We start from the raw sequence: 72,089 nt of genomic DNA, 5'->3' as shown, positions 1-72,089 counted from the left end.
AGAAAAGATCGTTGAATTCAAATCTTACCGCCATTCAAAAAAAAAACTTATATTACTAGTACATGATTAGATTGTCATACACTTAATTGAAATATATTTTACTTGTGTAGTCAACTGAACACTCTTCATCGAAAAATTATATTGTGCAAATAAAAAAGTATATTGCATACTGGGGTCAAAATTATCTTTTAGTCGATATATATTAAATCATGAACATTCATTGCAAAATTGCTGGCTACGCCATGAATATATCTCACCTTCATCCAAAAAAACAAAAAATATTTCACGTGTTTCGCTTATGAAAAAGAACATTCTTATACTCGAGGAACGTGTTCAAACTAATATAATTGATAAATTAAATAAGTAAAAGAATGTTTTCTCCAACAACTTAACCTTTTAGATGAGAGAGTCATTAGTTAGTACCTAGCGAGAGTGGAGGTGGACACAGCAAGTTCAAGGAGGAGGGCCGGGGTAGCTGATTTGGGGCTTGTTTGAATACAAAAACTAACTTTTCCCCGGCGATAGCCGAAGATTGTCCCCGTCATAACGGAGCAAGATGATAATGATGATGATGATGATGATGGTTGGCGACGATGGTAGTTATAGTTGGAGGGATTAATATTGTAGTTTTCTTCATCATTTTCTACGAATGTGCAGTTGCACGTAGGGATGAGTAGCTCCACGAGAGAGCGGAGGAGCCTCCACGACCGGACTTGTTTCTGGCAGTCTACGGTGGTGATGGAGACGGTGCCGGTGGTTCTAGGGTATGAACTGATCATTTTGGTTATGATCAGAAAAATAAGAGGCTCATCGAATTAGTTTGAAGGATGGCAGTAGTTTATATAAAGTCATAAAGTACCATGATTGATGTATTGTAGTGAATGCATTTTTATATTATTTGTGTTATTTAACTTAGGTATATCAAGTTACTTATATAATTTATTATAGGTTATCAATCGATAGTGTAAAGAATATTTTGCTAAATCTTCTTAAAATATAGAATTTGTAAATTTAAATAAGATACGTTACCTATTATAACTGATAAATTTGACCTGATATTATAAAATATTCTTTACAACACAAAGTATATAACCTAAATTTAGTAAGCTTACGAGCAATTTATCTTTTAAGTGACAGATTGTGGAAGTATTTTTACACATGCATTGAATACTTACAATGCAAAAAAGATTCACTATTAGAATATTTAAACTAGTTTTAGTAGATAAGCCGCCTTATTTTTCAAGTTACTTTTTATAATCGGCTCAGCTTCCATAATTATTTTTTTCAGATGACTTGATAGTATAAAAAGATGTATTTAAGTCAAACTCAAAATATATACTATAACTAGTTATAGTCATGTTATTAGGAGTACTTAATTTTTCAAATTAGCATATTTAGCTTGATGTAAAAATTTTTATTGTAGGTCAATTTAACGTGATCGTGTTTTTTTTGGCACTATCTATGTATAGTATGACAAACTTCAGGTAAAAATGAATTATTTAATTAGTGTTTAAAGTGTCAATAAACAATAAAAATTAAAAGAGCTAATGGGGTTGGTGCCTTGGTGGGGAGCATGGAATCCAAGAACTTATGTAGTACTTTAGTATATAATATTATAATATGGTCTTCAATAATCTAATTCTTTTGCCAGGTTGCAACAGAAAACTACTGGTCAGTGATTGGAAACTGGAAAGTGCAACTATTCTTGTCTGTTACTGTGTGGTATTCTGGCTAATCTTGCGAAACTGTCGAAAAGCTTTGAATATAAAATTTCCAAGAATATTCTTCCTATAATAAATGAAAATTTGAGGTGTCTGGTGACAAAACTTGAAGAAATTTATGGAAAGAAACTTTAATTTCTTTTCTCTGTCTCAATAAAAAATGGAGCTAGAATTTTAAGTTTATGAGTTCTGAACTTTAGAGAAAAATACAAAAAAAAAATACAGCTATACTACATTCTCGATAAGCTATTTAAACATATTAAGCATATTTTTAATGACAAATATAGAATTTGTATCAGAATTACTGGAGTTTATTCGAATTTGGGGTGGAATTATAGCTCCGTCTTTAACCTCATCAGCCCCACCATAATAAAAACAAAGGAAATGTATACTAATTTTTAAAGTAATAATAAAATCTGAATTCAAGAAGCTTCCCATGATCTGGCATACCATTGACAAAAAAGAAGAAGATTTTCTTTGATTATTTATTCAATATGTAACGTGGCCTCTGTTTGCACGCTATACATTAAACATAATCCTTATTCAATATCTAGATGAGTTATAAGGCCAAGGAGCTATTGCCCTTTTCTATTTTATTTTTTTTTCCTCAAGTGGCAGTGTGCCAAGTTTGTTTATGTTTTTGAGATAAAAACTGTTAGTTGAGAGATCGTCTGAGAAATAAATTCAAAGGAAGGTTGTTTCTTTGCTTGTTCTAAATCAAAGGTTCTCATCTCTCAATCATAGCAATTAGACTGGTAGCCAATTTTTACATTGCTATTTAAATTATACAATTTGAGATAAAATGTCTTAAATTTGGAATTGCCTCAGACAAAATTTTCTCAAATTTATTTGCATAAGTACTATGCTAAACTTCAGAATCCTATATATATCAAATAACAACAATAACATATCCAGTGTAGTCTCATAAGTGGGTTTGGAGAGGGTAGGGTGTACGCAAACCTTATCTTTGTGAGGTAGAGAAACTGTCCCCGATAGACCCTCAACGTATATATTATAACCTTCAAATGCAAATTCTATCTGCTGCAATCTTGTTTAGGTTTGAAATTGATTTTGAAGCGATATATATATTGTATTAAACTTATAAAAAATTATATACTTCAGCTATGGCTTAAATAACCGTCCTGAAATAGGTATACCCGTATCCGTATATATGTGGACTTGCCCTCTTCAATCAAAATGCAATGTCAAGGGGATATTTTGAATCTTTTTCTTAATTCTATGATTGAGTTTTCTCATATAAGCAATACCACATAAATTTTAATTTTTAAGTGAATTCTTTTTGTTGGACCGCACATTAAGCTCCGTTTTTTACAAACAACAAATCAGTGTGAACTTTTTGTCGAATATATATAATTGAGGTCTCACTTACTTGGGAAAATGAGCTAAAAGGGCTTTTGAGAGTTGAATGAAGAATAGGAGATTTCTATTTTTTTTTTTTCTTTTGTTATAAACATTTAATTAAGGGTTAATTATGAAGATCCCATGAAGAGATGGGGTTGAATTAAAATATTTGTAAACTTAGGGTAAAAAATTAAAAGGGACTCTATCCCTCTAAGTTTTTTTAATTTACACAAAAGCCCCTAAGTTTTTTTAATTTACACAAAAACCTCTAAATTTTTTTAATTTACACAAAAACCCAAAAATAAAAGCACTTTTTACCACAAAAAAAAAAAAAAAAAAAAAACCTGTACGTTTTTCTCTTAAAAAATTCGCAAGCAACTATTGGTTGCTTAAACAACTCCTTGTTGCTTATACAATAATCTTGTATCTCATTAAAACTAGGTAAACAACTAGTAGTTGTTTAAATAAATAAAGGTTGTTTATAATAAACAACACGAAGTTGTTTAAGCAACTCATTATTGCTTATACATGAACTCAATTGGAAATTAATTGATTGATCACAAATGAAAATTAACTAATATAAAAACCTTGTTTCTTGTAAAAACTAGTCATTTGATGAAATCCAACTTATTAATTTTATCATCAATTAATTGACTATATTAATAGTTTAAACAAAAATTTATTGATCCAGTGATAATGGAATCAATGTTGTTTGATTATATGAATATTAGAACATCAACTTATTGACTTGATAACAATTAAATATCAAACGAGTCGTTCAATGAGTTATTAAACCCAACTTATTAATAATATCATAATTGATCGCAAAATTGATTGACTCAATTAAAATATCAAAAACTTTTAACAAAACCCAAAAAGTTGCTTACAATAAACAACAAAAAGTTGTTTCGACAACTCCTAGTTGCTTACAACAAAACCCCAATTCTTGTGAAAACTTAGCAAACAATCGATTGTTGCTTAAGCAAATAGTAGTTATTTATGTTAAACAACACGAAATTATTTATGAAACTGTTGGTTGTTTACATTAGAACTTATCGAACGGGTCATTGGATGTTCAATTGTTATCAAGTGAATACGTTGATGTTCAAATATTCATATAATCAAACAACATTGATTCCATTATCACTAGATTAGTAAGTTATTGTTAAACTATTGGTAGAGTCAATCAATTTTGCGATCAATTGTGATATTATTAATAAGTTGGGTTTAACCACTCATTGGACGACTCGTTTGACATTTAATTGTTATCAAGTGAATACGTTGATGTTCAAATATTCATATAATCAAACAACATGCATGTCATTATCACTAGATCAGTAAATTTTTGTTAAACTATTAGTAGAGTCAATCAATTTTGCGATCAATTATGATATTATTAATAAGTTGGGTTTAATAACTCATTGAACGACTCGTTTGATATTTAATTGTTATCAAGTCAATAAGTTGATGTTCTAATATTCATATAATCAAACAACATTGATTCCATTATCACTGGATCAGTAAATTTTTGTTTAAACTATTAGTATAGTCAATTAATTGATGATAAAATTAATAAGTTGGATTTCATCAAATGACTAGTTTTTACAAGAAACAAGGTTTTTATATTAGTTAATTTTCATTTGTGATCAATCAATTAATTTCCAATTAAGTTCATGTATAAGCAATAATGAGTTGCTTAAACAACTTCGTGTTGTTTATTATAAGCAACATTTATTTATTTAAACAACTACTAGTTGTTTACCTAGTTTTAATGAGATACAAGGTTATTGTATAAGCAACAAGGAGTTGTTTAAGCAACCAATAGTTGCTTGCGTATTTTTTAAGAGAAAAACGTACAGGTTTTTTTTTTTTTGGTGGTAAAAAGTGCTTTTATTTTTGAGTTTTTGTGTAAATTAAAAACATTTAGGGTTTTTTGTGTAAATTAAAAAAACTTAAGGGTTTTGTGTAAATTAAAAAAACTTAAGGGGATAAAGTCCCTTTTACCTAATTTTTAGAACTTGAGTCCTAAATTCTTAAATAAGTAACTCAAAAGTCTCTTTTAATTAAATGCCCCCACTTACTTCACAATTTCTTTTCCAAATAATTACAAACTTTTTAATAATTTCTAACTTTATCCTTTGGACTGACTCTCGGACAAAGTGGGGTACGGTTGATTAAAGAACACAAAAGTGACAAATAAAATAAAAACAATTCTCAGGTGTTGCTATCCAGCCTGGTTTCTCCACTACTGTCCTTTTCTTTTAATTTTCCTTGCCTTAGTGTCAACTTTCTTGAGGAAGTGACAAGAGCCGAGAAGACTAGACTCTAGAGAAGGTAGAGCACAGTGACAAGTCAGGATTTTTATTAAGAAAAAGAAAGTGCACAAATGAAGAAGTTAAAGAAATTTAATATTGTACTCCTTTATATTGTACACTGGAAAAAAAATTAATTTTATATATACAATATAATTTTTGACATTAAAAATTCGAATAAACCCCTTTCGGTATTCTGACTCCACCCTTGGCAATGCAGATAGTCTCTAGTCCCTAAATTGTTTGGAAGCAATTTAGGTAAGTAAATGTTTATTGGCTTAGTAAAGTGATATATTTTTTTCATGTCAACTCCTCGTCCTCAATGCCAAGAAATTATCATTCTCTTTGGGTCTTACTTTCCTCTAATTTATTTATAAAAGAATATTTTTTCTATATTTAGTAAGATTTTGATTTTAGTATTACTATTTTATGCTAAATGATACTTCCTTGTAAGAATAATATGGGAACCACAAGATTCATGAATGGTAATTCAACCTCCTTATACATGTAAGAAATATTTAAGTTATTACACTAATATATTAGTAATTTATGTATAATTATCTTATAAATGATCTGACTGTGTAAAGTTTTTTTTTTTTACACCTTCCACACATAAAACTAAAAACTTCCAAAAAAAGACTGGGTGTAAGATGCCAATGAAATGAAACCAAGCTAGAAAAAACAATTCCCTTATATTATGGCAGAATGCAGGGATTTGCTTGCATGGATGGGAACAAGACAAAAGAGAGCAAAGTTGTTTGTTTTTGGATAATTTAGCATATGTGATTCATAATTTGGTGTTTTCTTCTTTGGTCTTTGTCAGAAGGCAATTTGATTCACCTGCTTTTATTTTTTTACAAAATGTACATTCAAACCTCCCTAGGCAGTGTTTGTCCAAAAAATTTTAAGCATGGTGAGATGTTGTTATGTATGTATACTGACATTTGATGTTTGGATCTTATTTAGCTGTTATAAACAAAAGTTCGCATAAATTTATTTTTCTATACTTTTTTTATATATGTTATAAACAAAAACAAAATACTTGTTAATATTAAAATCTCGATTGATTTTTCTGTTTCATTAATAAAAATTGAAGTAACTAATAAATTCATAACTAGTTGTACCGTACCAAGGAGCATATGCATTTTAAATTAATTGAAAATTTAAATATTTCAAGTTTGACGTAAGAATTCTACAATTGTAGGTTGTTTCGTAAATTTCAGTCGGTTAGTGATAATATAACGCTTGAATTAATGAAGATTTTTGTCCAAACTTTCAGCAAAAAGGAATGCAATAGCTTTCTCTTAATGATTACCATAAATATTTTAATATTTTATTTTGATACATAATATATTTCTTACAAGAGACTACTTCCCCCAGTTCAAAAAGATTCTCCACTTAGCCAGGCAAAAATAGGTAATTTGACTAAACTATCCCAAATTAAATAAGTATTAAGATTTGGTCACTCAATACCTAATAAGGGCAAATCTGAAAAAAGTAATGTTAATTCTTTCTTGATTAGGTAAGTAGACACCCTTTTTGAACCAAAAAAATAAAGGCTAAGTGGACACTCTTTTTGAATCGGAGGGAGTATTACACAATATTTGAGTATGTTTGTTATAGAGAGGTAATTTTACAAAGAGTGTACCGCTATAATGAACGTTACTGCTGTTATAGGTAGAATGTTGTTATAGAGAAGTAAAATATAATATGAAAAATCGATTTGGGAGAAAATCAGGCTGTTATAGTGAAATGTCGTTATAACAAATGATAATTACAGAGAGGCTTGACTGTACATATCGACTTGATCAAGACAGAAAATGATATGCCATATGACCGTATCTATATTGACGGCTGCAGGGTGCATTGTCAGAATATACTTCCTCTTTCTTGGTTGACAAAGTTGATTTTCACATATATACTAGTGGTTGGGAAAGATTCACAGATTTCTAGTGGAAGGGGAGTGTCATACAATAAATTTTCTCCAAATTAAATTGATTGATGCTATGATAGTGGTGGAGGCAAAAATATCACTAAAGGATTGGGGAAAAAAAATCGGACCAGTTTGCGCGCAAGACTAAGTCTACGAGGTATATGTTACCTCCCACCAATACATATACTAGATAACTCTATCGGCTTAGAGATTACTCAATAATTTATATATGTATATGCAAATGATATTTCGAGCTAGGAACGAGAATGAAGAAATTAACAATATTTGTTTATCTAATTTTGAGTTGTTATGTCTAATCAGCTGCTCAAGATCTTTAGTTTGTCCTTATTCGGAAAAATGGGATCACTTATACTTCTTATGGATTCGTTGAGAACGAATTTTGATCTAGTTCATTGCCTTTTGAAACAGAAGGAATCTTGGTGTGATCTCCACGGACAGAAAAAGCTTAAAGTCCATTTGATAGTTGTAACACCCCGTACCTTTAACTTAAACTTTGATCATGATCCTAGACTTAGAAAATCAGATAAAGAATGTGAGAGTTAGAATTTCTTTGTTCAGTTGTAAGATGGTGGTTTACGCCCATGAACAGTGACCGTATTTCAGTTTACGCCCATGAACAGTGATCGTAAACTGAAACCAAGAATTTCTGAACATTCTGGAATTTGACATTTTGATGTCACATGGTTAAATACGGACCGTATTTTGATTTACGGCTCGTATTTCAAAACGTATTTGGAATTTGGGAAAACTTCCTTTATAAAAGTTGTAGATATTTGAAATCCCTTTCCAACGGTATATTATGGGGGGGGGGTCAAACAGACATCTGTTCAAAGAGTTATGACCATTTTACTGAGGAGACGCAGTGCAGTCCGTATTGTAAAATACGGACCGTATTTCAATTTACGACCCGTAAACTGAAATACGGCCAGCACTGTGCTGGACGTAAACTGCAATTTCACAGGACAGTATATATTCGTCCATATCAGTTCAAATCATTATTTTTCATTCCTTCAAGCCCTAGAACGACTTCCTACCCTCTTCCATCATCAAGAACACCAAGGTAAGCCTACGCTAATTATTCCAACTCAATTCTAATACCTATCCTTGTAATCTAAACAAGAAATTATCATTCAAAAACTAGGGTTTTCAAGAAAACCCATCTCAAGGTTCAAGATTTTAGAAATCTTCTTCAAAGCTCAAGTCTTTAATTCAAGTTTTGGAGCGACTAAGGTATGTAGAGTTACTATCTACGTGTGGGAACATCATTGTTCTTCCCCACGCCTCATAATCCATAAAATTATGATTCTCTACTAAAACTAGGGTTTTAATACCATGCTCATGATAACCCTAGGTCTATGTCCATGATTATATTATGTATGAATGGTTATAATTTCATCATTGAGTTCTTAATATTTCTTTATGATTATTAAGAATCTGTCTGTAATCTATGAAAAACCCATATATCTCATTCCATGGGTTCATGCATGCTAGTTTATGATATATTATGCTATTTCAAGAAAATACTATACATGTTTTACAAGTTCATGCAAGAGAGCTATAATTCATGTTATCCATGAACAAGCAAGTTATATTCATGAAAACCATGGGCAGCAAGTGCCACTTATTTTACAAGTTATTTCGTGAAATCATGATTACAAGACAAGTACAAGTTAATAAACGAAAATCATGGGCTTCTTAGCCAACTATATTATGTTCATGTTTTTGGGAGTTGTTTTAACTACCGAGGAGGGCTTCAGATAGCTTGAAAGTACGTAGCCACCGTAGGATGAGGATCGCTCCACCCATGTCCCGGACGATCTCTCATAATGACTGGACCTTTCATATTTTATTAAATCTCATGTTCCCTGGCAAGGACTGAGTGTTCTGCTGGCGGGACGCAAGAACCAAACCATGGATCGGTTATAAGTTATTGCTCTCCCTACGTATGATATTTTTACCATGTTATATTATATATATAAATATAGGTATTCATGTTCATGACCAGGTTTCGGTTCCTATCATTATTATTTCATGTCCCATATTATTTCTTTCGGTTGCTTTACATACCAGTACATTCAATGTGCTGACGTCCCCTTTTATTGCCCGGGTCCTGCATTTCACGATGCAGGTACAGATTTACAGGACAACGCTTCTGCTCATTAGGATCAGCACGTACCAGCTTATTGGTGAGCCCCATCTCATTCGGGGTTTAGGCATTATCTTTCTTTATCTGGTTTTGCATCTAAAGGTATGCTGGGGGCCTTGTCCCAGCAAGTATGTTACGTATTTTTCAGACTCATGTTAGAGGTTTCATAGACAAGACAAGTGTCATGTTAGACTTCCAAAGTTGGTTAGCCGGTTTGGCTCATTTATGATATTGTCACATTCGTGACTTAATCAAGTATTTATATTTAATATTATGACTTACTATGTTTTTATAAAGGCTCATCATGCACTTCACGTTATATTTCCGCTCATGTATGCCTCATGATAGTTCAGCAAGCCATGTGGTTCGCTCGGTCACATGCAGTCAGGCACTGAGTGCCGTGTTACGCCCAGGCCATGGTTCGGGGTGTGACAATAGTAATCGCGTGATATTGCTTCTTCCATTCGAATCGGGAAATCCCTTAGATGTGTAAAAAAGACTTCTCGTCTATACAGACAATTCAACTTTTTGACGAAGAAAATACAGTTGAATCCCTTTGATAAATGTGGCTTCGCCACTAGGAAGAAGGCTTAGCTCATGCATTGAACCAAAAACGCCTAATTAGCTTGAGCGAAGTCTGATTGGACTCTTTGATGGTTGTTTTCGCTATTTAAGATTTTCCGGTTTTGGTTGACAGGTATAATCGTTCAAATAATATCTTTGTATTAAATATTGCCTGTTATGAATAAATTAAATGGATGACCATGTGGGCCACCACTACTACTGTAGCAAGCTTGCCTTTGCAAGTTTACTACTGTAGCAAGCTTGCATTTGCAAGTTTAAGGCTTTATATATAGCCATGTATAATTGATGGAAATATACATAATTGAGAATAGAAAGAAAAGCAGTACTATTACACTTGCTGCTTACGCTCTCTCTCTCTCTCTCTCTCTCCGTTTTGCTACTTTATTTTATTACACCGTTTTTATTTTTATAACACGTTATCAGCACAAGACTCTGCCATTTTGTGTTTGATTCTCTATTTCTGGTGCAATTCTTGAAGTTACACGAGTGCAAGATAAGTATTTTACTTAATAATCTTTCACTGAGTCCAAATTATATTTATGGTATTTGCTTTAATCACTTCTATTTTTGGAAACTTGAAGATGCCGCATGTTACCTTACTGGGTATCGATGAGAAATCCTTATTTGCCGACTTCTTTTGGTGATAAGGAACTAAAATGATACTGTGCTAGCTTGTGGAAAATCTCTACGAGACAAGCATATGCATATATTATTGTAGAACACACTTCACCGTGAGGTTTAGGAAGCAATTTGAAGAGAAGATACGAATGAATCTCGTTGATCAATTTTTAATTGTTTAGTATAATTACAAAGCTACGGAGAAAGAAAAAGATGGCAGGTATACATTTTTCTGTTATAAAGAAAGTACAAGATATCAGTAAAGGAGGTTTTTCACCAAGCCATATAAGGGCTCTTGGGGTGAAGAGCAATAATTGTTTTTCCTATAGCAGGTATACGTTTTTATGGGTTAATATTAAAAAACAGGTAAGTATTGAATTGGTTTGTGTTGAAATTCAGTTTTGTAGTATTAGAGGCAGTTTGACCAAATAATTGCTACGAGCTGACACAAGGTATTATTGTTAAACTCATTCATTGTCCGAAAGCATGTTCACACTTCTTTACGAGGATTGTAGCTTTATAAATGCAAGATGGCTTTCTCTGCACTCTTCATCGTTTTACTATGTATACATATAGAGTGTATTTTTTCATAAAGATACAATTAAACCCCCGTAGAGTTTGCAGAAGGAAATATATGACCACTATACGTGGTAGTATTTTCTAAGCCTAGTTATTACTAAATTTAATTATGCTTGTAACCACCAGAAGTGGTAATATTTTCATAAGTCTGTTGTGGCTAAATTGAAGATATGTGTATGAGAAATATTATTTATATCATGTCACAAAATTGCTCCCGAAGAGCAATATGAAAAATTCGAGAGATATTATGACATGACTTTATGGTCCACTTTGAACTATAATACATGTTACAAGAAATGTTCGACCACAAGAATTGGTATATTTCATGTCTTGGTAAAACTTAATTTGGTTATGCGTAAAAGCATAAAGTGATACTTTATTTAAAAGACTCGAGAGTGAGTCTCAGTGCACTTTGGCCTATTATGCTATTGGTTTAGGGTAAGACAGTGGAGTCAAGTCTCTGTTGACACCCAATTTTGTCCCGCCTCTCCTCCGAAATACTTATTTACGCTTCTAATATTTTTGGAAAAATTAAAAAATATATATTGTATTTTACTATAATTACTAGCCTCTTATCAATACCGGCGTTCATTTTTTCTATTACAGTCACTAGCCATCATTTTATTATTATTATTATTACTATTATTATAATTCACAATTTTTATCATTTTGGCATTTTACCAGCTCAGGCACACGCATCGCATGTATCTTTGCATAATTAAATAATAATGTTTATTTTATTGCGGATTTTTCGAAATATTATTGCACGGCTATTGCAACGCCATTTTTTTATCTGAGCATTAAGGATTGCATATTTCATATTGAGCAATATTTTAACACAAGTTGTTTAAACAGGCCTTTTATTTAAATTTAGAAGCCAAACTATTTCGTGCACTCAGTCCGTATTTTTAATTTATCGGACTCCAAATCAAAGTCCGATTAACTCCTAATATTTTTGGGCTAGCCCATATCTTTTATCTCAATTTTTAGATCAGTCTATGTTTTAATTCACTAGCCCATCCGTTTATTACTCAGTCTAAAAATTGACCCAGTCCATAAATATGGACTGGGTCCGACCCGCACCATTTTCAAAATAAGGGAAACCTACCCTTCATTTCTTCATCTTCTTTTCTCTCCGCCTCCTCTTCCCTTTCCCAAACCCTCCTCCGCCGCACCTCCCCTTCTCTTTTTCCCCGTCGCCACCACCTCCCCAGTGAAGTCGCCAAGCTGTTATACTCTACTTTAACCCGGGTTAAAATGGGGTATAACAGCTTGGCGACTCCACTGGGGAATTTTAGGTTTTTGACCATAACAACTTAGGTTAATAATTAATTTGTTGGATGTTTGGTTGTTTTTCTTTATTTTGCCTTTATTGTTGCTTCATTTGTTTTTCTTTTGTGTTCTTTTAAGTGATTGCTTTATTATGTGAGATTTTCTATGTAATAATATGTTACTGCTTTCCTTAAATTGGCATTCCGGTCATATTTCCTTCACTTCTGGAGAACTCACACTATCACACGTACACGCGAGGTGTGTTTTGCGCACCCGCAAATTTTTCTTCGTAGAATCCAAATTTTAGGAGAGTTGGCGCGTGCGCGGGGGTGTCCGAATAACGGTGACCGCGTAGCCTTCTCACTCGAGTAGTCCACTCGGGAACCTTGTGTCATAGGAAAACAACTCTTAGTCAGCTTAAGATAGAGCTAAGCCAAAACCCTTTTAAGGACATGCACGAGCCTAGGAGGCTTAATACCCAAGGTGTATTAAGTCCATTAGTTAACCTCTTCCAAATGTTCGAGTGGGTCTATGACCCCAAGCAACAGCTATCACGTTATGTGCATTGATTTGAAGGATAAACATGTGCGTTATGTGGACCATGTGCTATTTAGGTAGAACTAACCGTTTGTGAACGCAGGTAGCCATAAATCGGTACAATGCGAACAACATGCAAGAATTAGATACAGTTTTAGCTGAGCAAAGAGAGATCTGTGTTAAAGAAGGCATCAAAACGGGAGGAGTTTTGGCTATGTCATACATTATCCAAAATCGACGAAAGATCGGTGAATATATCCAAGCAACCAAGAGGCTCAAGGATGACGAAGGGCTTTTCTCATTGTTAGTTAGCTTATGAAAGTCAAGTTGTAATAATTTTCTTTGTACCAAGATTTTTTAACTTTGTATGGGTCTTTAATTAATAGCACATTGGGATGATATATAATCGTATATTTTATCCTTCAAATTCGCGTTAGGCCTACCTCTGGCATAAAGAGATCTCTGCATATTAGGACGTCTTATCAATGTTTGTGTTATAAGGCGTTTGCTTGCTTGCTAAGTGGTTTACTTAAATTTATTTGCAATATGCTTACTTTTGAATTTATTTGCGATTATCACCTGATGCCAAGCTCATTAATTAATTTTATTTGAAGGCTCTTATTTGAATTTATTTGTGAAAAGTTATTACTTGATATTTGCTAACATCATCTTTGTTTCAGAAGAAAGGTAAAATTCATATTTGCTTTGCCGCACAATTGCATATTGTTCATTAATTATTTTTTGCATCATCTTCACTTCAAAAAAAAAAAAAAAACTATTTATTCCGCGGTTAGCGCACTTTAGCCACTCTAGAGCACCTTTAAGATCGTTCGCATTCTTAGCATGACTCCCGACAAATTTCTAATCGTCGGAGGAAATTCCCTAATTTTCGCATATATGAACTAGCCTTGAAAATCCTTAAAGTTAACTCTTATCATTCCAACTTTGTTTTAATAGGCATTTTCTTATCGTTACTTGCTTAGTTACTCAAATCTATTAGTGTCGGACAATTTGTCTCGCATCAAACTGCAAATTCTAGAGCTTTTCGTGTCCTTCTTTTACGGGTATGATCTTCGGTCTCAAACGACGGAACATTTGACCCGTTAGCTCCATGCCTCGTAGAATCCATTTTGCACTCGGTTTACGTCATGGAACTTTTACTTTCAAATTCTATCATTTTCAGCATTTATCGTTTCTTAAATTGGTAGATGTCCAAATTTATTGGTACAATCTATCAAATGGCACTTCTCGATATTTGTTCAATTTTTTTTGCCATCAAGTTGTTCAAGAATGACTGTTCAAGTACCTTGCTTCTGCGGAGTCTTCGCTCAGTCAAACGCGTCATTCTGGATCGCTAAAATTTATCTTCGCACACCTATTAATTTCAATTTCTAGCATGCAAGTCGAAGGACAATCTCACAGGCCTCTTGTCCTTGACATTTTGCAACCCGCCAGTGCTTCGTAACTCTCGGGTACATTAAATTCAACTGTCTTGCACCCGATCAATCATGATCTTCTCTAAACTAATCTCTTGCATCATTAAAAAAAAAAAAACTTTTACACACCAGGCGAACTACGCTTGACCTGATTCCTCGGTGGATACGTAGGCAGCCCACATAGGGACTCGGTCATATTGGGGTAGAATTTTTTTTTTTTTTTTTTTTTTTCCTATTTGCATGTTACCTGAACTACGTTTGACCTGATTTCCTGTCGGATGCAGGATACGTAGGCAGCCTATATAAGGCTCGGTCTTATTTACTGCAAATTTTAATATTCCCCAAACGAAGGAGCATGAAACTGGGACAGTTTTGGAATGCGACCCAAGACATCTTTTCAAAACGTCCTAAAACTGGGACAAATTAAAAAATATATATGCCGAAATTGGTAAGAATTAACTCAGATTCAAGCTTTGGCGTTCGATATGCGTCAACCTTTCTTCAAATGGCATGTTCCACTCCAATGCAGTTTTCTTTTCTTCCGATTCATTCACAATAGTCAGAGCCAAATAGCTGATGATTCATTTTCGTCCTCAAGTCATCTCTAATCTAGAGCCTGTTTAATTAGATCACTAAAAAAAAAAAAAAAAAAAAAAAAAAAAAAAAAAAAGGGAGATATATATACATATATTGTTTATGAAGCTTTCACTTCATGCACTAACATTTTATTTTGTTTATGAAGTTTTACTTTTCTCTTTAGAAGGTTGTCTGGCATTGAACATTGTTTTGGCTGCGAGTCTGCATTAAGGACGAGACTACAATGGCAGAGAGATTTGAAGCTTTCAACACCGGCATGGGTTTGGTGCAAGAACAAAACGATAGCAAGGGAAAGGTGGTTCGAAAAAATATTGTAGCCAGTCTGGGAAATACCTTAAGCCTTTTTCCTAACACAACCTCAACTTCCAGCAACGTTTCCTTAGCCATTTCGCCTCACTTAAATCCTACCTATATCATTCCACAAATGCCTTCAACCTACACTCCCGATCAAGTAGCGATAATTCCTAATCATCAATTTTCCATAGCCACCACTCGATTCGAGAAAAGTAAGAAAAACGAACTGGCAATATCCCCATACAGGAGGCCTGGAAAGGAAATCAAGTCGCTTTACCATGAAGATTTGGGAAAAGAACTCCACAATTTGAGGAAAGTCATTAATGAAGAGTTATGTTCAAGGAATTTCCAGATTTTGAAGTATGAAGATTTGTGTGTGCATCCAAACGTCGAGCTTCCGTCAGGGTACAAAATACCTAAGTTTAACACTTTCAATGGGAAGGGAGATCCCGTCGCTCATTTAAAGGACTATTGCAGCAGATTAATTGGTATTGGACATATTGAAGCCGTACGAATGAGATTGTTCATTCAAAGTTTATCAGGATCAGCACTCTCTTGGTACACTAAACAAGATTTTAGCAAATGGCTTACGTGGGAGGATATGGCCCGCGGATTTATAAAGCAATTCGAGTTTAACAATGGAGGCGATCTGCACATAGCCGATTTGCTCAGAGTAAAGAAAACGCCACATGAGTCTTTCCAAGAATATGCCATACGATGGAGGTTAGAAGCTTCAAAAATACATCCTCCATTATCCGAGAGGGAATTGATCTCAACCTTCATCCAAATTCAGGAAGACTTATATTATGATAAGTTGCTCGGAGCCTGTGCACACAACTTCTCTGATTTGATTAGGATCGGTAGAGAACTAGAAAATGCCATTCAATAAGGGAGAATTACAGATAGCTCAGCAACACAAGCCATTCACCAAACCTTCCAAGCGGAGATACTAGGAAATCTGCAAAGTGAAATGAAGGAAAACCAATTTGCTTCAGCGACTATGCATCAAGCGCAATGCCATAAAAGTCACCAAATTTTTCAATCTTATGCCACCATGCAATGTCCTCGTCAGCAAAACTCCCAGCAGGGCTACCAACGACAGTTTCACCAAGCACAATCAAGCTCTCAACATAAAAAGAAGAGGAAATCTTTTTGCTTCACTACTCTAAATGAACCATTGGCAAATATATTTAAGAGGTTGAGTGCTAAGGGTATTCTACAACCAAAGAAGGGATTTATACCTAAGCATCCACCGCCAAACTTTGATTTATCTAAGAGTTGTGCTTATCACTCAAACATTCAAGGACATGGCATTGAAGAATGTCCAGCACTAAGATTTAAGATTCAAAGCATGATTGAAAGTGGCAAGATAAAGCTACAACTAGAGCCTTCAACCGGAAATATTGCAAACACAAAGACAACTGTTGTTAAGGGTGATCCATCGAAACTGGCACCGAGGCATTTGAAAAGAAAGCGTGCAACAAGTCAAGCAGACTGACAGGGACATCATCTCGCCACTTGAGAATATCATTCTCCACATGCCCATCTTTAGGAGTAGCCGCTATCTTGTAATCTTTTCTAGACTTTTGTAATGAACTACGGTCGACCTGATTCCTATTAGTAGCAGGATACGTAGGCGCCCATGTTGGGTCCGGTCTCAATAAATAAAAAATTCCAATTTCCCCCCAAGTCGAACTGGAGAAATTTTGCAGACGGCTTATCCCAAGCCATGTTCACATAATCAGATTTCCGCAATGGCATAGCAACGAGAAACACAGATTCAAAGCCAAAGCTTCAATGTTCAACGCAAGGCAACCACTTTCTTTTATACTAACAAATTTTCTTTGAGTAATGCAGAACCGATTTTAGCTGCTCCTCAACGATAATGCACGGCATACGAATCTTAGCATCAAGAAAACCTCACGAAAGTCATGAAGCAAAGGGTGATTCAAGGATGATTCAAAATCAACACAAATTTCGAAACTCATAATTTTCTTTGAGCGCAGGAATTTTACTCATGGAAACACTTTAGCAAGGTGAAATATCGCCAAGGCTTCCAGTTGTGGAAGCCGAAGTATGCTTACAGCTTTGCAGGGACTGCGCACCGAGCGGTTTGAATCTTCCTACAACACGCACAAATATTATTGCTTTCAAATGCTCTGCGCATGCACTATTATTTTTAATACCACGCGCCGCATATGCACTATAGCTTTAAATTTCCCGCGCTGCATGCACTACTATTTTAAATGCCCCGCACTGCTGCTTTAAATTCCCCGCACTGCATACACTATTATTTTTAATACCACGCACCGCATATGCACTATTGCTTTAAATTCTCCGCACTGCATGCACTACTATTTTAAATACCACGCACTGCATATGCACTATTGCTTTGAATTTTCCGCACTGCATACGCACTACTGCTTTCAAATGTCTCGCACTGCAAAAGCACCGCACCTTCATTGCATTATTACTTTCAAATGCCCCGCAAAGGCACAGCATCATTGTTCGCAAACGCACAGCATTTGGGTTCTTCCACCCTAAAATAGGATACTTGGGTTCTTCCACCCTAAAATAGGATACTTGGGTTCTTCCACCCTAAAATAGGATATCGGGTTCTTCACCCTAAAATAGGATATCGGGTTCTTCCACCCTAAAATAGGATATCGGGTTCTTCCACCCTAAAATAGGATACTTGGGTTCTTCCACCCTAAAATAGGATACTTGGGTTCTTCCACCCTAAATAGGATACTTGGGTTCTTCCACCCTAAAATAGGATATCGGGTTCTTCCACCCTAAAATAGGATATCGGGTTCTTCCACCCTAAAATAGGATACTTGGGTTCTTCCACCCTAAAATAGGATACTTGGGTTCTTCCACCCTAAATAGGATACTTGGGTTCTTCCACCCTAAAATAGGATAGTTGGGTTCTCCCACCCTAAAATAGGATATCGGGTTCTTCCACCCTAAAATAGGATATCGGGTTCTTCCACCCTAAAATAGGATACTTGGGTTCTTCCACCCTAAAATAGGATACTTGGGTTCTTCCACCCTAAAATAGGATATCGGGTTCTTCCACCCTAAAATAGGATATCGGGTTCTTCCACCCTAAAATAGGATACTTGGGTTCTTCCACCCTAAAATAGGATATCGGGTTCTTCCACCCTAAAATAGGATGCACGGGTTTCTTCCACCCTAAAATAGGACATTTTGGGCTCAACCACCTTTCATATGATGCATGGGCTGCGCACCGCCCTTTGCATCGCTTTCATATATTTCATGGGCTTCGCACCGCCCTTGGAAATCTCTGCATAAGGCCGCGCACCGCCTTTCATGTTGCATGGGCTGTGCACCCCCCTTTTGTAAATTCTGCATAAGGCTGCGCACCGCCTTTTGAAATTTCTGCATAAGACATCGCACCGCACCTGCCCTGTCTTATTATTATTTTCAAATGCCCTGCGTGCGCTCGCAGCCGCATTTCACCGCACTTGCATCACTTTACTTCAATATTTATTCGTTACTGACTATTTTATCTAGTTTAAAGTTTCGCAGGAGCTTTAGCGCAACGTGGAACTATTTCTTCGGCAGCGAACTGGGGCAATACGTCGGGAAGGACAAGCAGACATCCCGACAAGGGTCAAAGATCTACCTCGAACACTCGGCTCCAAATTCAAATTTCCCGTTCACATTCCAGCACAATCAATTTTCAGGGGGTCTATCACAATACCCAGTGTCATCATAACTCGACACTGGGACAATATTTTTGCGAAGATTCGCATCAAATCGTGAGTTGCCAGTCATAGGTGTCGTAGCCATCCTAGAACTACACGCGGCCTGATTCTCGTGCAACCCGAGATATATAGGCGATTCAAAGACCAGAGTTCGGCCGTAAGTTTTCTTTACCCTTAGTCCTCCGTAATCCTTTAGCCGGGACAAAATAGGCTACTAAGTCAACGTCTTTGCCCGACAACTCTTTTCATCATTACCGGGCAAAGAGGGACAAGTTGTTGACACCCAATTTTGTCCCGCCTCTCCTCCGAAATACTTATTTACGCTTCTAATATTTTTGGAAAAATTAAAAAATATATATTGTATTTTACTATAATTACTAGCCTCTTATCAATACCGGCGTTCATTTTTTCTATTACAGTCACTAGCCATCATTTTATTATTATTATTATTATTATTATTATTACTATTATTTATTACTATTATTATAATTCACAATTTTTATCATTTTGGCATTTTACCAGCTCAGGCACACGCATCGCATGTATCTTTGCATAATTAAATAATAATGTTTATTTTATTGCGGATTTTTCGAAATATTATTGCACGGCTATTGCAACGCCATTTTTTTATCTGAGCATTAAGGATTGCATATTTCATATTGAGCAATATTTTAACACAAGTTGTTTAAACAGGCCTTTTATTTAAATTTAGAAGCCAAACTATTTCGTGCACTCAGTCCGTATTTTTAATTTATCGGACTCCAAATCAAAGTCCGATTAACTCCTAATATTTTTGGGCTAGCCCATATCTTTTATCTCAATTTTTAGATCAGTCTATGTTTTAATTCACTAGCCCATCCGTTTATTACTCAGTCTAAAAATTGACCCAGTCCATAAATATGGACTGGGTCCGACCCGCACCATTTTCAAAATAAGGGAAACCTACCCTTCATTTCTTCATCTTCTTTTCTCTCCGCCTCATCTTCCCTTTCCCAAACCCTCCTCCGCCGCACCTCCCCTTCTCTTTTTCCCCGTCGCCACCACCTCCCCAGTGAAGTCGCCAAGCTGTTATACTCTACTTTAACCCGGGTTAAAATGGGGTATAACAGTCTCATTGCACCAAGAAAGTAAGACCTCAAGTTTGAGTCCCGGTGCACTATGATGATAATATAAAAAGTTGGGTTCAAGTCCCATCGCATTATGGCTTAAAACGCCTTTATACGAATAAGATATTGGGTTTAAGTCCCAATGCACGATATTGATGATATGATGATGACTGAGCAAATTAATATGCTCTTGATAAAATTGTGAAGCCCGTCCCACTGACTTTGCTCCATTCCCTGAAGTGAATGTGGTAGCAGTATATCACAAGTCTGAAAGATGACAAAATATTTGTTGTGGCTATATGAATGAACGTGGGCGTGATAAAGGACAAAATAATAATAGTCATCATTATGTTCTCAAAATGGTCCTTCAAAAGGTGAAGATAATTTTTATCATCAATGTGATATGAAAGGTCATTGAGCATGCAGTTGTTGTGCGACCTAATTTAATAGATTTGATAAATCCTCCATCAAAATAAAGGAATACAAAGTAGAGACATACTTGACCTTTCAAAATGATGTTGAGGTGGATCATATAAATATAATAAATTTCAAGGCATGACAAGGAATTTATAATGAACATTTATGAAGCACTTACAAAGGATTATAGTTCATTCCTTGAAAAAAAAATATAACTTGTGATAAGCACCGTGATTGCTGGCCCATTATTTAAAGTGAATGTGGCAAGATGTGATAATATATATGTATGGTTATACTATACCACAACTCACCATGGGGAGGTTTGATAGAAATCTATATTGTGATATAAGTGGTCATTGCTCACCTTGTTGATGATGATTATTTAAGGGAAAAGGTTAAAGCAAGAAGCGATTCTTGCCTAAAATAATTTTTAATCATGACCCAAACGATATAATTTTCTCTTTTAAAGGGATGTTCATCATACGGATGATGTTATGAAATGTGTGGTAGTACACAATTAATTAGCAGTTTCGGAAGAGCTAATTTATTACTACATTGGAGGAATTAAATTGAATATCAAGAAAGCATTATACTGTAGTAAGTCTCAAAAAAACTTATTGAGTTTCAAAGGTATTCGCCAAAGTGGACATTAATAATGAGACTATAAATGAAAGATTTAATATCTTCGCGTTACTACAGTCATAGCGAGTAAGAAATGTAAATGTGAAATACCCTGCTTCCCTCCTGTTTGTACTACACATAATATGAGTCTGATGACGGAATCACATACAATAGTAAACTAGAAGTTTGTTGAAATAAACATCAGTTGGCATGACCGGTTGACCATCCCGATTTAAATATAATGCAAAACTAATTGAGAATTCACGTGGTTCTATATAGAAGAAATAAAAGATTCTTCAAAAAATTCTCTTGTGCTGCTTATGATCATAAATCTATTATTAGACCAACTAAGGTTGGGATCAAGATCCCCATAGATTTGGAACGTATAAAAGGTGATATATATACATGAGCTCAGTCACCTGCCATGTGGAACATTTACTATTATATGATTTTAATAGATGCATCTATGATTTGGTCACATGTGCATTTGGTATCTACTTGCCATTTGATTTTTGCAAGGTAGTTTGCTCAAATTGATAAATTAAGAGCATGGTTCCAAACAATACAATTATGTTAATAATGCTGGTTTATATCCATAGTTGGTTTAGTAGAAATTGTATGCCTCCAATGATAGATGAACCATTGATTATGAGAATAAAACTCCCAATTTGGTATGGGAGCATGTAGCAGCGCTTGTATGCATCAAGCCAAACAAGTAATAATAAGTACCCCATCACGATTGGTTCAGGATCAGGAACCAAATAATATCCATCTAGAAACATTTGAATGTGCGGTAATAAATTCAATTGCACCACCACAACGCACAAAGATGGATCCCCAAAGAAGGTTGGGGATATATGTTAGTCTTACTAGCATCAGGGGGAGAAATAATAAGTAGTTGGAAAATATATTATGTGGAATAAATTATCATTAGCATAATCCTCATTCAAAAGGATAATTTCAGTCAAATCTCAGACGCATTTAACTGACCCAAAAGAATAATATATGTTAGCTACAAATGCTCCATTTAAAACTAAAGTCCCTGAAGGATAGAGTCTACGACACGCTTGAAGCGTTGTAGACCGATTGGTTCCAAAGATGAAAATCCTTGAAAAGAGAGGAGCAAATTATTATGATGGTCATAATAAGGAGGCAAGTGCTCTAGAAGAGCCCCAAGACATAGCACTTCATCAAACCTTGAAAAATGTTCAAGTACCTAAAATTTATGAATATAAAGAGATCTCGATAAATTATGTTTATGAAACTGATCCAAAAGATCGTCGACAATATATATGATATAGCGCTCAATATTATGATGATATTCTTGAAGTTTAAATCTGTCATGATACAGATGAAGAAATGATTGGCCAAAATCAAAGGTGCAATCGAGTATTAGTGACTTCACATAAAAATAAAAATAAAAATAAAAATGTGAAGCTTGTGGACTTGTAGTCCAAACACCTGAAAGTGGAAAGCCAGTGGGGTACATTATATATACTGCGGAAATGAGACTAAGAAAATAAAGTCATTAGATATAAATCACGACTTATGGCATTAAGGTTTTCTTTTCTCAAAGGCCTGGCATTGATTATATGGAGACATATTCTCCCGTGTGAATGCAATCACTTTCAGAGATCTTATTAGTCTGACAATATATGAAAAATCGATATGCATATAACGAATTGTTGTCACTATTAATATTGCTAGCTAGACAACAAAATCTTTATGAAAATTCCTAAAGGATTCAAAGTGCATGAAGCATAAAATAGTTCTCAGGAAACTAGTTCGATAAAGTTTCGTAAGTCCTTATAAGGATTGAAAAATAAATCAGCACGCATGTGGTATAATTGTCTTATGTTTCTATAAAGAGGTGTGGATCTAAAGTTGTTATGATTATTGTGTTTGACTGGGATATTATTGGAATTCTTAAGAGTTTCCAAAAGCAGTAGATTTTCTACTGAAGGATTTAAGATGAATGACTTTGAAAAGACAATTTGTTTTTGGCCTACAAATCAATCATTTGACAAATAGAATATTTGTCTATCAGTCAAGTTACACATAGAAAATGTGATTCCATTGAATACCCCAATGGTTGTGAACTCACTTGTATAAATAAAGATCCATTTAGACCTCATGAAAACACTGGAATATTCTTTAGTGCAATAGGTGCACTTATATATCTTGCTAATACTATGATTATGGATAACATATTCTATTAATGTGCAGGCAAAATATAACTCCTACACATTTATATGCGAAGGAAATCAAATATTGATATGAATTTTGTTTATTCTAACAAATGTTGTCAAGGTCTTGTTGTCTGTACAAATGCAGGATATTTATATGTTCTGCATGAAGTTGTACGATCTCATACAATTACTCATTTGCATGTGGGTGGCTTCCAAATTATGCTATTCTACAAGGCAATTAATAATTGTTACTTGGGCAAGTCACTCAAAGATACTAGTGACTAATGCAAGCCAAGAATGCACATGGTTGATATCAATAACTCAACACATTTAGGAAGGAACTGTGGTCTCTCCTTGAAGATAAAGATTCCAACAATATTGAAAGCTAAGGCTGATGGAGACAGAACAAGCACATTTCACCAAAATTCTTTTTCACACATGATCTTTAATAGAATGGTGAAATTGTTGCTCAACAAATTCGGTCAAAGTGATAATTTGGCGGATTTATTTACTAAGGGATTGCCAACATTAATATTCAAGAAATTGATCCGCATGATTGAAATATGCCCTCAGCGAGATACAAAATGACGCTCTTATCAGGGGGAGTAAAATACGCGCTGCACTCTTTTTTCCTTAACCAAGGTTTTGTCCCACTGAATTTTCCTGGTAAAGTTTTTAATGAGGTAGCAAGCAATGCGTATTGGGAATAACTTATATATTTTTCTTCACTAGAATTTTATCTTTTACATGAACATCCAAGGGGGAGTATTATGAATAAATTAAATGGATGACCATGTGGGCCACCACTACTACTACTGTAGCAAGCTTGCCTTTGCAAGTTTACTACAAGCTTGCATTTGCAAGTTTAAGGCTTTATATATAGCCATGTATAATTGACGGAAATATACATAATTGAGAATAGAAAGAAAAGCAGTACTATTACACTTGCTTCTTATGTTCTCTCTCTTTTGCTACTTTATTTTATTACAACATTTTTATTTTATAACATTGCCTAAAATTTAAGTTGTTTTGAAATGACAACGGTTCAAAAAATGACTATATACTCGTTTCTCACTCAAAACATTTAACACTTAATTCATTATATTATTTTTGAAAAATCACGAGTTCAGAATTTAATATCCATAGAGATTTTATTTATTCACATAAAAATATCTATATTCCATATCAAATATATTTAGCAGGCATTTGGTTATAGATTCCAAATATTTTTCACTTTATTTGGAATTTCTGAAGTTGGAGCAAAAGATGAAGTTGTACCTGGTTATACATTTTGCAAAAAATATTTAAATTAATATTTATGCTTGAATGTACTTTTTAAATTTGAAATACAATTTACTTCAAGTTGAATTTAAAAATTTTATGACCAAATATTGATTTTCAAATAATGTGAAAAATTATTATATTGAATCATAGCATAGAGCTACACACACACCAACCAAAAAAGAAAAGACAGAGAGAAACATACATAGGCGTAATCGGTAAAAATTTACCCGCACCTGATGTTTATATCAAACTAGTATTTTCTTTGTGTGATACAATTAAAGTTCGAGGGTCAAACTTTTTTATTTTGACTGTAATTTCGAATATGCAATCTTTAAATTTTTTGTAAAATAATTTACATATTTATAAATTACATAAAAAGATATTACAATTCATAATAATTAACAATTTAAAGGGCATATTAAAAAAAATTCTTATTTGACTTTTGAAAAATGAAAAGTATCTAAATTAAGACAGAGGAAGTAATAGACTGTGTTTGCATTATAAATTTTAATACTTAACCATGGTTAATTCCTTGCCCCAATTTGCATTCTTCTCACAATTGCAAACCCTAGCAATCTTACAATTTCTCAATCATTTCGGGTCACCCGTTTTCCTTGCAATCTCACAGGTTACTTTCTACTCTCTATTTCCTACTTTATATATTCTGTTTGTTCTTTTTTGCAGTAAAAACTGATAATTTGCGGTAATTCTTGATTTTTACCCCATTTTGATTCTTTCAGTTTCAGTACTTACTGTTTGTTTGAGCAATTGAAAAATGATATGGTAAAAAAAAGGGTTTTTTTTTTTGTGGCAACACTATAGAGTGTACAGTAGAAACTGAAGAATTTTGCGGTAATTCTTGAATTTTTACCCCACTTTGATTCTTTCAGTTTCAGTATTTACTGTTTGTTTGAGCTAATGAAAATTGATATGGTAAAAAAGGAGTTCTCTTTGCAACTCTATATAGTGTATAGTAGAAACTGAAGAATTTTGCAGTAATTCTTGAGTTTTTACCCCACTTTGATTCTCTTAGTTTCACTAGTTACTGTTAATAAAAAATGATATGGTAAAAAAGGGGTTCTTTGTTTCTTGTACTTTTTGCAAATCCTATATAGTGTATATTAGAAACTAAGAATTTCTGCCCAACTTTGATTCTCTTAGTTTCAGTAGTTACTGTTAATTTGAGAAAATGAAAATTAATGGTAAAAAAGGGGTTCTTTTGTAGAAATTCTTGATTTATTACCCCACTTGGATTCTCTTAGTTTCAGTAGTTACTGTTTGTTTGAGCAAATGAAAAATGATATGGTAAAAAAAGGGAATGCTGGTCAAACATCTTGGAACATCTCAAAAAGGAATTTTTTCACTTAAATTGGATAGATGGAGTATTATATATGTTCAACAATTTACAATTCCACTTAATCGACGAACCAACTAAGGAAACATGCAAGTTTCTTTCAACTTATGAAAACATTTGATATTTTCGGCACAAGTCACACTGTCACAGCTAGCTGGAAGATTATAGCAGGACAAATTTTAACTATTTTTTTAATCTTCGTAATAATGAAAATACTTGGGCTAAAAATTTAAACGGTGGCAAGGGAGAACATAAAGAAATAAAAAAGCAACAAAGAGCTGCATCTATTTATGTATCACAATTGTGCATTTAGCTATAGCAGTTATAAACTTTCCATCTTTGTGATTCTTTTTTTTTAAAAAAAACTTTTTTGGTTTTGCGATGAGATTTTCTTGTATGTGTGTTTTTATACCTTTTTTTTTTTTGGCCATGGTGTTAGTTCAGATAACATTTTCCTTTTCACTTATTGTTTCTACCATTATATATCCTGTTTTTGCATCAAGCCAGAAGGGACCTTATTGAAAACAAATTACATATTTATTTAGTTTTAGTATATTAGTCTAGAATGTTCTGTTAGAGTTTAATGATTTCTAGGAAGGACTGGTAGAAGTGTATATTCTGGTAAGTTCTATAACAAGATCTGCTTTACAAGGCCCTGTACTTTAGTGCTTACTTCCTGCGTATCTGATGATTGGTTCTTCATCTAAACATTTTTCTATTCGTAAGTGTATGAGGGTAGATTAATGAAACTGAGTAGAGGGACTTTTGCCCTACTTAAGAGTTTAGACAAATCCTTATTCTCGCTACTTATGTAAGAAGCCAGATTGGATGGGAGAAATTTATACTGAGGCAATAGACATCCTAAAATGTTCCATGAATCAGTTGAAACCAACTGAACTCCTATTCTACCAAGCCACTGTATTTTAATGTCATTGCTGGCAAACCCTGCCCCCCGCCCACAATCCCACCTCTCTAATCAATTCGAGAACAGTTTACTTCCGTACAAGTAATGACACTAACATTTTTTTTTTCCTATCCTTCTGCACTTCTTGTTCCTTTTTAGCTTGTAACTAGTAGCCATTCGTTTCTTATAACACGTGCATGAAGTTAGCATAATTTCCTTTGATGCTGCATACTGATGCAAAGCTTATTTGGTTAATTTCCCTAAGAATACTTTCTTTTAGTTAAATAAGGAAATTATTGCATGGTCCTAGAAGTATTGTTTCTTGCTAATTGAATCATTCATATATTCGTTATATGAACTATTTTACATGTTGAATAGATTAACTTGAAGTTGTGAATTTTGGAAGTCTTTTGTCTTCTTTCATATGTGTATGAGCTTATGTCTTTGCTCTCCCTCCCCCCCTTCTACCACGCTCAACTCACTCTCCCTCTCTCTCTGTCTCTCTTATTATGTGTTTCCTTTCTAAGGTTGTTTCATTGATTTTTTTTTTTGCCTTTTCTAGTATTCCACCCAGTGTTCTAAAGATGCTACAGAATGTTCAGCACCAACTTTTGCAATCGCCAGCCCGGCTGGGCCTGCCAACTCCCAATTCACCATCTCTTCAGAACCCAAACCCTCCTCCTAAGTTCTCTTCGCAAGTGTCACAACCTCATCCACCGAATCAACAGGCAAATATATTAACCACCACTACCACCTCATCGACCCTCCTTCCTCTTCTCCCACCTCTCTCCCGAGCTCAATCTCTTCTCATTCAAATGGCATCTCTTGCTTCAAAACTCTTTGAAGTCTCACTTAACCGGGCCCATTGGCTCAGTGCTTTTCGAGGATCTCTTCCTTCATTTCTGCCCTCTACGCCGCCGGTTCCACGAGATTCCTCCCCTTCATCGTCAAAAGAAATACTCTCCGTGTTTACTTCTCTTCAGACACAGTTGTTTGAAGCAGTTGCAGAACTGCAAGAAATTCTTGATCTTCAAGATGAGAAGCAAAAAGTCATCCGCGAAATTAGGTCAAAAGATTCTTCGATCCTAGCTTTTGCTAACAAACTCAAAGAAGCTGAGCGTGTTCTTGACATGCTTGTTGATGATTACTCTGATTATCGTCGTCCCAAACGGGCCAAGTTGGAAAATGATACCGAAGAATCTTCAGTAACAACTGTGGCATCTCAGTTGAAATTATCTGACATATTGTCATATGCTCATAGGATAAGCTACACTACTTTTGCACCACCTGAATTTGGTTCCGTACAGGCGCCTCTTCGGGGAGCACTCCCTCCGGCCCCACAGGATGAGCAAATGCGTGCTTCTCAATTATATAACTTTGCTGATCTTGATGTTGGCTTACCTAAAACAGATGAAGCCAAGAAGATTGTTGAGCCACTCATTGAGCCTCTGGCAGAAACTAACCCACTTGCTAATCTTCCAAATATTGTAGTGCCATCTGGATGGAAACCTGGTATGCCTGTCGAGTTGCCCACTGACCTTCCACTTCCTCCACCTGGGTGGAAGCCTGGCGACCCAATTGCACTTCCTCCTATGGATTCTCTTTCATTTCCACCAAAGGTCGAGGAAGCACAAGCACGACCAGTACCTCCTGCAGGACTACCAAGAATGCCAGAACCAATACAAGTTCGGCATGTGCAGCTTGATATTGAGGATGATAGTAGCGAGTATAGTTCTGATGATGCCAGCTCTGATAGTGAAGATTGATCTGGTTAGCTAATGAGTAGCTAATACAGGTTCGACATGTGCAGCTTGATACCGAGGATTATAGTAGCAGTTATAGTACAAAGGAGGCCAGCTCTGGTAGTGAAGCTTGAAATGTTTAGCTTTTACCTTTTGTTTTGATTTCCTCCAATATCACCTCTAGGAAGTTCTAGATTCTCATGTTTTTGGCATGATGCATTAGCAACATGAAGCTCTCTGTGCTGAAAGTTTTGAAGTTCTGTATCTGATGGCTTGACATAACTGTTTGATATGTATATCTTTTGTTGATGTTGTAGCCATGGTTTCTGGTTATGCTATTGGTGGTGCTATTGAACTATGTAACAGGTAACTGTCACTCTTGTGTATAATTATTTTTGTTATCCATACTGATTTCTAAAAAATTCATTTTGTTATCAGCGAGAATCTTTAGTGTTTCTGTAGCTTTCTATAGTTCTTATTTCATCGATGATAAAAACATATGTTGTTATTTTTAGACAAGATACTGACTCCACACTCAAAAACTTCTCAAAAGCCTATACTGATGTGAAGATATCATTTAGTGTGTTTTGTTTTTGGGATTTGAACCTTGGTCTTTCATGATTTCCTTAGATGCTAGTACTTAGAGCCTGTTTAGATGGGCTTATGCCTGTAAGCTGTTTGCAGCTTATAAGCTAAAAAAAATAAGTTGGGGTAGTTTAACTTATTTTTTTTGGCTTATAAGCTGTAGCTGCTTTAGATAAGCTAAGTCAAATGAGCCCAATTATTTTTTTGAGCTTATTTTAAGCACAAAATGACTTTAAGCTGGCCAGCTAAACACTCAAAAAAACTGAAAACAGCTTATAAGCAACTTATAAGCCAATCCAAACGGGCTCTTACCCTGTATTTGTCATTGCATTGAATTTGTTTAGTGAATCATTAGTTTGGATGTATTATTTGTCTATAAGCTGCAGCAATTGGAAATCCATTTTCATTCTTTCCTCTGTCTCAATTTATGTGGGTTTACTTAATACAAAGTTTAAGAAACAAAGGAAGACTTTTGAAAGGTATGGTCTAAAACAAACTTAGACATTTATATGGCTATAAATCATTTCATTAAGGGTAAATGAGAACTTTTAAAGTTAAGTTATTTTTTATTATATTGAGGGTGACATTGTTTTTGGGACATAAAGTAGGACAGAGGGATTATTTCTTTATACGGTGATTAAGAATGTAATATAACTGTCCTTTCTAAGTTGTAGTTCATCTTCAATACTCACATGCTTCTGTTGAAAAAAGTGGATCTGAAATCTCGTTAATATATTACTCCCTCCGTTCACTTTTACTTGTTCACTATACTAAAAATAAATTTTTAATTTTACTTGTCCATTTTAGTATATTAAGGAAAGACAATTTGTTTTTCCTCTTGTTTTACCCTTAATATTAATTACTTATTTCGAAATCATTCTCCAAGTTCAATGAGACTATACGCCAATTAATATGGGTATTATAGTAAAATACATACTTCATTTATTAATTCTTAAGAGGCGTGCAAAGTCAAAAGTGGACAAGTAAAAGTGAACGGATAGAGTATTTTAATGGGGGTAACATGTCTAAGTCAATTTATATGAATTAAGTATTATTGAAAACAAGTCTTCTTTAAAAATGGGATCTAGAATTCTAATTATTAATTGTAACACCAATATATGCTAGATTTCTATAAATTAGTGCCCATTGAAAAGGAATAAGATGCTCAAACAAAAACTTCCATTAAAGCTTAGAACAATACATGCTTTAAAGATTTAGGCTTGTTAAAAATATTTAGCAAAACCATGATATTCAAATGAAATTAACGTGACTAATTACCTTTTATTCAATTTCTATAGGACAAAAAAGGATGATATATAATAAAATCATTTAGAAATATGAGTGGGGGGGGGGGGTGTAGTGGGGGCACTAGGGGTCGCAAGGGAGTCGTTGAATAATTTCACTCTATATACAAAATGGCAATTATGTTGAATTTTCTTACTTCTTCGAGTGATTCTGCTTTATATTGTTAATTGTCTTAGTGAAAATTGTGGCTCCGCCAATTGAGTGTTACCCTTATATATACAAAATAACCATTAATATGCACAATTTACATTTCCTGTTGCAATACTAATGAGACATATTTCTAAAAAGTTTATCTGAATTATAAAACCTCGTGCCTAACTGAAGTCCTAACATGCATGATTGCAAAATAAGTATTTTGAAGTTCCTCTAATAAAATGAACTATCTGGAGTTTAGTATATAATTTCTAGAGGTCAACAACAAAATACTATGATTCTATGAATGTAATTCATCTAACATGCTTCTATCGAATAAAGTGGATCTGGAGTCGGGTTAATGTATTGTTTTTAATGGTAACATGTCTAAGTCAATTTAAATGAATTCATTATTACTGGAAATAAGTCTTTTAAAAAAAAAAAAAAGTTAGGGAGATAGAACTAAAATGATTAGTTGTAACACTAATAAGATGTTTAGAAATTGTGCCCTTTGAAAAGGAAGAAAATGCTCAAACAAAAATATTTCCATAAAGCTTGAAGTGCATTTGTAGAATGGCATTCCTTAACCGTGGTTTTGTTTGTGCTATTATTCTAATGACAATCACTAGTTAGTATCTATCCCACTTTATATTTGATTTTAATCTTACATCACTATATTAGTCATGACTATCTCCATAATTACAAATGTGATTGTGTATAATATTTCATATGTATGTTCAAATATGCGTTTTGCATGTTATATATGGGAATATAATAATCTTGATTTTGATAATTATATTTGTGATATCTTTGAGTGAATTTGACGTGTTTCTCTACAACTCAAGTTATGGCTGTACGAGAGATTGACCATGGTCTCTCTGGACTCCAGAGAAGACTACTCCCACAACTAAATGATATTTTTGGAATAACTTGTGCAAGTCCTTGTGCTACTGATAATGATTGCAGTGGTTGTTTGATTTTCTGTAGCTGTACACATACCAATGAACTTTGTATTCAAGTATGTGGACGTTAATGACATAGTGTTGTGAACTACTGCAAACCCATGTTATGAATTTATCATATTTTCATGTAAATCCTTGTTACTTTTGTTGTTTCATCGTATTTCATATTTTGTATTATGAATGTATTGGGATTTCTTGCATTTTCCTCCTGTTTCGTTGTCTTTTATATTTTGTATGAAATAAAGAAAGTCACGTGATGACATTCTATTTGGGATAATAATACACTAGACACCATGACTGGTCGAGCTAGTTTGTACGTACACGCATGATCATCATAAATTTCTAAGTTCCTTTACAAATTTATTGCATATGAAATCTATTCTATATTTTTCTCTTATATATTGACTTTATTAAAAATCTTTTACATTCAGTTTTCTCTTACGCAGTGTGGGTGTAGAGTTAAAGGAATAGATTGGCTCGGACTTTGTATATATATGTGTTACAAATTTACTAAATAAAGATAAATAATTGATTCAAACTCAATAAATAAAGTAAGTTACGATAAAATAATGAACTCAACCTCATAAACTTCAGAAGTTCGAATTTATTTCTGCTCATATGCAATACTACTTTAACGATATATTAACGGAATTTGTATTTGGTGAATGTGGTCTGGCGAAATCTTTCTAAAAGACAATAGTGAACAATCACAAGAAGCAAAATTCAAATAGTACAAGTTTTACAGAATGATGAAAATATATAAATCCTATTTCTTAGTTACCTAATACTTGGATTCAAACTTATCATATATTTACTGAGGTGAAAAATTAAATATTAGGTATGCGTGCGGATCGCGAGTTTGTTGGGCTAAACGATCTAAAGATACTCTTAACATGATGTGATATTGTCCGCTTTGGACTAAGCCCGCACTGTTTTTGCCAAAAAGTCTCACATCATTAAGAGTATCTAACACCTTATAAGTAGTTTTTTTTTTCTTTTTAACTACCAATGTGGTACTTTGTTCGTATGTAATAAGATACAAGCTAAAGAGGCAAGTTGTGTATTTTGCTCTATGTCTACTGGGAAAAAATATTTACACCATGTAGCCCATAGTTTAAGTTTTTTACCCGGTTTAGTCTATATTTGTGTATAAACATCTTTTATATGCTATTATAACCTTTATACAAGGTTGATATATTATGCATAATGTTTTCCCAAGTATAATGTTGTATAACATTGTATATTGAGCCATATAGCGTAATATTTTATGTTGGGTTGTATATTTGTAAAAAATTTCCAAAAAGCCCTCTTCAGTGCATATGTAGCTGGTCTTGTTGTCATGCTATAACCTTACAAGAAAGAAGACATTTGCCAACAAAATTTTTGTTGCCATAGTATTGACTAGTGTTGCAAAAAGCTAATTACTTTTGGCAACTACATTTTTTGTTGTTGCATAAACTTTTTCCCATCAGGTGTTATTGTAACGACATGCAACAATTTTTTTGTTGTTGCCAAAAGTATTTTTTGCAGCAAATCAACAATAGTCACAATATGGCAACAAAATTAAATTGTTTGGCAACAAAAAAAAGTTCATTTTTAAATTTTCATCATATATGCCAGCAATAAAACTTAGTTGTTCCCAAAAATTAAATTTTGCCAATAAGATTATTTTCGTTGCCAAAGAGTTGTTGCTATTTCTGTACTTTTTTTGTAGTGTGAATATGATTAATTTAAAATTTAAAAAGTGAATCGCATGATTACGTATCTCTATGGAATCAAACTCCTATGGCTTATATGTAAAATTTCAACACAATATTCGTAAGAGTTGCATCAAATAACCAAGTTTCACCATGTTATTTAAGTTATATTTAATTTCTTGAAATATTTTAGTTGAAGCCAATATTGGAAAATTTCAGACAAAAGTATGTATACTCTTCCTTTTCTTTTTCTCCTCCTCCTGCTTAGTTAGTGTTGAAAAAAGTTTGTAAGCAATAACCAAGACCTATTGCCTATTGGCATATGCTTTCTGAATTGCTAGGACGAATTGGTTGAATATGTATACTAATGTCTACATGCATGATGACAAAGTGAGTCTTGGGCACATAAATCTTTTTCAATTTAAACTTGTGCATTATCCAATTATGTTGTGGTCTTAAAGCTACATGCTATTTGACTTAAATGTTACAGTGGAACTTAACAATTAAGTAAGAGGTATATGAATTGGGGTCTAAAGTTAGGCTCGATAGTTAGAATTTCAAAGATATGAGTTTGAAATATATGGGACTACCTACCAAGCTGAATTTCAGCAAAAGTATTTGAATTTTGGGACTGAAAATCCAAACTTAGAAAAACATTTGAAGTTCACTTACTTGCACAGTTAATATGTCAAATTGTTTGAAGTTCAGCTTTGGCAAGCGAAACTTCTATCATGTATGTCTTAAAGTTGATTCTAAAGCCGCTAAATTTATAAGAATTTATAAACACATGTAATTATGACTAAAATAAGAATCCTAAAATTCGTTATCCGTACACTTGCCCGCACAATAAACACATCATGTCACCTAGAACAATACATGCTTTAAACATTTAGGCATGTTTAAAATTACTGTTTGAGGGTTGTTGGAGAGCGGAAATTACAATTGTTTCATTTTGATAAGTATGTTACTTCTGTAAAGTTCAGGTTTTAATTTTTCAAATCGTTTCTCGATATATGAATAAATTAAGCAAAACCATGAAATTCAATTGAAATTAACGTGACTAATTATCTTGTATTCAATTTCTCTAGGACAAAAAAAGATAGTTTAATTAAGATCATTTAGACATTGTTAAAATCTGAGTAGATGATTATGCGTTTTAATATATAATTAGCGTTAACCACCAAGGGCGGGGCTAGGGGTCGTCGGTGTGTATATATATATTAAATCCGCTTGATTTTTTTTTTCCGTGTGTTACTTCTTTATATTTTGAAATCTCTTAGTGATACCTTACCTCCTCGAATGTTACCTTTATATAAAGAATACCATTAATGTATGCAATACTGCAATGTACATGGCCTGTTGCACTATTAATGAGAAATAATTAAAAGTTAATTTGAATTGTTAATTATAAAGAGAAAATTACACCATAAGTCATGGTATTAGAATTAAGCACATAAATATCATAACTTTTTATATTCTTCAAAAATAACACTGTTTATTACATTTATAACATATAAAAAAAGTATGTTATGAAATGAATATCCCCTAAATCAAGATTCAATGATATCTTTTATTCTTTATCTTCATTTATCTCTCATTTTAATTAAGGGATAAATCCATCATTTATCTCTCTTCATTAACGATAAACATTTATATTTTTCACTTATCTCTCTTCTTCAACCAATATATCCTCCATGTGCTATTACTAACCCCTCTACTTACATTTTCTTTCTTGGTTGATTCAAGTTACAGAGAATTTACTTTAGATTTAATGTTAGTGAAAAAAATAGTACCCATAATATGTTCCTTTAAACTCTGTCACCTTAAATATAGTTGATGTACGAAGGCTTGATGACTTTAAACTCCAATCACATTGATCATCTACACATACAAGATAATACATGGAATATACATAATATAATTTAGTATACAATGTATATTAAAATTATACCATGTATATAATATTTAATATAGAATATATAATCAATTTATGAAAGGTATACATAATATATTGCAAAGGGTGTAACAAAATTATACCAATAATATTCTACGTCTAACAACTTCATTATACCACATATAACAAATTACATAAGTAATTTACATAATATAATTGGTCTATAAAATAAATAAAAAAATGTTGCACTTTCAAATTGTGGAGGAATTATAAAATGGAAAAAACTGTGACAAAGCAGTTAGTTACAGTGATATAGAGTCCCACTAAATAATTAGATGATGTCGTGGGATTATTATGCCCTTCATGTACGGAGGGCTGCCTTATACATAGGAAATTGCTTAATTAAATTGCTATGAAATGTTTATTGCATTTACCATTAAGAGTATGTAAATATTTTCATTTTCTTGTCCACTTACGTTTTTTTCCCAATTGTAAAACCTCGTGCCTAACTGAAGCCCTAACATGCACGATTGAAAAATAAGTATTGTGATGTTCCTCTAATTAAATGAGCTATGTATAGTTTAGTATATATGTTTTAGAAGTCAACAATAAAATGCTATGGATGTAATTCCTTTTAAATAGTCACTTGCTTCAATCGAAAAAAGTAGAGCTGAAATCGTGTTAATGTATATTATTTTTAGTGGGGTAACATGTCTAAGTCAATTTATATGAATTAAGTATTATTGGAACAGTCTTCTTTAAAAATGTTTGGGAGATAGAACTCAAATTATTAGTTGTAACACTAATAAGATGTCTATAAATTGTGACCTTTGAAAAGGAAGAAAATGCTCAAACAAAAATTTTCAACAAAGCTTGAAGTACATTTGTAGAATGACATTGCTTAACCGTGGCTTTGTTCGTGCTATTCTTCTCATGACAATCACTGGTCAGTATCCATCTCACTTTATATTTGATTTTAATCTTACATCATTATATTCGTGACTAACTCTATAATTACAAATGTGATTTTGTGTATCATATTTCATATACATGTATGTTCAAATATGCATGATGTTAGATTATGTGTTTTTCATATTATATAATATCGCATAATTTTGATAATTTATATTTGTGATATCTTTCAGTGAATTTGATATGGTTCTCTACAACTCAAGTTATGGGTGTACGAGAGACTAGCCATGATCTCTTTGGACTCCAAAGGAGGCTACTCCCACAACGAAATGATATAGTAACTTGTGGGAGTATTTGCAATAATGACAGTGATTGCAGTGGTTGCTGGCTTTGTTGTAACTGTAGACCAAACTACTTTGAACCAAACGTCTTTGGTGCTTATACATGTGCACGTTATTAATAGCAATGGTACCCCATGGGACTACTGCAAATCCATGTTATGAACTTACTATATATTTATGTTATTCCCTGCACTTTTCTTGTTTCATCGTCTTTAAATAAAGTCATGTGATGACATTCTATTCATGAATAATAATAGACTCGACTCTGTAGCTAGTCGGGCTAGCTTTTATGTACAAAGTTATTGCATATGAAATCTATTTTAATTGTTTTCTCGTGTTGACTTTATTTAAAATCAGTTGCGTCCACTTTTCTCTTAAGCAATGTGGATTTAAAGTTAAGAGTTTGGATTGGCTCGGATTCAGTATATATGTTAAAAGTTTACTAAAGAAGTGTAGATAGTTGATTTCCAATCCAGTTAATCAAATAAGTGGTGGTATTTGGTGAATGTGTTCTTGCAAAATCTTTGTAAAAGACAATAGTGAACAATCACAAGAAGCAAAGTTCAAGTACAAACACCAAATAAAATTGGTCAATGTGCAGCATCAAAATTGTTTTGGAGTAATTATTCTTAATTAGTGCCTAGTACAGACGAGATGGATTATAAAATATTGTAACATCAAGGACCTAGACTCAACAAGAAGCTTACCAAATAATTATGCAAAAATATTACAAACAGAGAGTAGCAAATAAGAAAAAGCGCAATATCAAGTACTAAGATTTTAGGACAAAAAAAGAAGTCAATTCGTAGATGACATCAAAAGATAGACAAAGCTTGACTTTAAGAAAGAACCATAGACAAGTTTGGTATACTTAGCCAACAAGTTAATGCTGATTCTTCCTTTTGTATGTTTAGACTTTAAACTTAGGGCTCGTTTGGTTGGAAACAACTTATCCCGGGATAACTAATCCCGGGATAACTTATCCCGAGATTAGTTATTCCACCCTCAAGGTGGTGGGATAAAAAAACACTCTAATCCCGGGATAACTAATCTTTTTCCAACCAAACGTGAGATAAGACGATACTAATTTTTATCCCAGGACTATTTTTCTAAATCCATCATACCAAACGAGCCTTAGAATTTAAAGTCAGAAATATTTTATACATATCTTTTCGAGCATAAGGGAGGAAATGACAAATATTTTTATGGATACTCATATTTAAATTAACATACACAATTTAATGTACGAAATTGGAAAAAATAATTATTGCTTTCAAACGTGAATAAGTTCAGAATTTGGACTAGAAATTCTTATTTTAAATCACCTCACGGGTGACTATAATCCTAAGATAATTTTATCACCAAAACGAACCCTAATTCTGATTATAATCTCAACGTAATTTAATTTCAATCTAAATCAACAGCAACATCTGGACCTTACCTTTTATCTTGGAAGATAGAAAAGTTATTTCCGATAGACTCTTAGCTCAAGAAAAGACATTTCAAAGAAAATCACACAATAATTAATAGAAGTAAAGAAGTCATCGCAAAACACAATAGAAAATATAACAAATCATTACGCAGAAAAGAAACTATAAGTACAACAACTAATATAGTAATCAAAGTATAAAAGATCATAGACAGTAACATAAATCGAAAGGCAATAAGTTACGAGAATGCTATGCCTATTAGTACAGAAAGATCCGCGAACCTGTGCTCTATTTACTTGATTTAAATATTAAATACGAATAAACTTTTATTTATTCTAATTCAAATTAAATATTAAATACAAATAAAATATTTACGTCGAATTAGGCCCTACCAAAAGTTAATGTAGGCCCAGTTTTTCTTTTTTCTCGTGAACACAAAACTATTGTATTGCATCTTCCCGCGTTAAATTAGCCGGTCACCATCACACTGTTCAATCCTACAATCATCACCGTTATAACCGGTAATCCCGTCGATCTAATAAAACCCCTCCAATATTATATCTGAAAAAAGATGACACATTTCAACATCAAATCAAAAGTCGTTTAAAATTATTCATTATTCCAACTTCACCCCCACGCGCCACCTCCCATCACGCTCCCACGCGCCACCGCTATATGGAGCATCAACCAAAAGGTGTAGTGGTAGAAGAGAATAATACTAATAATGTTACGAAAACACTAACGGAGCAGAAAACGAGTAATTCGGGTCAGGATTCGGATCCGGTTCAACCCGATCCGAGATCCGATGTAGAGCAAATCGGATCGGCGAATAAATCGAGGAAATCGGTGACGTGGAGTGAGGAATTGGTAGCGGAATCGCCGGTGCCGGAGATGAGATCTATGCCGTCCGATGAACGTGGCTCGAATCCCTATGTAGCTTATTCGCCTGCTCCGGATAATAATAATAATTCGTCTTCATTTAATATGAAAGGTAAAAATGTAAATTTATTTTGTTAATTTGTGTGGAAATGTAGATTATAGTAGAGATGTAATTTTGTGAATTGGTTCAATTTCTATTTGTTTAGATTTTTTTCTTTATTTTTATAATGGTAAAAAAAACACCTGAATTATCACTTTTTTGCGAGTTTTTTACCTGAACTATCAATAACTAATTATCGAAATACACCTCGAAATTAATGAGTCAGTTGCCATGTGGACGGAATTTTATGGGCAATTAAGCTCACGCGCACCTTTTGGTGATTGTATTCAAACATTAGGTCTAGTCAGGTTCGAGCTGTGTTTTGATAAATAGGTTCAAATTCTATTTGTTTAAAAGATGCTCTTTTTCTAGTTGCGAAATCGTTATTACGAGGCTTTTGAACAGGACAGAAAACGATAGGCCAGAGGTTTAAGCAGGCTAAGGTGTGAAACGATCTCGAATTGTTTTTTAAATTAACAAATGTTATTAGGATTTGACTTGACAATTCTCAAATTTCGAATATTTGAGTAACTTTATAACTCTCAATTCCTGTCGTTTGAATTGTTAATGGAAAAATTGTGCTTTGGAACAAACTGTTCCTTTGAAGTGGATGGTTAACACGAAGTGCAGTATGTTAATTTGGATGGACAAGTTTAATGTGTGAGAGCTTTTAAAAGATAGGATGTCCCGCAAAAGAACATAATTTGAGAGGAAAAAAATGATGAAAAGAAAGTAATCAATGTTATATCTTTGCTTAACAGATACAATGGAGAGCGTCAAAGATGTGCTTGGTAGATGGGGGAAGAAGGTTGGTGAAGCAACTAAGAAAGCTGAGGATCTTGCTGGCAACACATGGCAACACTGTAAGTCTTCCCTCTTCCATTTTGCGGGGATCTCTGAGTTGTGTGTATGTGTTAGTTTGAAAAAAGGTGTCGACAGTAATGTATTGCAGTCCTCCATGCTCGTGCATTATCTCTCCTCCTATGGATGAATCCTTGGAATAACGAGATGTCATTGGCCTTGTTTTTTGGGCATTTAGTAGGAGAGAACTTGTAACATAGGACTGCAAAAACATTTCAATTTTTTCGTTTTTACTTTTCACATTTAACAAGCAGAGTGTAACACAAGTTTCAAAATTTGTGGACTTTGGAGCATAGAATCCACAAGTTTCGGAGCATGATAAAATGATCATGAGTTAATTTTATATTTTTGAAATTTATCTTTATTATATGATGCTTATGATAACATAGCTCCCTCAAGCCCAAAAAGATTGTAACTTGTTGAAAGCTAGCAGTACACTTAGAATGGGCCCTCAAAGAATGTTAAGGCTTTATTCTATTCATAGATTTAAACTCGTATCTTATATATTGCACATATGTTTTACTTGGGTAGCATATTTCATGCTAATAGTTGAGAATTCCAGAGTCCAGTTTCTATAGCTTTCTAACACTCTTACTTGAATATCATCTGTGATTCTCTTCATTTTGGCTATCCTAGCAATGCTCGGAGAAATAGAAAACGCTTTCTCAAAAGTCAGTTACTGTTGGTGGAACTCTAGAGATTTTTATTAAGAACTTGGTTCTTAGAAAATTAAGACAATTCAGTTTCATTTAAAAAAAAAAAACCAAAACAACCATGAGTGCAGTATGGTAAAAATAACACTAATTAAGGATATAATTGAGCAGCAATATGCATGTGTAAGTGAACTACCCCCAAAAATGAAGGAAACAGAAAGAGGTTTTATGAATGTGTGGTGAAGTTGGGCTTCGAGTCATTTCGACTCACCAAAGGATCAAATGTGGAAAAGAACCACTGTTGGACTTATGGATAGGATATTTTGGTTTTTTTTTTTTTTTTGGATAAGTGGGAGGTTTTGTCTTATCCCCAGAAAAAGTTTAAATGTTAAGTTCAAGTTCTGATTTGGCGATGTAGCACCAGTGGAGAAAGGAGAGAATAGAAAAAGGATAAGAATAGATAGACCTATAAGAAATAGAGAGAAGAATAAGAGGTCCCTGGTGGAATAGTTGAGAACCATCGTTATAAAAAAGAAGGGGAGAGAAGAATAAGGAATTGTCACTATACCCTGTGGATGTGGATTGTGGAGGAACATTTTGAAAGAATGGGAAGATTTTAGCGGCAATGTATCTTTTAGGGTAGGGGATGAGAGGCAGGTAAGTGTTTGGGCATATAGTTGGTGCAGGGACCATAAGTATCAGAAGCAACTTCAAAAACTTTTATCAAAGATAAGATGCCTAATAATAGGGCCAGATTACATCTTGTCTTCAATATTCTAGAAAAGTGTAGTAACTTTAGGAGTCCAGTGGACGCCTTTTATTCTGTTGTAGTTAGGAGTCATGACAGTAGCAAAATTCCTATTGAACCAACAATAGAGAGAGACCAACCACAGAAACTATGAGCTTGAAAGGTAGTTATGGGTGTAGGTCATTCTCTAATGACTCTTAACCTTATTAGGATAAGCTGCTATTGCTTGGAGTGAAACAATGAATATTAGGAAAGGACTTGAGGCTACCGAAAGAAGCACTTCTTGAGCCTTGGGGTTTGCTCCCTTTCAAGGTCTCAAGTTCGAAACCCACTGGGTGCAAACAATTTCTGAGGGCCATCGGACTGGGGTAAAACCCTGAATTACCCGTGGTGCACTTGCGGGAAACTCCTTGCCGAGGGCCTGTGCACCCCCGGGATTAGTCGGGGCTCAAAGAGACCCGGACACCCGGTGCTTAATCAAAAAAAGAAGCACTTCTTGAGATAGCGTAAATTTGTTTCCCTAAAGATGGAGAAAGGTTATCAAAGATGGGTTTATGTATTCCTCCTTTGACTTAATATAGACCAGGGTTGTCAAATGCTCTTTTAAGGTGCATATAAGCCCTGAAGCTCAGGGAGGGCGCTTTGCTTCGCCTCGCTTAAGTTGCGCTTCTCTGTAGGCAAGACGGTAAGGCTTGCGCCTGCATGAGTTCTACTTGAATTGGGCGGTATTGAAAATAAATATATCCGGCATAGAGATATATTAATTGTTAAGGAAAACATTTTGCTTTTTTGTTGCATTACACATATATTTTTACTTTTTTCCCCTTCATTGTGCCTTTTTTTAAACTTCAGCCCACACATCAATTGTGTTTTGTGCTTAAAGGCCCAAAAGACCTGGAGCACTATTTTAAGCATTTCACACTGATATAGACTTAAAATATCTTCAAAGCTGACCACAAGGAAATTGCCTAAAAATAATTGAAGAACTATGACTCACATGAAGTTATGTTCAGTCAGCTGCGCTCAATTAGAACATTTTTCTTAAAAAAAAAAAATTGTAACTCATGTGAAAACTGAAGTGCGTGAATATTCTTATCTTAATGAGGTTATAAAGTTGTGGTTTGTCAGCAGTCGGCCTAATACTAATCGCTCAAACAAATTGGATAGGGTTATTTCATTTCATTCTTAGATCTCTAGAATCTAGCCTTGCTTGTTAACCAATGACTGATGAAGCATTTTCCAAATTGGTAGAAGTCCATTTAGTCATCACTACCTGATGCTGATCAGCTGATGGCAGTGCACTGCAATAAAGAGTGCCTCGCTAACAGTGGTCTCTTGGAATTGACTTCACCATTTGCTTTTAAGGAACATCTGTTTGTAGAATAACAACTTTGCAAAAATGATGCTAGTTCAATTACTTTTTGGAATAGAACTATAGAAGCAACACTAGACCGACAACCTTAGCCAACTAGCAAAACAAGAAGATAACAATGCTCCTTTGGTTGTTGGTGATGAAGTGCACAGAATGATTTATGCATTCAGGATAGGTGCTGCAATTTGTTCAGCTGAAGGGATATATGTTTTCTGAGGCTAGTACTACAGTAAAAGCTGCTCCACCTTAGATTAAGAAGACTGTGAGCCCGTTTGGATTGGCTTATAAGTTGCTTATAAGCTGTTTTCAGTTTTTTTGAGTGTTTGGCTGGCCAGCTTAAAGTCATTTTGTGCTTAAAATAAGCTCAAAAAAATAATTGGGCCCATTTGACTTAGCTTATCTAAAGCAACTTATAAGCTGAAAACAGCTTATAAGCCAAAAATAATAAGTTAGACTACCCCAAACAGCTTATAGGCATAAGCCCATCCAAACAGGCTCTGTAACTCGTCATATACTTTAACCATGGAGCATCATGAGGGCTGTTTCTGTTTTGGAAATAGAATTGAACCTTGGTTGCGGTATATGAAAATTTAATATGTAAAACCCAACAGTTTTAAAAAACACTGTCACAAACATCAACAAGTAAAATATTCATAAAAGAAAACGAGAAATTCACATATAACATACATGTCACATATTGTCACCAGTCTTAACACTTCTATTTGTATCACTGGCTCAATGCTATGAAGCTTAAAGCTACTCCATTCTTACAGTGCTGGCAGATATTTTTCACGCCTACACTGGAGATAATGTGCCTATGAATTCATAAGTCATTTACCAGAAAATAATCTATTCACTTTACTTAAAATGTAGTTTAGGAAGTCTGTAACAAGCCATTGGCAATGTGGATGTCTTTCTGGATCATTTGCACGGCATGATTGATACCTCAATATTTATCACTTCTCAGGAGTTGGCACCATCTTTGATGTGACTCTGTGTGAGTTAATGTTGAGGATGTGATCCTTTTAAATACCTTCTGGCTAATCTTTTTTTCTCTGTAGCCAGTGACTACAGAGAGGCAATGTGTGTATATGATTTGAATTTCAGATGTGCAGTATCCTCCCCCTTATGTGCTGCTTCAGTCAACTTATTTTTCTCTCTTGGGACTACTTCTTATACAGGATTGCAGTAGCTTAACCTTTTTGTTTGCATCTTGGGAATGAGGGGGTGAAGGCTGGGGCCAGGATTGGGAGGGCTTATGTCTGTCGAAATTCTAGTGTGGTTCCTGTTTTGCCAGCTTTGTTTATAGTAGTTAGTTACTACTACGTTTGATCATATGCAATTAAATGAAGTTATCTTCCTCTCCCACCCACTCACCCTCCAACCTAGAAAGATATGCTATTCGTGCAATAATTGTTGTTTCTTTTATTGGCTGATATAGTGAAAACGGGCCCTAGTCTTGCTGATGCTGCCTTGGGAAGAATTGCTCAGGGAACGAAGGTTCTGGCAGAAGGTGGCTACGAAAAGATATTTCGGCAAACATTTGAGACTGTTCCTGAGGAGCAACTTCAGAATTCATTTGCATGTTACCTATCCACATCAGCTGGTCCGGTTATGGGAGTATTATATGTCTCCACAGCTAAGCTTGCCTTTTGTAGTGATAACCCTCTCTCCTATAAAGCCGAAGACAAGACAGAGTGGAGCTATTATAAGGTATGTAATATGTTAGACTTTGTCTTTTAGTAGTTGAAGCACCACAAGTGTTCCGTCTACTAGTTATTTGTCAGCCTTTAGTAGCACTAGTGACTATAATATATACAGCCTTTTCAATAATTACTGCTGAAGAGGTGATTGTTAGATTGGAGAGGTGATTTCCTCTAACCATGGAAAATGTGGATGCTCCATTCCAGGGTGATCAAGCATGATTTATTTTACTTAACCTATCCCTTCTTGTTGTAGTCTGTGTCACACACAAAAAAAATATGTGCTGTTTATGTTCAATCTAACTACCTGAAAATTTATGTCATATGGATAATAATATGATGCAAGAAACTTGGACTTTCAAGTAATTCTGAGTATATTTGAAGGATACCTTCGTGTGTACACAATGATCATCAGTAAATGGGATGCCAAGCGTACCTATAGGTTCGATATTTTTCCCGTGGCTTGGATCGTAAAAAGTTACTCATCGTACTTTTCCTGAGTTGCAACTTGTAATCCACTTAAATCTCCCAGCTTCACTTCCAAGCATTGTACTGCAGCATTTGGGTCTTGAAATATATTGTTGTCACATGTTTGTGAATCATCTTATTCAACGGTCCAAATAATTGAGAGTGCAGCTTATTTTCCTATTGCACACACTAAGCATCATCATCTACCCTCTCCAACTAATTGGTTGAAAATTAATTGGAGAATGACAAGCTTACGTGCAATTAGTGATCTCTTGTCAATTCAGAAGCCACAAGAACCATCATGCAATTAGGATTCGCTCTACCCGTTGTTATGGATTTTGAGTCACTTGCCTTATATTTTATTTATGACGGTGGTGTCAGGGCAACTTGAGCACACCTTGATTATACCACCGGGTATTTGCTACCTCCCACTAGCGCCAGTACCGGGTAAATCTGGGATCTTGTGTCACTTACTTGAAAAGGGGAAATGACTGTTATTGCATGTGAGTATATCTGCACTAGGTTTTGGAAGGGAAAAGAGGGTCTGGAAAGATGAAAATGGGTCGAATAGGGGCTCTATGGAAGGTGAAAGATGGCAGAAGGAGGTTTGGCTAGAAGTCGGAGAGGATGCAGTATTGATGAGGTGATTGAAGCATAAAGGGATTACATGCTGCTTTTCTGTAGTTAATTCGGACGAATAAGTCTCACCAAACTGTCTGTATTCTATCATATGAATGACACACACTCCGTTTGGCGGCCAAGTTTACAAAAAGAGGCAAAACAGCAAAGGGACTGTAAATGGCAGTAATTGGGACTATGGGGTTTACAGTAAACAGCTTAGGGATAATATTACACCTCTCAAAATTTTTCGAGAGCATTAGATACCATTTGCTCTCATATGTCTTTTTTTTTCTCTGAAAAAGAACATTTATTTTACGTGAATTCACATCTCCATTGTCTGGGCCAACTTATTGCTTGTTTCTTTTAAAGAAAAACCTGATTATGTATTATATAATGTGAAAATTTATCTGGGACATACTTTTCATTTTCAAGAGAGAACTTTCCCTTGGTAATCCTAATAATATATCAAAGTCATGGGTTTAACATGAGCCATTAATAAGCTTTAAGTAACACTACACATTCTTAACACTTATATGATAACCTTGCAACGAATATGATATTTACAGAGTTTTTATTTGCATGCAGTGTGCAGAGTTACTAACAATCTTTTATCATTGATAGAGTAGTATCTTCAATTATGTTTCATTGATAGGAATCTATTCAAGCTCAACTATAATAATTGAATATGCATGAGTGGAGGGTCTGTCTGGCTATCCATTAATAGACTGTAGGACTGAATGGTCGCGTTAGTTGTGTCTTCATGCTACCTAGTTCATCTTTTTTTGACACGACCGACCTCACTGTGCAATGTGCATCATGATAACCTCCTCTTCCCTGAGTTCAGTAAAACACTATAAATATCCTCAACTGTGTCCTCTTAACCCGGCTAAATGCTTGGGCAGGAAATGATGTTCACTTATTTCCTTCTTAACCGCAGTTCTTTTTCGGGAAGATCGTACTTTCTTAAACACTTAAGAGAATCTAGACAGTCCAGAGTTCCCAAGTCATCTACTGCACTATATAGTGTTAGATCACAAGGATGATTTGAAGTATGGAGATGCCGGAACTTTGGTTGAGAAGCCACAAGTACAGTGGTTGAGAAGTGAGAAATTCTGCATTATTAGCTCTGAAAACTGTTTTATAGTGAGAAACAATGTTTTCCCTAAAAAGTATAACACGTCTATCTTGTCTTTTGCATATCGCCTTTAATATTTGATGGACGTTCTCTCCTTCGCTTGAAGTGTTATTTGTATCCATATCATCTTCTATTTGGTTCATTTAATATCAAGTAGTACCATCAATTAGTACCTTGGATGTTTCCTTGCTGCACCAGTGTTGATCTTTGGCGACACCTGCCAATTTAACTTTACTTTCTGGGAAATCTAAGCTGTGTTACTTTTTGAGTATTCATGTCTCATTCATTAAGTGTTAATTCATTTAAGAATTGAGTATTTATATCTGTAAGTAGTTCTGTAAGGTTTCATTTATCTTTGTTCTTGTACTCAATTTACTTATTTGAGGAAGTCTTGATTTGTACTCACATTTCACTTTCTTTGTACCATGATATCTGCAGGTAGTTATCCCATTACATCAGCTTAAGGCGATTAATTCTTCATCAAGCAGGACTAATCCATCTGAAAAATATGTCCAGACTATATCAGTCGACAACCACGAATTTTGGTTTATGGGATTTCTAAATTACACTGGTGCAGTGAATTCCCTGCAGGAGGCATTACAAGGAAGCAACTTACATTCTGTGTGAGTCTGTTGTTGGTCTGAGATAGTGTTTATCTGAGAGCCTGAGAGGGCGTGATTCATCATTCGGAAAGGTGGACTTCCCTAATAGTTCCATCTAGTTGCCGTTGAAGATTCTGAAGATAAATATTAGAACGAAACAGAAGTACGTGTCTGCCTAAGTGAAATTTTCTGATATCCTCGGAAGTGAACTCGGATTTCATGTATTCACTTGCTGGTTATCTCTTTTGGTAGATACATAGTTGAATGAACTGCTTCCTTCTCTGGTCTGTTGTATTCTATACATTGATGAACATAATTAGTAGTTTAATGAGCCTAACAATGTTGGTATTTATACTAGGTGCTACACCTTTTGTTGTGCTACGTTAAGCTTGTTTTATCTTCCTTTATTGATCACCAACCACTCATGCATTAGTTAATTGCTGGTCATGAGAACTTGACAACAGTCCATAATTGCAGATATAGCTTCTTTTTTTTTATTGTTGGATTAACTCAAACTGGAAGGTTTGAAGTTAGGCAGGGGTGTTTTCCAACTGCACTAAAGTTGAAGTTCAAACTTCAGTTAGGCAGGCTTGAATTTGATTATGAAGCTGCTAAACGTAAAATACATTGTAAAATTTTATTTTTCTTTAAACAACGATTCACCTAGTGGTTATTTGTGCACTTGCCCCGCTACTCACACGTATATGGGCCATGCAATGCCCACTTAATAAAGCCCAACAAGGCCCAAATAAGAAGGGATCTCACCGCACATATTTATCTTACTTTACATATTTAGAGGCACATGCTGCTCAATGCTATCAAGAAGTTTAAAGAGAAAATTACACCTTAAGTCACGGTATTGAAATTAAGCACATAAATAGCATAACTTTTCAAATTCTTCAAAAAGAACACTGTTTCTTTACCTTTTTAGCATATTAAAAAAAGTATGTTAGGATAAGGAATATCCTCTAAATAAGGGGTTGGATGATATCTTTTATTCCTTTTCTTCATTTATCTCTTATTTTAAGGGATAAACCCATTATTTATCTCTCTTCTTTAACCATTAATATCTATATTTTTCATGTATATAATATTCATTCAATCCTTCATGTAGTTCAAATCAACTCCTAATTCTTTTTTCATGTCACGCTGAATATCTCTTGGAGTATAAATTGACTTAGAATTATCGCATTTGTCTGTGATCAATTTTCCAATTAGGTTTGATGTAGCATTCCTTTATGAAAATAATCTTGCTTCATTCCCGCATATGTAAACATCGTTAAAATCTCTCACCTTGAATATATTTGATGCATGAAGGCTTTGATGACTTTATATTCCAATCACACTCATCATCCACACATACAAGATAATACTTGTAATATACATAATATAATTTATCATACAACTTTAATAGAATTATACCACGTATATGATATTTTTTATACAACGTATAATCAATATATAATTTATGAAAGGTATATATATTTTATTACAAAGAGTGTAATAAAATTATACCAATAATATTCTGCGTATAAAAGTTTTATTATACTACATATAACAAAATTATATAAGTAATGTGCATAATGCAATTATATACTGTAATCGTATTCCACATCTCACTCTCCACCGTATTAAATCAAAACTCTAATTTTATTATTCATGGATGAACAAAACGAGACTAGAATAAGGAAAAAGTAAAAAAGGCAAAAAAAAAAAAAAGGACTATCCTAATATATCTTTCAGATTATGAAAAAAAGTGTGACAAGCAGTTACAAAGGATATAACGTCCCACGACATTGCCGCTTCTTGTTTCCTTATATTTAGGAAATTGCTTTACTATAAGACTCTTAATTAAATTGCTATGAGATGTTTATTGTATTTATCTGTCAAGAGTATGTAAATACTTTTATATTCTTGTCTACTTATGTTTTTTTCCCAAGTTTAAACTACAGTATATATCTATATATATATGTCTGGCGTATGTATGTGTTATTGGTGTTTGTTACAAGTTTATATACATTTTTATGATAACCTAATTTAATTTATATATAGTCTGAGTCGAAATATATATATAAATTTGCAATACAATAACGCAGGTCTGCAATTGCAAACACTAACCAAACTTTAAATAGATTTTAAATATATAAGGTCTTTTTGCCACACTATTTTGATCACAATGATTCAAATGAGGTAAATTTATATGACTATTTAGGTCAAATTTAATAATTTATGCTTACGCAATGTCATTTCTATCTTTTCTTCTCAAAGTTTATCTTAATTTAAAATTGTGCAATAGAGATTTTGATGATTTTTACATAAATGTGATCAAATTTGGATCAAATTGGTTTGACAATTTAGCAACTCGCTATTTTAAACAATATCATCACAAGTGGCTACATAGCTTGTGTCATTTTTAGTTGAGCACGCTAATTTAGCAACTCGTGCTTATTGTGGGATACTGAGCTATTGAACTCGTATCTTGACTTTAACATTATCTTGACTTTAACATGCCAAAATCTGTCCTCATATAATTACACGAATTGTCATGTAAAAGGTTTATTTTGCTTGTCCAACCTTCTAAGTTTTTCGAGCGAAGGCACAAAGATATGAAAATTTTATGGATATTAGTGTATGCACCAAAAATAGTATCTGAACTTTGAAAGGCACAAAATTAAAGTTAAAACTCAAATATACCCTAGTTGAAAGACAAAAATTTAAGCACAGTTAAGTACGCAAATTTCACTTCAAAATTTTGGGAAATCAAAATTCAAATTCAGAAACAGTAAAGTAATGATGTAAAAAAGATTTGAAAGTTGAAATTCAAGCTAGGATGTTTTTTGTGGATAGTATTATTAAATGTCAAGAAAAGAGTTATTTTTTCTATATGTGTGCAAGCTGGATGCTAATGGAGGAAGCATTTCTGACTGTCACCCTATTTTTAGAACTTATTTGACTCTCTTTAAATAACTCTAAAGTACACCATAAAACGGGGCCAAAACCTACTTCAATGAGGTCACCACTATATACCCTAAACATTTGTTGCTGCCTTCACATGGCCTCAACAACTCATGATGTTCACATCCCTATTTAATGCCTTTCTCTATTCTTTTAATGCTATATTATGTCGGTTTGATTTGAATTTGGACCGGTTAAAATAGTTTAGCTAATAAATGAAGGGGTCCGTTACTTGGACTGAAATGAATTCATAACTCAACCAACTCAATTCTTACTAAATTTTAATTTTCCTTGTTTGTTTTTTTTTAATAATTTTTAGTTCCTAATAAAAAGAATTTTCTTTACTATGACTATTTATAACATATCAAATAAAAAAAAGTCCATTTGAAAATACTTTGAAAGATTTCTCATTCTTCAATTTGGGTCGGATATCAGCCCAACCTTTTGTGAACTAAAATGAGTTGAGCTAATAAATGAGTATGTCAATGATCGCCCAAACTTGGACGGGGGGTCATGTTTTCCTGGGCTAATGTTGCCACCCCTGGCTATAAAAATCAAATACTTCAAACACTTTTTTTTTTTTGAAATTTTATGTGAAACAGATGGGCAATATATACCTATTTTAGTTAGATTTACAACTTCAGTGGGACTACATCTTCCCCTCTTTGTACCCATTTTTACCAAAATGATGCAAACTTTTTGTCATTGAATTATCCCCCATTTATTATATTGCCGTCCCTACATGTGATTAATTTTAAGATGAAATCACAGCAAATTGTAATATCTTGTGAGTGGGTCCATAATCTTTTCCTCGTCCTGTCTCTATCAATAGAATTTTTAAGTGATCCTCACTATTGCAATTAGTGTGCAAAAGCTACTACAGTATATTGCAAGGGACAAGAAACAGTGTAAAGCATTACTAAAGGAAGATCATTAAGTGTACGGGTGATCGAATCAAGAAAATATAAAACAATTGGCCAAGCAGTGGCTTTTTATATAAATTTGACTAAATTTTTCCTTTTCCCTTAATAACAACCTTTTATAATCACACTAATGTTTCCTAGGGAGAATCCACAAAAAAAAAAAAAAAAAACATAAAAACTATTTTTTCTGTATCTGTTGATGATACTAAAGCGGATTATTTACTTCAAAGGGTACTGATAAATTCACTCTCTAACATGTTTAAAATCACATATTTCAAAAAATTTATAGTCACATGAATATTATGACATTCTAATTTTATTTCAAATTATGCAACATAGTTTTAATTGACACCGAATTTAAGAAAAGAACGAACTTTTTTGAAACTTGTGGCTATAACACTTTTAAACATGCCGCCTTGAACATGTCCATAACAATGTGGTTATAGATCTTCTTATTAAGAGTGAAAATGAAAAATGTAAAGTTTATTATTTTTTAAATTTAAAAATATATTTTATTTGTGACAGACTAAAAAAGAAAGTATATCATATAAATTAAAATATATGGAGTATTTAATTTAATACCATGAACTATTTAAAATATCTCTTTCTTTTTGAAATTTTGTATCATATAAATTAAAATGGAGAGAGTAAGTAGACGTTTGGATATGCGGTTTGAAACCATGAGATGAAGCCCGCGTTTAGACATGTATTTCATCTCATAGTTTCAAACCATGGTTTGAAACTCCAAACATCCAAAAAGACATGATTTGGGGTTTCAAAAATTTTAAATATAAAACTTGACCCATATATATTTATAAAAAGAAGACCCATGAGTTGGTAAATATTTTTAACAATTACTCCTACCAACCATTACCAACCTCATTAACTTCTACCAATCTTTATTTTATGTCTACCAAGTGAGGATTATATTAGAGAGTAGTTACATTACTACAACAACCCAGTGAAATCCCACATCTTGGGGTCTGGGGAGGGTATAATGTACGCAGACCTTACTCCTACCAAGATAGGATGGCTGTTTCCGAGAGACCCTCGGCTCAATAGAAGCATAAAAAGGGGGTCAGATAAGGTTAAAAGATTTAAAACGATATTGCAATGAAATAATGCAAGCAGAGTAGTTACATTACTGTTCATGTTAAATTTTCGGTTTTAATTGAACTAAAGTTTGATCAATTGATGTTATATTTTTTAAAAAGGCCTCCTATTAGCGTATTAATTTTATTCTGAACTATGACTTGCTCATTTGGTAAGATTGTATAAAAATTGAGAATGTTTTGATAGTTTTCACAACTTGTGGGTTTTTATGTTTATAAGAGAACATACAACTTAAGATATTTAAATTACATGTCCAAACATAATTTCAAATCATGTCCAAACGGCTCCTAAATTCGGCTGAAGAAAAGAGGGAGGGGGGGGGGGGGGGGAGGGGGGGGACCGGAATAATAGTAATGATAAGGTGAAGAGGGTAACGTATGACAGAGAAGTAGAGTGACATAACAAGAGAAAAGAAGTGATGTGTTTTTCGATCTGTCTAATTTTTATCTGTTTCAGCAAACTCCAAATGCAGAAATATATGCTGGCCTGTTAGTGCTAGTGCTAGCTGCCTTGTATAATTGGTTTCCCTCCAGCTGACAACAATACAGAAACACTCAGCTATTTTGATTTGTGAGTGTGTGAATCCTATGGAGTATTGGAGGATGAGTGGGTGGGTGGGGGATATTAAGGAGTCCGGGTAACGAGTTTTAACGGGGGCCGTTAGTCTAGTCACCGTATAACGCATAAAAATAGTGTGTTAAAGATACTTCTGTAATTTCTTTTTTCTATGGGGTACTTATGTTACTTTGCTCATTTGTTGGGTCTTTTAGGTTCCGGACTCGATATTAAGAGTATTTGAATGAATATTTATTTGCACTCAATGTTTAAATAAAATTAGATATTTCAACTCAATTTTAGTAGTTAAAAATTGAAGTGAAATGCATATTACTTGGGTCTCATTGGAAGGACAAGAAGACGGGTATGTACATATCTAGGGGGAACCAGCCCGTCTATCCCAAAGACTAACTACGAGCTTTTTAAATGTAACAACTTAAATATACGCTATCACTTGAGGAGTTTCCCATGCAGTCAGTGTCTTCCTTACTACTTTATCCGATTGCTTAGTAGCCATTCTGTTTCTAGTGATCTAGTTCTGGCTTTGCACCCCCCTCCCCCACCCCAAAATCCATGCTGGACCACGCCCCGATTTGATTGGCGGTCTTATCATCGTTTCACATCTAATCGGGGATGACCAATTAATTAGAGGTCTCGAACTTGATCTTGGGTATGAAAAACAAATCTAGTGGGAAGCACTTTTCCTTTTAATGGTCTTACTTATCGTGAATCACATTAGTTGGAGCACATTATTGGATATTGTTCAGTGGACACGCGTCGAACGAAAAAAAATCCTGAAAAGACAGACATGTTTTCATAGTTTAAAGGCCAAAGTCAAAGATGGACCCCTGAACTTGTCCTAATTTTCCATTTAGACCCCCAACTGAAATGTTGACTATCTGAACCCCTGAATATAAGATAAACTGTGTCATTTGAACTCCTCATGCCAGCTGGGCACACGCGTGAAGCTAACTTGCTATGACATGGAAAAATAGACCAATAAAAATAAACCCTGTCATGTTACCTTTTATATAAAAAAAAAATAATAAGCCATGTCAACAATTTTTTTTTTTTTTTAACAAAAACTCTATTTTAAAATCTATTTAAATAATTAAAAAAATTGAAAAACCCAACTCATCCTCTCCGATAGCCCACTTCACCGCTGCCACTACCGCCGCTGCCCCCACCGCCGTTGCCACTTCAAAATCTATTTAAATAATTAAAAAAATGGTGTCGTTTTTCCTCAGAGATTTATTTAAATAGATTTTGAAGTGGAGCAGCGGCGGCAATGGCGGCGGTGAAGTGGGCTATCGGAGAGGATGGGTTGGGTTTTTCAATTTTTTTTAATTATTTAAATAGATTTTAAAATAGAGTTTTTGTTAAAATTAATTTTTAATGATTAAAAATTTTAAAAAAGAAAGTGGCGGCGGCGGTGGAGGAGGCAGTGGCGGCGGTAAAGTAGGCTATCGGAGAGGATGGGTTGGGTTTTTCAATTTTTTTGAATTATTTAAATAGAGCATGTTAAAATTAATTTTTAATGATTAAAAATTTTAAAAAAGAAAGCGGCGGCGGCGGAAGTGTCGGTGGTGAAGTGGGCTATCGGAGAGGATGGGTTGGGTTTTTCAAAATTTTTAATTATTTAAATAGAATTTTTGTTAAAATTAATTTTTTTTTCATAAAAAAAATTAATTTTTAATGATTAAAAAATTTTAAAAAGAAAAAATTTGGTCTCTCACGCTCTATTTAAAGCAGTGAGCTTCACGCGTGTGCCCAGCTGGCACGAGGGGTTCAAATGGCACAGTTTATCTTATGTTCGGGGGTTCAGATGGTCAACGTTTCAGTTTGGGGATCTAAATGAAAAATCAGAACAAATTCAGGGGTCCATATATGACTTTGGCCTAGTTTAAAATAATTTAACTTTAACTTCTCATATCAGCCTTAATGAGATAATTTAGAGTCACTTGGTGACATGGATATCTACAATTTATTTAGATAAAAAGTTTCAAACATACTTTTTTCTTTCTTATAATCTATGACCAACAAATACGGTCACATAAATTGAGACAGAAAGAGTATCACAATCGATCCTCAATCATAGTTAAGTTTTAAGTGGCTGTATGATGAAAATTAAATATTTTACGTTTATTAGTTAAGTATAAACACTAAATTATTGGATAAATTTTTACTGGTTATTTGTGAGGTAGAATGTCTAGTCATAGGTCTTTCCATCCGAGTTGGCTATGTTTAAGGGATCACATGAATTCTGTCAGTGTTCAGTACCTTTTTTGCAGTTACTGCAAACCTTATTGCAATTCTTGCTAACTTATATGCTTACTACATAATAATTTCTTGCTCTTTATAGCTTTTTGTACTCTATATATTGTCTTCTAGCTTAATAATCAAGGACATGTAAGAGCACATATACATGGTAATTATTCACTGGGTTGATTTCCAGAAAATAATGATCATGAAATGGTTCTTAATTGGGAAGATTAGAGCTAAACATTCTCATGTATTCGATTTAAGCTCATTTAATCTTCAATTATAAAATTGCACAACTTTTATTTCTTTGTTAACAAATTTTTACACCATCAAGGGGGTGATGAAATGGATAGAACTTTTTTTACCTTAATAAAATGCCTCGGATTTGAACTTTTAGAATGAAGAAATCCCTAATAGTGAATGTTTTCCCCTTTAATGAATCTTATACGATAAGAATATGAATTAATCAAATTAATTAGTACCGAATACCTGATGGTTTATAAGATCTCCTTGATTGAAGTGATTCTCTAACTTGGATGGAGTAATTCTTTTAATGAGTCATAGCTCCATATAGTAGACCTAAGTGCAATAATGAGTTTAAATTTTTATAGAACATGTTACTATGTTGGTGCAAATGATTTGTTACGTTATATGATCATCCAAAGGTTATCTACAAGTAAGCCTCGTTATAATGTGGAATTCCAAAACTTTAAAAATAAGGTATGTTACCTGTTATAACATATAAATGTCAAGCCTCATTGTAATGTGGAATTCGAAATTTTAAAAATAAGGTATGTTACCTGCTATAACATATAAATAGACATGATGATACAAAAAAATATTTACACGCACGAGTATATTACTTAAAACTCTATTTTAATTCCACCCAAACCATACCATTTTTTTCCTCATTATTTGTGAATCCACCCACCCCCACACCAAGAACTTTTTTCAAATGCTACTAATATTCTAATTTTTCCTAATAATTGGATTGTCTTACTTCTTTTTCATTTTAAGGAGAAACATTCTTCGATCATTAGATATTGTAAGTCACAAAATGCAGATAGCCACAATAGAGATGTTTCATATACAAAAGCACAAGAAGAACAAAATTAAATATGTAGGAATATTGTACTGCATGCGACTGCTATGTTGCAGTAATGCCCACATGTTCCTTTCAGAACATCAAAAAGAAAAAGTTAGGAATGAGATCGAAGAAGAAGCAGAAAGAGAATAAAAAGCAGATTTTAAAAATAAAAAATAAAAAGAGAAATGGAATTAAGCTTTGGATCTATCGACTTTCTGGAATATATTGTGATTGTGGACTTTACTGTTGCAAATATCAAAATGTTCATTTCCAAGAAAAATGTAAAACTATGTAATTAATTTATGAAAAATAATTAATCTTATTTCAGCTCTTCCCTTCCCTAGGAACATTGCACACCTATCTATGATCAAACATCTTTGTTCTTTTTCTGTTTTCTTCCTTCACCTATGACAAAATCAATCATCTCTCATTCTTTTAAAAATATTAAGTTTTCTTTTAAACAATCTACTAATCTGACATTACCATAAAGTTTTAGGAGAAGAAAATTGAAATAATTCATCATCATCATCCCGAGAAATTATTGGATAAGTCCAAACGACACCTTATGGAATTGCACTAGAATTAAACATTTTCATGTAGAGTTAGTATATTTAAAACAGAAAGTACCTTCTGGAAGAGGATGGTGGAGATAAAGATTATTGAAGAACCCATGCATTGGTTTTTATGACTATGGAGAACTAAACCACACCATCCACATTAAATGGAGGGTTAAAAAAAAGTAGAAAATTGTTTCATGACTCAATTCCTTTAACGATTGTGTATCTTACTTATCGTAGGTGCAAAATCTAAAATTACAAGTCAAATATCAGCAGAAAAAGAAATGATGTTTTTTTATTTGTCTTGCCTGTTGGGCTACTTGATATCTATGCTGATAAAAAATAACAAATATTCAAAAATATAATTGAAGTGTGTGCAAGCTGTCCCGACACAACTCTCTTTTAAAAAACCACATAATCACTTTTCAGAAAGATTAGCTTAGATAAATAAACTTCCTCTACCTACCTAGCTTACATCAAATTAATGAACACCTTCTTAAAGCAAAAACCTTAGGGAAAAGTAAGCAGAGATGTGCACTACAAGAAATTGGACTCATAGGGTTGCTTTAAGTAATTTCGATACCGAATGTTTTTTCGTGACGCCTAATAATAGCTGCCACAAAGTAAATCATTAGTAGCAACTAAGCTTGCTACAAAAGGTTATTAAAGTCGCCACAAAACTATATTCGCAATCGGTTACCCTTTGATCACCTCTTTCTGTTGAGATCAAACTAATCAGAACGACATGCGGAAGCTAATAATTGCAAATCTTAACCACATATAATCTGGAAGAACTAACAAACATAATGATGTATTTAACGTATCCACCTTAACATGCACCGAAAATTTCCAAGTAAACAAGTGGAATTAGTACAAGAAATGAGCAGTCTTGGCCTACCACTAATATTAACTACTACTGAGAATAATTAAAGAAGAAATATTCCCAGCTACCCAGCATATGAAATTAATTCCGTCTTCCTCTTCTAACACTAAAATACGTGGATTAATTGAACTCCCAGATGCAAAATAAGTACTTAATTCATATCTAACATAATATTAACAAAATAACTAAAAATAATGGAGCTTGTTTATTCTTTATTTGGTTCTAGGGTTTTTTTACCAAGAGTGTGCTTGTTGTTATGCATCCAAACTTTGAACACTTGCCTTCTAATTCCAGTCTCATTGCACAATTGTTGCACCAATTCTTCATCTTCCCTTTGTATTCGCCACCCCAATTTATCAGCCACTTCTTGCATTTTCTCCTTTTGTTCTTGGCTAAATTTTGTCCGAAACCGCTTCTTCGAGCCACTACCTGTTGAAGATATAATTAAATAAATAAAAATATTTCATGTAACCACTTAAACTTTTAAACGATCCACACAATTACCACCGTATAGTTTAATTGTATAGTCCAACTGAATCTTCCACACACTTAGTTTGCTGAGTCGAATTCTAGTTTTTAAATTTATGAGTTCTCAATTTTTAAACAGGACAACAATTGAGTTTGGTATAGTTTCTTTTTACATATTAAGTGTATGTCAGCTCCAATTTTGATCCAAGAAAAGTTTTTTATTTTTTTGAAGCCATAACACAAGTCAATTTAGGTGGAAAATTTTAGCAGTCCAGTTGATACTATCTAAGTTCTTTCACCTTGGTGGTGAAAGTTAAATTGTCCACCTTGTAATTCCATCCCCTAATCTCCTAATATAATAGAAGAATGACTAAAAATAGTTTTTTGAATTATTAAAAACATTTTTTTTGACTTATTAATTCAAAAATATTTTCACATTATCAGTATAATTTAATTTGTAATAACATGTTAAGTATATCAACCAGAAGAATTACTAGAAGTATTCTTCAGAGCTCACATGAATCCAAAACTAGCATTATATATACACTTGTGACTTATGTCCAGATTACTACATAAAATGTCTAGTTTTATTGTTCTTTATTGAGCTGTAAATTTATTTACTTGGGTAATAAAAAATTAATTACCAAAAAGACCATGTCAATTATCATGTTTTAAATTAATATTATCATAAATATTATACTTGTAATTACTTTTAAAATGATAGTGTAAATTCTATTTCACTGCCAAAGCATAAAATTTGAACTAAAAATTTTGAGTTAATAGCAAAAAAACACACTTGAACTATCTTCTCTTTCATGAGTTTCACACCTTAACTATCAGTTGTCCCTTTTTATTACCTGAACTATCACCATCTATACATTAAAACACACCTTAATACCATAGTTGAGGTTGAGAAAAGGCAATCTGATAACTGTGTTTAATACATAGATGATCATAGTTTAGGAAGGGAAAATGAACAACGGATAGTTGAAGCTCACGAAAGAAATGATAGTTTAAAGGTGTTTGAGACCATTTTATAAACAAATGTTATCATAGAAATTATACTTGTAATTACTTTCACGGTGTAAATATTTTTGCACCAGCCATGCATAAAAATTTGAACTAAAATTTTCTAAGTTAAAGGTAAAAACATACCTCAACTATAGTTTTTTAGCAAGTGTCCCATCTCAGCTAATGGCTATTCATTTTCTACCTAAACTATCATCAATATTAAAACACATTTTAACTATGAGTTGTTCCTTTTTCCTCCTTGAATTATTAATAGTTCAGATAAGAAAAAGGAAAAAGCAGATAGTTAGAGAGGTGCGAAACTAGCGAAAAACAATAATTTAAGTGTGTTTTGGACCATTATTTTTATTCAAAAAAAAAAAAAAATTACCTCCGGACATGTCCTCTTGATCCTCACGATACACACCACTCCCACCACAAGTTGACGGTAAAGCTAACGGCCTCTGATGTGTTGCCACGTGGTACTGTAAATACCCACAAGCTGCTGCTGCTGTTTGTGGTGTTGGTGGTGGTAAACTTCTATAATAACTTGGCATAACAAACGCTGTCGTTTCACCACCACTAATAACCACTTTCCTATGAAAATTACGGTGACAGTTACAGGCGGCACATTTGAGTGAATCAATAGAACCATCTTCACCTGAAGGAAGAAATTCACAACAACCATCAACAGCGTGACCGCCTATACTAACGGCGTGGTTTTTTAAACATTCTTTGTACTTAGGTTTGTTGTTGTTTTTGTTGTGGTGCTGCCACGTGTTAAACGCCGTTAATGGTTCGAGTTGAGGAGGACTAGGTGTTTTTGTTGGTTGTGGTGGTACTTGGGTTTGGTTTTCTTCTTGGTCTGAGAACTCATCCATGATTGTTTTAGTTAAATAATCATATTGTATTGTGTATATATAATGGATGATATGTGTAAGTGAAAAAAAATCACATAACAACAAACACCGGCAACTATGAAATGCCGGTTTTCCTTGTAGTAATTAATTTTCTGTTTTTTTTTTTATTTCTGTTAATGTAAGTATGTAAGTACTACTCATTTCGTTTACTTTTACTTGTCCGATATTTTTAAAATAGATTTTTACTTTTATTTATGACTCTAGCATATTAAGAGAAAAATGTTTTACCCATAGTATTAAATACTTACTTCAAAATTTTCAAATCCAATAAAAATATGCACCAATTAATATGAATATATTGATAAATTAAGCACTTTATTTATTACTTCTTAAGGAGTAGGAGTGTGTAAAGTTAAAAATAGACAAATAAAAGTGAACGGAAAGAGTAATTTGTTGGTTGACTTATCCACTTAAATTCACCACCTATGTACTCTTCTGTCGTAGTAATTTACGTTGTGGTATTTAATTAGACACGTAAATTTAAAAAGATAGGTTTTTTTAAATTTATAGTGTAATGCAAGTCATAAATATTTGTTTGATTATAAATTACCTGATTGACATATGAATGCAGTTTTACAGTATTGAGCTTATCTGAATTCAATACTTTTGATGCTAAATTTATGTGTAAAAGTTAACTAAGATTGCATCAATTAATAGTTCTGAGCCTCTGAACATGTAAATTTTAACTCCAATATGCTAAGAACCTTAAATGTTAAATACATAAAGTATAAATTTTAGATGCAGCTTTATAGCATAAGTTTATTTGAATTCAGTATTTTTGATGTTAAATATAAATTTATGCGTAATAATTTATTAAGATTGTAGTAAATATTGTAATAAGTTTAATACTAAGATCTTTAAAAGTTAAACAAATAAAAAAAATCTCTATCCGACTCGCAAAAACCTTCGAATCGTTGGTCTCAGGGGCGGAGCTAGATAGGGCCGAGGGGGTTCCGAACCCCCTTCCACGGAAAAAATATTGTTTATACATGATTAAAATTAATTGTTATGTATATATGGTAGATGTTGAACTCCCTTTGACTTTTTCGTATGTTTATTTTTTTATATTTGAACTCACATAATGAAAATTTTGGCTCCGCCACTGATTGGTCTTATTAATGTTGTGAACTAATGCATATTTAAACATAAAATTAACTAAATTATAGTATTAACAACATTATATTCATCTCGAGGGTTCCTTTTAGCTCTGCATATCGATATTTATTTTAGGACTTGATTGATTTAATTTTGTGCTATGAAATATTTTTTTTTTTCTTTTTTTCTTTTATCTTTCTTTCAAGCTAATCACATTCTTCCCCTATTGCACAATAGTACAAGCTTGGAGATCTCTCATCCATTGTTTTGTTCACTATGCGCAATAATGATGCACGTTCTCGATTTTAGGCTTTTCCTAATATATCACATTAACCTAAATTTTCCCAAACTTGATATCCCCCACCTAAACCAATTATGTTCCTCATATTCCAACAAATTTTATATATTTAACATCATATATTGGACTTACATATATTTTGTATTATAAGAAAATAAATAGTACGTAAATTTTATTTTCATTAGGACCTATATTGATGCGACGATGTACATTCTCTGATATCTAGGACAAAGTTATAATATTACATAGTGATTCATATGAACTCATTAATTTTTTGCTTAAAGCTTGTATTTGCAGTAGAAATTCATTAAATATATAAAAATATGTAATTGTAAGGGAGTGTTTTGCTAAGCTTTTAAATTGCTGCTTTATAAACACTTTTTGATTTATCTGTACGTTTGGTAAATAATTAAAGTGTTTATAAGCTGGTCAAACTAGCTTATAAATACTTTTTAAATTTATCTACTCCTTCGATAAATACTTCAAGTGCTTATAAGCTAAAAGTCAGCCAAAAATTATAAGTTGATCATTTCAATATATGATTTTTTAACTTATAAGCACTTTTAGTTTGACCAAATTTCTTACTCATTTTCTAATTCTCAAAGTTTACCAACTATTTACGCTCAGCTAATTCAATACTAGCTCAAATCTAATAACCAAAACGAGCGACCTAATATTTCAAGTTCAGAACAAATAAACTTCAAATCTTGACTCCAACTATTCGTTTCATTATCCTCAAAATGAACCTTTTTAACTTAATTAAGAGACAGAAAGCAAAGGTAATGCAAAGAAACAAGTACACTTTCCTTTAGATTGCATGGTTGTTCATTAACTTTTCCATTTCTAACATCTAATTTCTCTCTCTTACCTAAAAACTGATATTAATAGTAACCGGCTATGGCAGGTAAAGATGTAGGGGACTACTACCAAGGAATTACATCCTGATTTCTGACAACTTGTCCATATGCTTTTACCACATGGTAACAGTAAATATAAGCATATAGGGGGGACCGTAAAAAATGTTGCTCGACGAAGGGGTACAGCAGTACACTGTGTCTTCTGCAAAGCAACACACTCCAAGCTTTTAAGCTAACACCATTCCTTTTTTACCCAATAGTGATTGGATAAAAATTTACTGTACTCCATATTAACGTTAAGTTGATAAATGCATAGTAATGGAATACTTATTTGCATAAGTCATTAAATTACTTAATTATAGTAAATTTATATAATTAGGTGTGAGTATTCGGTGTAGGTAAATAAAGACTTACCTACATCGTGTGTTTATATTAAGCCAATGAATACAAAATACATGTCCTGCATATACATTTTTAACACCTAATTGTAGTTAAATATCACTTTAGTTTATTGATCCTTAAGGTTAACTATATATAGGTGCAAACATCAATATTTACTAGTTCATTATCAGATATTCAATATTTACTTATTTCAACTAATCCAAAATTTGCACTGAACAGCTCCACTAAAGAAATAAAAATGACCCTTACAAGAGGATTACCTAATTGGGTTGTGTATTTTTTTAAAACTAATTTGTTATTTGAAATTGATCGTTAACAATCACTTTCTTGATAATGCTTGTGTATTGTAAGTGATCCGAACTTGTTTGGAACGACATCTCATAGAAGCACAAGTGAATTTGGGGTACTATATAATGGGAAATTGTCTTCTACACAAATAATTCGAAATATGCGTCAAATAGATTCTCTAAAAAGAAAAAGTACTCCTTATTAGGGCTGGTAAAATGGTTAAAAAATAAGTGATCATCCAATCCAACCCATTAGATATGGACTGCATAATTGACCATTTAAAAATGGATCAAATATAGATATTATCCACTAAAAATGGATATCCAGAATCCAGATTGATAATACTCATTTGTCCTTATTATTTTTCATGAGTTCTTGCTTTCTGTGAGTCTAAATTTATATATTTTGACTTTTAGCTTGTGTACTCATCTGACTATTCATGAAATCATGGATAATATGGATATCCATATTATTCATTGGTTAACCTATTTTTTATCTGTGTTAAATATGAGCCAGCCAGATATTTTATCCGTTTTTATTTAACCTATTTTGTTAGGGGTAAGGTAGGTGTACACTCTATTCTCTCCAGACTCCACTTATGAAATTACACTGAATATGTTGTTGTTGTTTATTTAATCCGTTTCCAATCCGCCCATATCCGATCCGACCCACTCGTTTGTCACTCCTAACCGTTTGCAAAACCGTGATGCTAGGTGTATTGATTCGTGTGTGACTTGGATTCACATTCGAAATTATATTTGCAATAAACACTAGTAATATATGATGCTAAGTGCATTGATTAGTGTATGTAGGTGGGAAGAGAGAGAGATGGATAAGCACGGGAATTACATGAGAAAAATTAAAGGTGTCGGTATGTGAGTATGTTGGAGTTTGAAGACAGAAAAGGGTTAGTTGTTGACTTACGTGCGAACTGTTACGCTTCATTTAATGATCTTCTCCTTTGTCTTGTAGTAACACTAGTTGTGTTACTAAAACTTCGTTAGGGATAAGACCCTCATCTAATGCACTTTGTATTTTATAGATTTAAGTTGTATATTGATTACGTGAGTTAGCTGAGGAGAGAGAAAAAAGAAAAAGGAAGAGAAGATGGAGGTTACAATGGTGGTGAGAAGAGACAAGGAGGAAGGAGGAAAAAAAGGTGATTAATTAGTGGTAGACGTAGTGGAGGGAAGAGAGAAAGGAGGGATCGGGAATAAATAAATAAATAACTTAAAACTGGGGAGAAGGGCAAAATATGCTCACAAACTGTGCGAAAGGTTCAAATTTGCTTTTCATTACAAAAATTAATTCTTAATTGCAAGATTTGTAGCATCATCGGGTGCTAAGTTTCCGTCATTTGAAAAATAAAGACAAATTTAGCCTATTTTAGTAACAGCAAGGACATATTTGACCGCAACTATCAATGGAAGACAACTTTACTTCATTTCGCAATAAATCTGGAACAGATTTAGCCCTTTGCCCTTTTGTCAAATATCAACCATTCATGTCGGAATGCCTACCAAATAAGAGACTCGAAGGGATTGTTTTGCTATCAGATGGAATAGTAGTTTTGATGTGCCCATTCAGGTTTCACTGTGCCTCCTAGTTGTTGTAATCATATCATTTCTTCTTGTGAATGTGATGTTACCATTGGGGAAATTAAATAAAGCCTTCCAAGCTTGACTTCTTTGTTACTTGAAATACGACACCTTTAAGCTTAAGCAAGGAAAATTGGAGGTAGTTGTTGCTCCATCTCCTATAGTATAGGTAATGATGTAGAAATTTGAGGTGTAAACAACAATGTTAGCTTGGGCTTCCAATGTTGGGTTTTTGAATTGATTTTACGTTTGTGGAAGACACAAATTAAGTATAACTCATGTTCTCTTTAACATTTTAAATTCGTAAATGAGATAATTACGCTTTTTTAATAAGGTATCAAAGTAGATAGAGGTCATGTGGTCGAGTCTTAGGGCCACAAATTATAAAAAATAAAATAAAAAAAACCACATGCTCGGTCATGAAAAAGAATTTGACCTACATAAAAGGGTATGTTGAAAAAGCTAATTAGAGAAAACTTTACTTAATAATCATTCATTAGTAACTTACAATAAATAATGAATAATAAAATAACCTACTATAATCTGTTAAATTATATTGATGATGTGAAAGTTCCTTATACATTTATACTGCAAGGTGCGTATGTCTCGGATCTTTGTAAAGTTTATTTGTAATAGTGATTGGGACGTTGGAAATATTTGACCCGCAAAATTTGGGTTGAAATTGAAATCATTGTGGAGTGAATCATTATGCTGTACTAAACTGTTTGATTAATTCTTAAAATGCTGGGGGATGGAGGTACTTATTTGTCATTAAAAATACATTTGGTTCATTCACACTAAAACTGGCGAATTCAAAGTACCAGAGCCAATACACTTAATTTCTAATGTGAATTTAGATATCAATTCTTTAAAAATTAATAGAAAATATATTATACACATAGAAAGTACTATAAACAACAATTTTTATTATTTCATAATATTTACTATAAAATTTGAAAAAATCAAAATCAAAGTGTTTTTCAGACCTTCACACCCTCAATCAGAGATCTTAGGTTCGAATTCTGAGTATGGGATCGTCTTTGTGAACTTTTTACCCTCAATATAAGACTTTTCTACATAAATTTAAATTCAATCAAGCCTCAATGCGCATATCAATCATCGAGTAGGAAATAGAAAAAAGAAACTGTTTGTCAACAATAGCTCGTATCCTCGTTTGATCTTCTCTTTATAGTCTTTTGAGCCTAAGGTCTATGCATGTAAGTCACTTTATAGACTATGCTTCACATTTCTAAGCGTGGATGCTAAGACAAGAATATAACATGCTGATCCAATGAATCACATCATGTTCTTTTACTAGAGTTATAACAATAAACTATTATCTTCTTTTATATTTGGTTTGATTTTTGTTGGATATTTCGCACCACCTAGAGTTGTAGCAGGATGGATAGGCTAAGAGATTTCAGCTTCGGGATTTGATAATAAAAAAATCCTAGTAGGGATCCCACTTTCCCCTTTAATGTGGTTTACACGGCTCAAATTCGAATTTATCGAGACCCCAAACTAGATAATGGACATCGGATAACAATTATAAAGAAAAAAAAATATTTTTCATCATTCTGACGAGTGGGATTTGCTCCAGTGACAGTTCATCTCCATGACCAACCAGCAGGCGTATGCAGTTATTCAAATGCGACTTCATCTGAATCCAGTACTTTCTACAAAATACAAGTTTGTGTAAAATTTTACTAACAATACTAAATATAATAGGTTTGAACTCATAATTTAAAAAAAAATATAATGACTTCTAAAATCTTAAATGTTGAATCTGTAAAATTTAAATTCTGAATTTGCCGAATGCCAATCGATCAATGTACTTTAGAGATTCAAGTTTTGTGGACGATGAGTGAGAACATTGTTGATCCTTTTGGAAATGTTGTGGGGTAAAAAAAAAGAAGAAAAAATTGTTTTTCTTTTTTCAGAAGGGATGGGGTGAGGGTGGAGTTGGTGGGGGCGGGGGCGGGGGGTGGTTTAGGTGACTGTTGCCCTGTAAGTGTCCTCTCACAAGCCTTCCAACAGAGGATCAGAGTGAAGGCCCATTGGGCTGGTTGCATAAACCAATTAAGCCCAAATTTTAACCTGATTGTCTTTTCACTGGGCCTTCTGTCCAGCCATAAATATATCTACATATTTTAGTAAAATGAGGAATGAATGAGTAAACTTTGAAAGAGCAAAGGTATACACCAATTCACTTTAATCCTCAAATTCAAGAAAATCACAACAAATATGTTATTGTCAATGCCATTCCTTAGTGGCTTATTATATCACACAACCTTTATAGTACCCCTGCTGAATCAAACAAGAATAAAATCCCAAAATTAGGTTAAGGAAAGACCAAAACAATAATAAACTTTAGCATTGTGTTATTGGCGTCCAATATTAAACTCTCCTCCATCTACTTCAAAACTCTGGCAGATTGTTTCCCAACATTTTGTTGACCGCTCTTATTGACAATACTTTTAGCTCGATTTCTGAAATTATCAATCTTATTATAACCAGTAATGGGAGTCGGTCCAGACCTTAAACTTTGTGTCCAGTCAAATTTCGGCGGACGAGTAACCATTCTCTGCGCGTTACTCGACGCCTTAGAACTCCGACGTGCTTCTTTCTTGATTTCTTTTATTTCAATCTTTGTCCCTCCTTCCATCTTTATATTTATGTTCACTTCAGATAGTGCTTTAGTGTTTTTAACTTTTGTACGAATGTCATCAACTGATTTCTTTGTGTTCCTTTCCTCTTGATATTTGTATAGCCTATGCAATCTTAGTGCTAATTGGCAAATTCCTTCCTTAATTTCATCCTCTAAATCCCTCTCCACATCCCTTTCGAGCTCCCCTCTAATCTTCATCTCATCTGTATTCATCTTTTCAACTAAATGCAACAAAAAAAAAAAAGTTTGTATTAATTTAAAACTTATTTAGCATATCATCTTAATAAAATTCCATCACCAGTTAATAAACCCAAAAAAAAAAAAAAAAAACTAAGCAATATAAATAAATAGAGTACTACCTCTCATTTCTTGTGTAAGCCGATATAATTGTGAAACAAATTAAATTATGCTTTGAATGATGTTTAAGCCTGACTATACGTAAAATGCAAATTGAAGCAAAGAACACAGCGCAACACAAGGGACAAATAAGTAGGGGCTGAAACGCCCTTCAAGTAAGAGGGTGTCATCTGACATTGCTTCATAAAATATTATACCAAAAAGAAGCTATATATATATATATATATATATATATATATATATCCTTCACACGAATGTCCATAATTACTTAGTGTGCCTCAACAATACATATAATATCATCCTTAAAAAAACAATAAATACATATACAATTGGAAGATATCGTCTTTAAAAAATAAAAAGTGAAGTAACTATCAATTTGAGACAAGTTGTTTCGACTTATATTCCTATTAATGTTATTTCCATTACTGATTAAGTATAGTGTCAAATTGTGATAATAATGATAATGCTATACATCAAAATAAATATCATTTTGAGACAAAAAATAAAGCATTAAAATCAACGGTCAAGCTCAAAAACCTAACCTGCTTACCTGACGAATTATGGCATTAGATTGATACTGCAAAATTATGCATAAGCCACGGCCACTAAGCACCTGAGAGTAGGAAGAAATTGATCCTTCAAAAGAAACTATATATATGAAGCAGCTGCACTACATAGATAATTTTTGGAGTGTAAAAATTAATGGTCCATGCCGAATCTTATGATAAAGTTTGTTGGTTTTCTAGGACATTTTTATATGACTAAAGACTGATGTAGACTTTCAGGTTTTTGATTGGCCACCATCTTTTTAAGTAGGACTGAAGAAGACATGAAGGAGAAAATTTAAACATGAAATGACCGTTAAATATTGTTATTCAGTTGGATGATTCACCAAATATCTCATGATGTAATGGGAATTTTAGGGAACTTTTTTAACCTATGGATTTGATTAGAAAGTTTATGAAACTTTTGTTACTCTTACTGTGCTTGACTTGAAAGGCATGTGTGTTAGTGTCACCTTAAAGTAAAATCATGTCATTTTGTAGTAACCTTTTTGGTCACATGATGATGTAAAGTGTCACTGGACAATTCACCAGGGAAGGAAAGCTTTTGGAATTCACTAATTTGTGTCTCAAGCTTGGTTTGCAATTGGTGATGTATCCCTTTCTAAAATATTATTCTTCCTGGATTCATTCAAATAACACTTACAAGAATTAATTGGTGAAATTCATGCTTTGGGATTGGTAGAGGAATGTCTTGTCTATTGGAGTTCGATCCGCTAGTAGAGTTTTTCGGAAAACTTTATTCATTTTGATGTAGATGGCAGGGTAAGATTATATTTTTTGGTTTTAATAGGATTTTTTTTATCACTGTAGTGTTCGGATCAGTTTGCGCGCACCCCAATTAAAATTAATCAAGTTAGTTATTAATGACAGGACAAATTCAAAAAATAATCTCTCACGTGTGAAATTATAGAAGATTCCCTTTAATTTACAATCAAACAATTCCATCGAATTGAATATAACTCTGTGTGATCTAGCATCAACTATATCATGAATATCAATAAACCCGATTATCGCAATTACTCATGATAAATTCATCCTTGGTTCAAAATCTCGTTTACCAGCAATGATCCATATTCCTGTTGGGCGATATACCATTAACCATGTGCTTAGACATGGTATGTTCTAACAATTGTCATGGTTAAAAGTCTAAGTGGGAGATTGTTGGGACATATATTATTAACCATGTGTTTGGATATAGTAATTATTATAGAACAATTATTTATTCATTGTTTAATAAAGAGTTAAATAGATCTTGTACTAGTATGTGTGTCCTTTACTTATATAGTAGATGATTTAGTGTATAGAGTTTAGCTTATACACGGAAGATTAAATCGTCGATTCTTATAGGTATAAAATTTATGTTCACAATCTAAGATGGAAATTGGACAAAGCCATTGGTATGATTGTAGCACAAGATTAATATAATGTATCTTTATTATGGGAACAGTATAATTCCGTCTTCTTGTGCTAGTACATTTTGTATGTATTGACGGATCAAGTAGAGATAAGTGTTTTTGTACTGAATATATAAAACAAATTCTCTAGTTCATTAAATGTACTTATACTCTTAATCTTGATATAATTATTATGATCACTGTGATTTGTTCATTATTTTGATTTATTAAAAGGTACGACTCAATTGCGGGTCTATGTATTCCTGGTAAATTGGATGATGTCAAATTACATTTGTGAAATAATAATTAGTTGATAGAATCCATGTCTCAACTTTGAGATTGATGATACCCCTTTATGGATGCTTATAAGTCTCATGTGAAAACCTTGCAGGTGGATTTTGTATCTGTCACATGATATAAGTTTAAGCGGAAATATAAAGGATTTAATTAGTCAATGACTTAAATTGTCAGTAATTTAATTTAATTGATTGGTATCTGTAATCTTAACATGGGGAGTTATATAAGATTTAATGAAGGATTTCGAAATTGAATTGAGGAGTGCAGCTGCGATTTTTTAGTGGAATAATTCGTAATTTATTATGGTAGGATTAATTCAGATTTTTTGAATTAATTCCATAATAGGGAGCCTCGTTAATTAAATTTTATGGTCCCTGCTATGCTCGAATAATAAAGAATTAAATGGAATATTATTTCTTGGTGGAAAATAAAATAGGGTTCTTATTCCATAAGGAGGCTAAGGGTTTTAGAAGTTTTCTTCAACTTTTTCCTTAGAAATTCACCCACACGAATTTCGCAGATTCTGGTATTATTCGGGTTACACAGCAGAAGACTGCGGAACTGAAGGCTGACGATCTCGTGGATGGTGTGTGTTCGTGGTTGAATATTCGATTTTTGGTCGCGGTCACGCTTCAAGAGATAAGTATCAGTTTTATGTTTGATCAATATCTTTGATTATATGTTGTCTATATTAAATGCAAGCTCGATCCTGGTTATTTGCTTCCGCTGCTTATGCCTGTATTCCATCAATTGACATCAAGAGCTACACTTGCACCTAAATAGATAACCTAGAATGATATGTATATGTTTGATTATACGTACCTTTCATGATTTATGTTCCAGTTGAAAATCATGTGTAAAAGTCTAAAAAGTTTGTCGGTGAACGGCGACACTGGTTAGAACCTAGAGATGTCGGATTCAACATGTTTGCTATGCTAAAGCTGAATTTTTATTTGCTTACGTTTGAATCCGTATTCCTCTTTAATGTGATTAATATATCTTTTTATATATAAGATAATAAGAGAGGCAATGGGGAACCACTGTTAAAGGATAAGGGTGAATTTTGTTTTCAGCTTAAGGCATTCGTTGGTGTTGACGGCGGGAATTAGGTTAATGTGAGACTATGGAATCAAGTTTTATTTGATTATTGTCCAACAAACAAATTGATTAAAGGCTAAAAGAAACTGATTAATGCTTTGAACTGATAGTCCACTGAGAAAGGGAAAAGAGGGATAAGAAGAAGATATGGTTAGATTGGTGACTGACGGTAGAAAGAAGTGGGATTTAACCTACTATATTCACCCAAAGGCAATACTTTGCCTTGATACCAAAACCTAGGTCTCTTCTGGTAATATTTCTTTTAAGGCAAGTTATGAAATTCTTGGAAAGGATTTTTTCGTCCGTGTCTTGATTTACTTTGTTGTAATCCTTAAATCACAAAAGGTGAAAAACGTGTGATTTTTGAATGAATGGGGTGGTAGCCACTGTTCATGTTACAGTAGACAAATTTAGTTCTTTTGTCTTTTATAATTACAATATAGGAGTCTTATTTTAATTCACATGTATAAATTATGGTTTTGTAATTAGTAAATAGTTACCATCAAATTGGTTTATTTATTTGGAATCATTGAAAATTCTTGAAGCTTTATACATGTGAGATTGTATTGACACATGAATTGAGAATTATGATTAATAAATAGGATCTACGAGAGTCGTTTATTTATTTGAACCATTAAAATATGCTCAAGGTATCATGTATAAATTGTCCTGGGATAAGTATATGCTAGTGGTGAAGGTTTGAAAAAGGATGTACCTTTGGATACTAGTAACGCTTAATTGATTCACGAGAAGAGATATTGAGGTGTTCACCCAAAAAGAGAAACGTAATATCTTGATTCTTAGGTTTATTAATTGTGAGGACAATTTGTTGTAATTAGGTGTTTTGTCTCTTACCCAGATAAGGGGCACAATGTATGCCTTGAGCTCGTGGGATAATTACAAAAGGAGAATTGAAACCTGAATCAGATTATGTAATCCTCAACTATGCCTAAAACTGTTATTTTGACGAATTTGGTTAGTTGTGGAGATCAAGAATTTCACGAACTCTTATTGACCTGAAATTTGGTGCGTTAATTGGAAACGCCCAGTAAGAAATAATCTTTGAGGCTGTTTAAATGGGTTTTAGGTTGTTCTTTTGGATTAAACGTGTTTTAAGTATGAAAACTATTCTTTATGTCAGTTTTATTTATGTTAAATCTGGAGCATGATTACACATGATGATTCAACATGAAATTGATATATGATAAAGATATAGATCAGATTATGTTTTCCTTAAATCGCCTGAATCGGTTATTTTTTGGATTTGGTCATAGTTTTG

At 33.4% G+C, this 72,089-nt stretch overlaps 6 protein-coding genes across 6 annotated transcripts in view; 3 read left to right on the top strand and 3 right to left on the bottom strand.

Moving 5' to 3' along the window:
- LOC132615042 (protein MIZU-KUSSEI 1-like) overlaps positions 1-796 on the bottom strand; it is a 1,883-nt gene extending 1,087 nt beyond the window's left edge. Inside the window, exon 1 of the mRNA XM_060329601.1 lies at positions 424-796. Coding sequence (XP_060185584.1) covers positions 424-779 — 356 coding nt within the window. The 5' untranslated portion in view covers positions 780-796. The remainder of the gene's footprint in view (positions 1-423) is intronic.
- Positions 797-15,342: 14,546 nt separating this feature from the next.
- Positions 15,343-16,302, top strand: LOC132613452 (uncharacterized). Its single transcript, XM_060327474.1, has one exon. It carries the CDS (start codon positions 15,343-15,345, stop codon positions 16,300-16,302), a length of 960 nt encoding a protein of 319 aa, XP_060183457.1.
- An 8,928-nt stretch (positions 16,303-25,230) lies between these two features.
- Positions 25,231-29,168, top strand: LOC132614840 (mediator of RNA polymerase II transcription subunit 4-like). The gene is made up of 2 exons (XM_060329385.1): positions 25,231-25,389; positions 27,582-29,168. Exon 2 carries the CDS (start codon positions 27,604-27,606, stop codon positions 28,783-28,785), a length of 1,182 nt encoding a protein of 393 aa, XP_060185368.1. The 5' UTR covers positions 25,231-25,389; positions 27,582-27,603; the 3' UTR covers positions 28,786-29,168.
- A 9,405-nt stretch (positions 29,169-38,573) lies between these two features.
- Positions 38,574-47,542, top strand: LOC132613905 (GLABRA2 expression modulator-like). Its single transcript, XM_060328201.1, has 4 exons — positions 38,574-39,010; positions 39,760-39,861; positions 44,074-44,345; positions 46,998-47,542. Exons 1-4 carry the CDS (start codon positions 38,695-38,697, stop codon positions 47,184-47,186), a joined length of 879 nt encoding a protein of 292 aa, XP_060184184.1. The 5' UTR covers positions 38,574-38,694; the 3' UTR covers positions 47,187-47,542.
- Positions 47,543-57,394: 9,852 nt separating this feature from the next.
- On the bottom strand, positions 57,395-59,884 carry LOC132615865 (zinc-finger homeodomain protein 2-like). The gene is made up of 2 exons (XM_060330460.1): positions 59,364-59,884; positions 57,395-57,925 (listed from the first exon to the last, which is right to left on the bottom strand). Exons 1-2 carry the CDS (start codon positions 59,851-59,853, stop codon positions 57,702-57,704), a joined length of 714 nt encoding a protein of 237 aa, XP_060186443.1. The 5' UTR covers positions 59,854-59,884; the 3' UTR covers positions 57,395-57,701.
- A 6,676-nt stretch (positions 59,885-66,560) lies between these two features.
- Positions 66,561-68,186, bottom strand: LOC132615272 (uncharacterized). The gene is made up of 2 exons (XM_060329840.1): positions 68,006-68,186; positions 66,561-67,319 (listed from the first exon to the last, which is right to left on the bottom strand). Exon 2 carries the CDS (start codon positions 67,309-67,311, stop codon positions 66,844-66,846), a length of 468 nt encoding a protein of 155 aa, XP_060185823.1. The 5' UTR covers positions 67,312-67,319; positions 68,006-68,186; the 3' UTR covers positions 66,561-66,843.
- Between the last annotated feature and the right edge of the window lie 3,903 nt (positions 68,187-72,089).

Source organism: Lycium barbarum, chromosome 10, assembly GCF_019175385.1.
Source record: "Lycium barbarum isolate Lr01 chromosome 10, ASM1917538v2, whole genome shotgun sequence".
Taxonomy (NCBI): Eukaryota; Viridiplantae; Streptophyta; class Magnoliopsida; order Solanales; family Solanaceae; genus Lycium; species Lycium barbarum.
This window is presented reverse-complemented; position numbering and strand designations above follow the sequence as displayed.

Bases quoted from the DNA above. Each gene is read 5' to 3' on its own strand.
- LOC132614840 (XM_060329385.1), top strand. From the start codon at position 27,604: ATGCTACAGAATGTTCAGCACCAACTTTTGCAATCGCCAGCCCGGCTG.
- LOC132615272 (XM_060329840.1), bottom strand. From the start codon at position 67,311: ATGAATACAGATGAGATGAAGATTAGAGGGGAGCTCGAAAGGGATGTG.
- LOC132613905 (XM_060328201.1), top strand. From the start codon at position 38,695: ATGGAGCATCAACCAAAAGGTGTAGTGGTAGAAGAGAATAATACTAAT. The intron at 39,011-39,759 runs GTAAAAATGTAA...TTTGCTTAACAG, and splicing joins GTCTTCATTTAATATGAAAG to ATACAATGGAGAGCGTCAAA. The intron at 39,862-44,073 runs GTAAGTCTTCCC...TGGCTGATATAG, and splicing joins TGGCAACACATGGCAACACT to TGAAAACGGGCCCTAGTCTT.
- LOC132615865 (XM_060330460.1), bottom strand. From the start codon at position 59,853: ATGGATGAGTTCTCAGACCAAGAAGAAAACCAAACCCAAGTACCACCA. The intron at 57,926-59,363 runs GTAATTTTTTTT...TATCTTCAACAG, and splicing joins TCAAGAGGACATGTCCGGAG to GTAGTGGCTCGAAGAAGCGG.
- LOC132613452 (XM_060327474.1), top strand. From the start codon at position 15,343: ATGGCAGAGAGATTTGAAGCTTTCAACACCGGCATGGGTTTGGTGCAA.